The sequence below is a fragment of the Peromyscus leucopus genome, chromosome 1, assembly GCF_004664715.2.
Source record: "Peromyscus leucopus breed LL Stock chromosome 1, UCI_PerLeu_2.1, whole genome shotgun sequence".
NCBI lineage: Eukaryota > Metazoa > Chordata > Mammalia > Rodentia > Cricetidae > Peromyscus > Peromyscus leucopus.
Window position 1 is genome coordinate 101,920,001 of NC_051063.1, and position 55,795 is coordinate 101,975,795.

At 41.9% G+C, this 55,795-nt stretch overlaps 4 protein-coding genes across 4 annotated transcripts; 2 read left to right on the forward strand and 2 right to left on the reverse strand.

Moving 5' to 3' along the window:
* Positions 1-300: 300 nt before the first annotated feature.
* On the forward strand, positions 301-1,272 carry LOC114706656 (olfactory receptor 52M1-like). Its single transcript, XM_028889147.1, has one exon. It carries the CDS (start codon positions 301-303, stop codon positions 1,270-1,272), a length of 972 nt encoding a protein of 323 aa, XP_028744980.1.
* Positions 1,273-10,918: 9,646 nt separating this feature from the next.
* On the reverse strand, positions 10,919-12,043 carry LOC114706708 (olfactory receptor 52K1). Its single transcript, XM_028889198.2, has one exon. It carries the CDS (start codon positions 12,041-12,043, stop codon positions 11,099-11,101), a length of 945 nt encoding a protein of 314 aa, XP_028745031.1. The 3' UTR covers positions 10,919-11,098.
* Positions 12,044-23,338: 11,295 nt separating this feature from the next.
* Positions 23,339-24,334, reverse strand: LOC114706716 (olfactory receptor 52K1-like). Its single transcript, XM_028889206.2, has one exon. It carries the CDS (start codon positions 24,332-24,334, stop codon positions 23,381-23,383), a length of 954 nt encoding a protein of 317 aa, XP_028745039.1. The 3' UTR covers positions 23,339-23,380.
* Positions 24,335-42,981: 18,647 nt separating this feature from the next.
* LOC114706702 (putative olfactory receptor 52P1) lies at positions 42,982-44,029 on the forward strand. The gene has a single exon (XM_028889191.1). It carries the CDS (start codon positions 43,047-43,049, stop codon positions 43,992-43,994), a length of 948 nt encoding a protein of 315 aa, XP_028745024.1. The 5' UTR covers positions 42,982-43,046; the 3' UTR covers positions 43,995-44,029.
* The last annotated feature ends 11,766 nt before the right edge of the window (positions 44,030-55,795 follow it).

The window sequence follows — 55,795 nt, forward strand, 5'->3', positions numbered from 1 at the left end:
CCAAAAATAAACTTCCTGGGTCAAGAGGATGCATAATGTTGGGTATTTCTATACTACATTTTGAAAAGTCAATGATAGAAACCCTGAGCATACTTGCTTCTGTGTTTAGCAATGAGTGTCATCATCAATAATTTTTATAAATTAAGTAACATAGTGATCTTTCAAACTGGCATTCAAAATTCTTTGTTGTAGGTGCCACAAGTTATCAAGAATGGAAATGAGGATCTATTCTAGAGCAGTCAGAGGCATTATCTCTCACAGGAGTAGAAACCTGATGTTAAAAGCTCCTCTGCATATCCCATGCTCCCAAGCATGTTCATTTCTAATAATGCCTGCTCAGTCCCCAGTTCGTTCTGGCTCACCGGCATCCCAGGGCTGGAGTCCCTGCACATCTGGCTCTCCATCCCCTTTGGTTCCATGTATCTGGTGGCTGTGGTGGGGAATATCACCATCTTGGCAGTGGTTAAGACAGAGCGCAGCCTGCACAAGCCCATGTATTTCTTCCTATGCATGTTGGCTGTCATTGACCTGGTCCTGTCAACTTCTACAATGCCCAAGCTGTTAGCCATCTTCTGGTTTGGTGCCTGCAGCATTGGTCTAGATGCCTGCCTGGCTCAGATGTTCTTTGTCCACTGCTTTGCTACTGTCGAGTCAGGCATCTTTCTTGCCATGGCTTTTGACCGCTACGTGGCCATCTGTGACCCACTACACCATACTTCAGTGCTTACCCATGCAGTGGTGGCACGTTTGGGGCTGGCTGCTCTCCTCCGAGGAGTATTCTACATTGGACCTCTTCCACTCCTAATTCGCCTGAGGCTGCCCCTTTATCGAACCCAAATCATTGCCCACTCGTACTGTGAGCACATGGCTGTGGTCACTTTGGCATGTGGTGACACAAGAGTGAACAATTTATATGGAATGGGAATTGGTTTCCTGGTGTTAATCCTAGACTCACTAGCGATAGCAGCATCTTATGTGATGATTTTCAGAGCTGTGTTGGGATTGTCCACCTCTGATGCCAGGTTGAAGACTTTGGGGACATGTGGTTCTCACATCTGTGCCATCCTTGTCTTCTATATCCCTATTGCTGTTTCATCTCTCACCCATCGCTTTGGCCATCAAGTGCCTCCCCATATCCATATTCTTTTGGCCAACTTTTATCTCCTCATCCCACCCATCCTCAACCCAGTTGTCTATGCTGTACGCACCAAGCAGATCCGAGAGAGACTTTTACACATTATTAAGTCAGGAACTCAACCCAGAGACACATAAATATTTAGTGACGATTGGAAGAGGCTCTTCTTTTTTATTTTATTTTTTAAAAAATTTATTCATTTTACATATCAACCACAGATCCCCCTCTCGTCTCTCCTCCTGCTCTCCCCACCCCCATCTAACCTCCTCCCCCAACGTACCCCTCATCCTCTCCTTCAAAAGGGTAAGTTCTCCCATGAGGGGACAAGACCAAGCTCCTCCCTCCTGCCTCAAGGTTGAGAAAGGTGTCCAAATATAGGTAATGGGATCCAGAAAGCCAGTTCATGCACCAGGGATAAATCCTGTTCACACTGCCAGGGTACCTTCAAACAGACACAGCTGCACAACTGTCTCATGTATGCAGAGGGTCTAGTCTAGTCCCATACAGGTTCCACAGCTGTTGGTCTAAAGTTCGTGAGTTTCTATGAGCGTGGTTCAGTTGTCTCTGTAGATTCCCCCATCATGACCCTGACACACACACACCCCTTGCTCAGATAATCCCTCTTCTCTCTCTTCCACTGGACTCCCAGAGCTCAGCCTGGTGCTTGGTTGTGGATCTCTGCATCTGCTTCCATCAGTTACTGGATGGAGGCTCTCTGATGACAGTTAGGGTGTTCACCAATCTGATTACCAGGGTAGGCCAGTTCAGGCACCCTCACCACTACTGCTAGTAGTTTAATCTGGGGTCATTCTTGTGGATTCCTGGGAATTTCCCTAGCAGCAGGTCTCTCTCTTACCCCGTAATGTCTCCCTCTATCAAGATATCAGAAGAGGCTCTTCTTAAGTAAGGAAGCCCATGATATTTCTGGGTGCTACCTAAACAGTGGGGATAAGAGCCTAAGAGCAGTCCTAAAGATTATGCTGTTGGAGCATGTAGCGTGAATCCAATATCTCGATGTGGAAAAGGAAGAGCAGACACTCCTGCACTGTAATTCTCTCTTTTTTTAACCTATTTGATTTTGTGCAATTGAGTGCAATAAGCATATAAACTATGAGAACTGAGATCATTGTATCCTTTACTTCTGTGGTGTCAGATTTCCTGTTTCTCTATGGCAGGGGTAATCAAGCATAACTTCTAAAAAGTAGAATCCTATCCTACAACCTTCTTAAAATTTAGTTTTGTTGAAAACTTCCAGACATTATACTGGTAAACTTCAAAGTCTTTTGAGTTGCCCCAACTAAAATGACATTTATCTATCAAAGATGGAGGCAACATAAATATGAGAAAGTTTAATTTAATGGGACTGAGAATGGGATTTTACTGTTCATGGGAGTTAACGTTTTTAAACCAATTCATTCCTCCATTTAAACAGACAAGATGGACATGGAATACCACATCTCCCAGAGCTGAATGGGGGAAAAGTAGGAGATAGCAAAGGACATTGTGAGATGCCACATCAGAAGCTCCAAGATAACATACTGAGGGACAATAACTTCACTGAGATAACAAAAGGATAAAGGAAAGGCACTAACAGTGGATTGACATGAAGGGGGATGGGTAATAGGAGGCTCAAAGGTGAAGAGATAGATAGATAGAGACCTTGTGGTGGATAAACCTTGAAAATGCTCCAGGTCTCTTTGGGGAACTCTTCTTGCTACCCCTTGCTATGACTTAACCTTTTTTCTATATTGCTAACTGATCACAAAAGTTCCATAAGGAAACTTTAGCTCAAAACACTTACATAAAATTTTGGTAATGCATTTTTAAAAGGCAATTACCCCTGATTCTAGTGCTTCAGAATCATGATTATGTCCATTTTTTCAAATTTTAAGAAATTTAACTTCAAGTTTATGAGTCATGATGAGTTTTTAAAAGGCCAAAATGGGTGCTATTAAGTTAAAAAGATATCACTTTAGTATTTTAGAAAAATATAACCTAAGAAAGCCAATGGTCAAGTCAAAACGAGGACACAAGCCTCATATCATTCAATAAAATAAAATAAGTAAGAAACTTGAAATAGCACAAGTCCCCAATGTTTAATGCAAATTCCTGACTACACCCAAGTTTCATTTCACCCATCTACGTCTAATACAAAGATTGTCTTGATAGCAATTGTTACTCTTTCTCCATTGTATTAGGTAAAAGGCCGTTGTTCTCCGATCCTATCACGGTCCCTGATTGCAGGGCCAAAGTTGAATCAAATTATTGTGAAAAGACAGGGAGTTTATGAATATAATTTTAGTTCTAAAATTAGTTTTATCTACTGGCTTTTACCTGAAGTTAGAGAAAAGACACTTTTGACTTATCAGAGCTAGAAAATCTGTTTTAAATATTAGTCTGGCCCAGGCAAAGGAGAATATAAAAGAATGTAACTTTCAAACCCAATGGTGGGATGGATGCTGAGGGAAATTACCAGGAAACTTTGACATAGTTAACTATTATAATGCCTAAGTTCCACTTAAATATTGTAATTATACATATGAAGAATCTGAACTTCTAAAATACAGCTTTATACTAAGAACTTTATGGCAGAATAGCTTTAGAAAATTGTAGCTGGAAGTTTTCCTGTGTCCTGCCTGGTACGCAGTTGCTCAGACCCAAGTAAACACACAGAGGCTTATATTAATTAAAACTGCTCAGCCATTAGCTCAGGATTACTACTGACTAGCTCTTACACTTAAACTCAGCCCATTTCTGTTCATCTATATGTCACCACATTTTCCATGGCTTTACTTGTGTGCCATTACATGCTGCTCCCTGGTCAGCAGACTGGTGTCTCCTCACTCAGCCTTCCTCTTCCCAAAATTCTCCTTGTCTGCTTATCCCACCTATACTTCCTGCCTAGCTACTGGCTAATCAGCATTTTATTAAACCAGTGTACAAAAGCATTATCCCACAGCATTTCCATTTTTTTGTTTAATTAAGAAGGAAGGTTTTAACTTTAACATAGCAAAATTACATATAACAAACAGTTATCAAAAATTACAGTTACAATATTTAGTCTGTTTGTATTTGGCAAAATTAAAGAAAATGTTTTATCTATCCTATATTTGTGAGTCTAAAGTTTTACATCTAATTTATCTTTTATCATAACCAAAGAAAATTATAACTAGCTAGTCTTCAACTACATCAAAGACTTCAGAAGGATACAGCATTACCTAAATAAACAGGAAAAGCATTGTAAGCAACTTCCAAAAATCTAGAATGACAGAGACAGCTGGATGCCTGGACAGTCACCTAAAGTTCTTCTGAATTGTTGGGGCATCCATTTTCAGCCCATAGGTATAGAGTCTCTCAATCACTTCTCTTGCTGTCCTGTAGAATGTCTGGTAGTTTCTTCTGCAAAGCAGGAACCTGAAGGGCCATTTTGCCTTGTTTTGGCAAATTTAGTGGCCACCTTCCTATGAGTCCTGCATGTCCAGTTTATACAACGTTTTATCAGCAGTACAGGCAAGAAAAGTTTCTTGCCCAAATAGCTATTTTTGCCAAGAAGAAGATAAACTCCATATGGAGTGTCTTCGATGCCCATCTTTCTCTCTGAAGTAAATTGGTCCTGCCAAGAGCAGATGTGGCTCGCTGTCCAGAAAGTCTAAGTTTTTCATACATTTTAAATGCCATATTCTGTAGGTCTTTGAAGTGTTTGAAGATTACCTATCTGAAATCTATCTATGTATACCTAGAAAACTAAACTAACATGACTATAAGTTTGATTATCATAGATAATTAACTATTAATCTATATCTCTTAATGATACATTACAACATTAAATGAGTTGTATACACATGATATCTTAAGAATAAAAATATACATACAGTATAACAAAATTAACTTCAAATTTGTATCAATAAACTAAAATCAATAGCAATGTAAAACACTTTTAAACAAGTTGTTGCTCTTTAAAAGTAGGTTCAACAATCCATTCTTTTATCCTATCATATCTGTATCCTGTATTTCCATATCAAAAAATCCACAGCTAGGCATTTCTCCCTAGATATTCTGTTGAGTCTCCCAAAGACCAAAACCAACTCCAGCATCATATGGAATTGAATGACTGAGGACAAAGACAAGAAAAGGATGGATTTATGCTCCTGCTCCATCCAGTGACTGCCTCCTAAGAGCACCCACCAGACTCAGTAGTGTCATCTTATTTTCATTAGGACATTTAGTCCTCCTGTCATCTGTGGTCATGGCTGTCCTGTGGTAAAGGGCTTATCTCAACAGAATAGAAGGGAATGACCACTAAATACTAAGTATGCATATATGACTAATAGGTGAATATCTTAATCAAACCTGTGGTTGCTTCCTCCTCATGCAGCTATGTTTCCCTTCCATAACCAACACTCTGGATGATAGTAAAAGACTACCATCCCTTTTTGAGCCTGGTTGGGAAATGATTGAGAGAGGAGACATTGATGTGGTATTTAAATAGGGTTGTGTGGCACAAATGTCTTAACAACTTGAGCTATAGAATCATAAAGGAAGGGCAGAGGTGGACCTCGAATAGTATGTCAGACTTTGAACATATAACCAAAGCCTGTTTCCTTTTCTCTTAAATGAAAATAGTGGTAATCATTATGGGTTTATTGTAAGGATGCAATAAGATAGTGTAGAATTCTTGTATGCTGCCTGGCACACAAATTATAAAAATCAACTTGTCTCCTAAATAGTCTGTGTTGTACATTGAAAGGCCCCTGAGACAGAATGAGCAGTAAGGCAAAAAAAGACTGGAATGGTTCCTGGGAAACCCATAAAGATTATACCAATTAGGGCTGGAGCAATGGCTCAGGCAATTAAGAACACTGGCTGTTCTTCCAGGGGACAGAATTCAATTCCCAGCACCCACATGGTAGCTCACTATAATTCCAGTCCCAAGAGATCCATGCCCTCTTCTTGTCTCCACAGGTTCTGCATGCACATGGCACACAGGCAAATATGCAGGCAAAACACCCAGAGACAGAAAGTAAAAATAAATACATTCTCTTCTATCACCTCTGGTTCCTACAATCTTTCTGCCTCCTTTTCCTCATAGATCCCTGAGTCTTGAAGTGAGGGGACTAATGAAAAACATCCCATCTAGGACTGAGTGCTTCAAAGTCTCTGTTCTTTGTCCCACTGTGGGAAAATCTCAAAAAAGAAAAAGTGAAGACTGTCTTAATCACAGCTCACTTATAGAAAGAGAGAGTTCTTAATGCTGATTTTTTTTTCTCTGCAGAAAGTCCTATCAACAAAACCAGCTTTTTTGTTTGTTTGTTTGTTTGTTTGTGTTTGTGTTTGTTTTGTTTTGTTTTCTGTTTGTTTTATTTTCCCTTTGGTTACCCAGCACACTCTCATGACTATTTGAGGTTTTTCATCTAAGATGATGCTTACCTAAGTAGTCTTAGGAGGACAAAAGGCTAATATCTCTCACCATTTTACTGTGTAACAAATACAAAGACCTGGTTGCACAAAAACTTAACTTCAGGTTCTCAGGAGCTCAGAGTTAAACTGCAATGAAAACAAGGTTACAGAAAATAGCCATCAACAACGAAATCTAACCAACTTTAATGCCCTTTTTCTAATGGTTTAGTTTTATTTTATGTGCATTTATGTTTTGCTTACATGTATGTCTGTGTAAGGATATAGGGTCCCCCGGAAATGGAATAACAGACAGCTGTGAGCTGCCATGTGTGATAGGAATTCCCACCACGGCCCCAGGTCGTGTATGCCCAACGGGACACTTAGTCATTTCTACCTAGTTATTTCCGGGTCATACATCCTGCATGACCCATGACCCTGTGGTTGCATGGTTGTGTAAAGCGTGCGACCCAACCACGTGATCTATGTGCATTTGTGGAATAGCCATGTGGGCCTGTGTGTGCTTGGCCTTTAAAAGCCGGTCCCCATGTACACCCCCACCCCCGCGCACGCGCACGCACGTGCACCCTTCACACACGTGTCCTTTCAGCAGGCCTGATCACACCTGTCCTTTTCTCCTCATCTTAATAGAACTCTTGTTAGTGGATTCTGTCCTGTTGTGACTTTTCCTCACAGGGTAAGAGCGCCACTAAAAACCAACAATGTGGGTACTGGGAATTGAACCCTGGTCCTCTGGAAGAGTAGCCAGTGCTCTTAACCACCGAGCTATCTTTCCAGCCCCATAACTTTAATACTCTTAAACAATTTCAATTTATAATTCAGTCCATCACAGATCTCAAAAGTTTAAGACTTCAGTAGGGGATGGAGTGGACTTTTAGAAATCACAAGAGAGGGATGCTTGCTGCTGCTTCCTGGTTCCTCCACTGGCTCCGAGCCTGATCCATCTTGTGCTATGATAAACAGCACTCCTGTATATTGTGACCCACAGAACCAGACTGAGGAGACTCTGGTATTCATCCCCTGAGATGAAGGTCAACAGTGTTCCCACAGGACCCTGGTGAGACTGTCTGTCATGCAAACTCCTCCATCCTGACTGCAGGACTCTGTACAAACCAGGCAGTGCCATAGTTCTTGCTCTTTCAGCCAACCACTTTGTCCTTGTCCCAGAAAAGAAGTGCTAATGTTGCAAAGCCCTGTGCCCCTGGGAACCTTGGGAGTTCAGCTTGGTGGAAAGAGGTCATGGTCCCAACACATAGATCTTCTACGAGCTACGGAAGGTCTGGGTGCTTAACCTAATGAAACCATGAAGAAACCCTGCCTTCTGCCTCAAGTCTTTCTGAAACTCTCTTCTGTGTTTCTTGATCAAGACTCTGGATTTTAAAAGCTAAGAATTCAGTGTTTTTGTTCTCTGGTCTAATTTGATAACTTCCCCCTTACCATTAATGATAAGTCAGGGATCTCAGCTTAACCACAGCATAAGAAGAAAAAAAAAGAACATAAGGGAAGGGAAAGGAGCAGAGGGGAAAGGGGAAACTCATGGTTTCCATAGTTTCCATATTACTTCTAAATAAGAAATAATGCTTTTTTTTTTGTTGGTTTTTTGTTTGTTTTGTTTTGTTTTTGTTTTGTTTTTTGAGACATGGTTTCTTTGTGTAGCTTTGTGCCTTTCCTGGAACTCACTCTGTAGACCAGGCTGGCCTTGAACTCACAGAGATCCTCCTGCCTCTGCCTCCCGAGTGCTGGGATTAAAGGCATGTGCCACCACCGCCCAGCAAGAAATAATTCTTGAGCATCAATCATGCTATGGTCCAGTGACACCATGTGAAAGCCATTATTTTATTTAAACTAAAGAGATCACCTTTGTTCAGAGTTCTTGTCTTCTTATCTTTTTTCCCCAACTCCCATAACCATGAAATACCAATCATGTGAGTGTTTAGCTCTTGTTCCCAAGAATACACTCTGATGTCTTGCTTTGTCAAGGGGAATTGCAGCTTGTTATACATTTTTGTCACATCTCATGGTTGTTCAATAAAAAGACACTCAAATAGGGACCAGAATTGATAGGATAGATATTTATAGTCAAAATGAAAAGACTTCTAGGGCTATAGAGAGAATTCTTATGTCGGTAATAATGGCAACAGCATCCTTGGTCAACAGTGTCTGGTTGCTCAGTTACATTTCAGACACAACAGAGATTGCCATGCTTATGTACATCTGAGGACCAGGACATGAATCAAATTGGGAGTAAAGATACATTCAAGTTACAAGGGTTATGAAAATATATATGCTATAATAAGATATCAGAATTGATATACTTTGAGCTGGAAAGATAGCTTAGCACTTAAGAGCATTTGTTGCTCTTGCAGAGAACCAGGGTTCAGTTCCCAATACCAACACCAGGAGCTTACAAACATTTATTTGTAAATTCCAAGAGATTCAAAAACCTTCTTTAGCCTCATTGGGCACCTGCATGTATGTAGTGCACATACAGACAAGCAGGTACACACACAACTATTTTTTTTTTAATTTAATGGCCTAATAGTTTGACAATGAAGATTCCAGTTTGGGTTCAGAATTTCACAGAAAAACATCTTTGACTGGATCATAGTATGGTCAAGTCCTTGTATTTTTCCACCAGGACAAAGAAGAGAAGGAATGAAATGGGCGGGGGAGGGATACGCAGGGAAGACTAGTAGCCACTAAACAAATACAAGAGGATGACTTATAAATGGGTGTACATTAATTCAAATATAATAATGACACTTCAGATAATTCATGTATGCTAGTTGTGAATCATCTGGAGCCTAAGCAACTTTCAGTAAATTCTGAAACAATACCTCAACACAAATCCTTGATGGTTCCAGGCAACTCTTTTACCTAGGACTGCCATAGTACATTGATTGGTAGTTTAGAAATGGCCAAATGATACAATATAGACTAATAAGCAAAGACAATAATCATCCTTCTACATTTTAGCAAGCAGACTAGAAATACCAAAATTCTTTCAATATAGTTTTGTGTAATGTTTTATCTAAGATATATCAACATCATTGTTTTTCTAATCTTCAAACATACAATTGATAACATATTCACCTGTACATTGGTTAAATTGGGGAAAGTAAAGCCTGGGTTTGGGATATTTTTGAAGATGCTCAGATATACTAAAACATGTACAAGTCTGGTGGTAATTCATACTTGTAATCCCAACAGTCAACAAACTAATAAAGAAGACTTATCATGACTAAGAATTCCAGGTCATCCTTGTCTGGCAAAAACAAAAATAAATAATAATAATAATAATAATAATAATAATATAAAAACAAAACCAGAAAGAAGAGATAATTTTAATCAACAGAGAATTCTATAATTTTTGTTGTTCAAAGAGCCATACCAAAGGAACTATGCAGATAATAGTTAAGTTTATTAAGACTTCCTTATGGCCAGGCATTGGTGGCATACACTTTTAATTTCAACTCTTGGGACACAGAGGCAGGCAGATCTCTGAGTTCTAGGCCAGCCTGGTCTACAAAGTGAGTTCCAGAACAGGCAGGGCAACACAGAGGAACCCTGTCTCAAAAAAAAAAAAAAAGAAAGAAAGAAAAAGAAAGAAGAAAGAAAGAAATCTCCTATGAATAAAGCTATTCAAGTGCAGAGACGGTCACATTTAAAGATGGGCTTAAGAGAAGTAGAGGCCGGAGGCCATCTTAAAGCATTACACAAGCAGTTTCAGTGGTGGATGGCATTGGCCTATGGGTTACCAAATTAGTGATTTAGTTCATCTGTCACCGCTCTTGAAGCACTGGAACCTGGAAGAGTGAAGCTGATAAATGAGGCAGACTCAAGTCTCGTGCAACTTTATTCTAAGCATCAGACAACTTAAGGGTTAAGAAGGGTTACGTGAATGAAGTTTCCAATCACAAGGGCAAGCCACATGTGGCAGTCAAGCTGCATGTGGTGGGCAAGCAGAACATGGCAAAAACATGCTTTTCCGTATAGGCATATACACAAATAACAATAGCCAGTTGTAATGAATGATCTGAAGTAAACTCTCTCCTATCTGCTATACCTGGGAGGGGAAAAAAACATAATCCAAGAACAATTCCATGTTTTTTAAGAAACTGAGGTCACAGGACCCTTGGTTTCTTGGAGTTTTCTCACAAGCACTCAGAAATCTCCTCCAGTGACTCCATTCTTGTTCCTACATTCATTAATACTCTGGGTGAAATAATTGATAAAATCTCCTATGTATGAGCCAGTCTTAGCCAGTATGCCTTCGGTCTTTCATGTAGATAGCAATATCCACTCTGGAAGTTTCATTGTCTTTCTTAATCATGTAAAGCCCCTATGAAAATGGCCTGGTCCGGCTCCTGCTATAGGTGCACATCTAATGAAATATGACTGATGGATCAGTAAATAACGGGATGTCAAGGAGTTCTAAGACTGGTGAATTGCCAACTGGGATCCTGCAGTTACCCTAAGCGTTTCTCCCTCTATCCAATACACCATCTATTCAGTACTGGACTTGTGGGTAAGAAAATAACTACCCATCTACACATCCTTTCTACGGAATAGGCTGAGCACATGATCACGAATCTGCTTGGTCTTGACACCATAGATAATGGGATTAATCATAGGTGGAAAAAGAAGATAGAAAATTGCAAGAAGTATGTGGACATGAGGGGCAGCCCTACGAGCTACACGATGCATGACTGAGGAGATGACTACAGGTGTGTAGGTAGACAGAATAGCACCTATATGAGACACACATGTCCCAAAGGCCTTGTAGCGGGCCTCCTGAGAAGCAAGCTGGAGAACAGCACGAAGGATGAAGACATAAGACAAGATAACAAAGAGCAGGTCCAGCACCACAATAAACATGGCCACAGCAATGCCATAGATGTTGTTGAATCGTGTGTCCCCACATGCCAGTCTTACCACAGCCATGTGTTCACAGTAGCAGTGAGCAATCATTGTCCCTCGACAGTAGTGGAAGCGTCTGAGCAGAAAGGGGAGTGGAGTCATTAATGTCACAGCCCGAGTGACAGCGGCCAGGCCAATCTTGATGATGAGGGGTTTGGTCAGAATTGTGGTGTAGTGCAGGGGTTTGCAGATGGCCACATAACGGTCAAAGGCCATGGCCAGCAGCACTGCTGACTCCATGATGGAGAAAGAATGGAGAAAGAACATCTGGATAAGACAGGCATAGAAATTAATCTCTTGGTTTCTGAGCCAAAAAATAGCAAGCATTTTGGGCAGTGTAGTAGAAGAAAGGACCAGATCTATGGTTGCCAACATAGCCAGAAAGAGGTACATGGGCTCATGGAGGGCTGAGTCTGCCCAGATAATGAAGAGAAGGGTACAGTTGCCCAGGAGGGCCAAGGTATAGGCAAAGAAGAAAGGAATGGAGATCCAGATGTGCTGGTGCTCCAAACCAGGTATTCCTACCAACAGAAAGGCCTCTGGGTGGGTTTCAGTAGTATTGATGGCTGACATGACTCCTGGAAACTCTTCTTGTTGGTATTCAAATGGTCCTTCACCTTTTGTGTGTATTTTCTATGAAATACATGATAATAGAATTCTGCTACCCCAGCTGAATGGATTAGGTCCCATTTCCATTGTTAGACCTTAACCAAAGTAAGTCGATGGCTCTCGTGGAAATACGATAATATAGCCCATGTTTCATGCCTCAAGGAACTTTGATTCTGAATAAGAGAATATTAAATATCCACAGAACTGATGTCACATGACAACCTTCATAAAGTGATAGAGAGATGGTAGTGTTTGCTGTGTTCTTGATATCAGGAATACCTTTGGGTGGGGAAATAAAATATGGTGAAATCAGTTTATTTCTTAAGGTTTGTTCTTTATTTTTTAATTATATGTATGCAAGTATGTCTGTGAATGAGTATGTGAACATGAGTGCAGGTGCCTGTAAAGGCCAGAAGAGGCTATCAGATCCTCTAGAGCTGCAGTTTCAGAAGGTTATGAGCTTCCTGGTATGGGTGCTGGGACCAAGTCTGCTGTAAGAGCAGTGTATACTCTTAACTGCTGAGCTAGCTATCTCTCCAACCCCTTGGTTCATTGCTTTAACACATCCTGTTATATATTCTTATCAAGCTAAACTTTCAAATGCAAAAGTCAATTTCCTGTCCCAAAATCTCCAACTTAGGCACAAACAAAGAAGGCAAATAAGCTGTAACTTCTAATGTCCCAAAGAGTCACACACATGCATTTTCTGAAAGATTACTTTGCTATAGATCCCACTAGCCATATGTGGCTATTTGAATTAATAGTTGCTAAAATAAAAGCTCATTAGTCAAACAAAACACTCAGGTTTCTGACAGCCGTCTATAACCAGTGGCTGCCATGTTAGAACAGTCAGGTTAGACTGTACCCATTATCGCAGAAGATTCCGTTGATTCTAGAGATCTGCTCTAGAATACCCTCCACGTCCTTTCAACGTTTAACAAAAAACAAAAAACAAAAACAAAAAAATGTAAATTCAACTCTAACGTTAGTTTCTTGAAAAAGTACTTTTTTTCTTGTTTCTTAATGACAGTTATGGTAATGCCCTGTTCATCTGGCTGACAACAAACCATCTAAAAGTATCTAGATTCAGTCTCAGCTTTCTCAAATACCCTCTGAGTTTGAAATCTGGATTCTATTTTTATTGCATCCCTTCAATTTCTCTCATTAGGAGGACACATAGCTTCCATGATATGCCACTGGCCCCTTACCTGTTTCATTCCCTTCTAGATATCAGCAACTTTTGTCTGAACTGGCCATAAAAACTCACTCTATATTGGGCCCTGCTTTATTGCTGTTTCCTATCTCTCTGTCTTCTTATTTCAGTACATTGTTTCTATCCTACCTCAAAAGAACTGTATTTTTTTATGTCTCAAGCTTCGACTCCATATTCAGATAAGTCAGTGATTATATGCATAAACTGAATGAAATGTGTCTTATTACTTAATGGATTAAGAAAAAGTCCATGACTAAAAAAGTCCACAACAAACTTGTTCTTTAGTAGAAAATTGTAAAAGGTTTTAAAACAATAAAAACATAATTGTTACCACAATCATACTATGTAATTTTATTTTTTTAAAGCCAGGCATAGTAGCACATACCTGTAATTTCAGTACTCAGGAAGCTGAGGCAGGAAGAACATAAGTTCAAAGCCAATCTGGTATATGTTGTCAGATCCTATCTGAAGCTAAATAAAAACATAGATAGATAGATAGATAGATAGATAGATAGATAGATAGATAGATAGATAGATAGATAGGAAGATATTGAATCCTAAAACAGATGGAGAAAGGAAATAAATGTTGTAGCGCTAGAGATTAAACCCAGGGCCTTGCACATAGTAAGCAAGTACTCCTGAACTACGTCCATTTCTAGACCCAGAGATTTTAAATGAAGAAATCATAGTCAGCTTCACTGAAAAAAGATTTTGAGCAAGGAGTCATAGCTGAGAAAACACAGTAGTTTGGCTTTCTTACAAGGCAAAGTGTAATATGCCATGCAGGCGGTTTATATTAACCACTGAACAAGAATGAAAAGAAAGAGTAAAATAAGGGGAATTAATGCAAAGATGCATTTCCAAACGAAGAATACTGTCACTATTGTATCATATACTATCTGAAGAACCACATAGAAGGAACCTCAGGATTGTTCCTTGTAGACTTAAAAGAGGAAATGTTGCTTTTGGAAACATTCTACACCAATGCCCTTCTGGAATTCTACAGCTTTACCTCTGATTTTCTGACCACATTCATTGGCTCTGCTCATTGCCCCAACACACTGTCAGGGATTTATCCAAAGAGTGTTGACTTCCTGTCTTCTAGGTTCACAGAGACACTGGAATAGTTGAACATTCTCTCTCAGGGCAAGATGCAGCTGAGTAACCCTGTGGCTTTTTCCATTAGTTTCCACAGCAATGGCTAAAACAGAAAACATGACATGAGAGGGTGTGAGACAGGCATGAGAGGTACAGGATAGATAGAATTATCCCTGATAGAAGAACATTCTAAAAGATGGCCAGAGAAAATGCCTTAAGGTTTATGTATGACTACTGTCCAAATATCGGATGGGTAGCCAACGTGGCCAAGATGAGATGAGAGAGCAGAAGAACTACTGGGGGCAGACGGGGGCTCCAAATCATACAAATCCAAGTCATCATAGAACCTTCTAGAACTTTGGGGAAAAAAACATTTTTCTCAGACTTTGGTTTAAACAGAAAAAAGACATAATTTGAATTCTTTATACATTTTTTTTGTCTGCATATATGTCTGTATGAGGGTGCTGGATCTTCTGGAACTGGAGTTACAGAGAGTTGTGAGCTGGGAATTGAGCCATTTGGGTGCTGGGAATTGAACCTAGAACCCAGGTCCTTTGAAAGAGCAGTCAGTGCTCTTAACCACTTAGCCATCTCTCCAGCCCCAAAATATTTGAATTCTTAAAACCTCTTAAAAGTTTACTCTGGTATCTATGATATGATTTAAAATTTTTTTTAAAAAAAATACCAGAAAGTGCCAGAGGTAAAAACATGGAGACACTTATTAAGGCTTCTTCAGTAGTCCAAAGAAGGGAAGAATTTGGCTCAGAATCAAGATGGTGGTGAGCACAGTGAGACGTAATCAGATTGGGGGCTTATTTTGAAAGTGCTGTGGAGTTGTTTTCAGCAGATTAAATACAGGTTTTGTCAGAAGTTGAAGTCTGACATGTCAAGACTTTTGGCATGAAAGACCAAAAGGAAGGCGTTACTCTGTTGAAATGAGAAAAGTTTTAGAGGAGGAGATCAAGATTTCAACTTTCAAAGTAGAGCATGTAAAATGTCTCATGAGAAGTCTAAGTGAATGTTGATCTGTTTGATATGATTTTGAATTTGAAGGGGAAATTTTGGTTGTTGATAGAAGCTTAGGGTCATTGGAAAGCAGTACCTTAAGGCATGAAAGCAGTTCATCTCAAAGATGGACCATGTATTCATAGAAAGAAGAAGAACTCAGGTGAGACTCTTAACATTTAGAACTGAGATGAAGGTCAACCAAGGAGACTGGGTGAGTAACTATTAAAGACAAAGTATCGGGAATCTGTGCTGCCTTGACAGCCTGTTCAGCATCATATACTAAGAAAGAGGAATTACCACAATGTGTTAACGTTATTAGCGAAGCAAATCATCTGAAAACCGCATTGCCCTTGTACTTACAGATTCGGGGACTGGACAACTGAATAAAGCGATGTTGGTGAACAGTACCATCTCATGATGGTTGCACACATTTGTAATGCAAATACTCCAGAAGCTGAGGCAGGAGAGATACGAGTTCGAGGCCAGCGTGTGTGACATAGTGAGACTGTCTGAAAAAAGAGTGGTGGAGATTTTACAACACATTTTAAATACAGAGGGAATTAAGAAAATATAGGAAATGTTGCTTCAAAGACACCCTGGAGCATTGCCCTCTTTGAAGGTATTCTACTCATTCACTAGGGGTTTCAGCATCATATCCTAAAACCTCAAATACTAATTTACATGTCTCATTTTTCCTCCAAGGAAATGTTTATGCAGAAATCTTAACTTCTTCTAAGTGGCTCTGAAATACAAAAGTTTGTATCCTGTATGACCAGTTGCTCCTCCTAGAATCAGTTCATCTGTTACTTTCCATTCCTTCCTACACTATTCAGTTCATCAGCAAGTACCATCAGAGCAGCCTTCATAGTTTAATAAAATACCTGTTCCAATCCTCACCCTTCTCTAAGAGCCCATAATCTCTGAATCGCTGCTCTGAGAGAATACAGACAGTGTACAAAGCTCTACTTTTGTGACTGAGCATCTACCCCTATCACAAACCTCAATATCCTGTGAACTAAGAGGACCAGAGTCAGGGACTGTGCCTCATCTACATCCACAACCCCAGCCTCTAAAATACATAATCCGTGTTGAACATTTCACTGAAGGAAGTACGACTACAGGCTGCTAAAAATCTGCTTTCTGGCTTCTTTTTCATGACTCCCTCTCCATCTGACCCAAGCTCGGGTTGGTTATTTCTGTTTTAAAATCTTACAGGCTAGAAATTCTAAGAAATATTCACCAGTCTTAGTCTCCTACAGCAGATTAAATTGTCATCAGAAAAACTTTTTCCTAAATGTTAGTTGTATTTGTATTTCATAACCAAGAGCAAAACTTAGCTTTGTAGTAAGTCTCCATGACAAATATATCTTCAGTGCCAAAAACAGTGCCTGATATGTAACAGACCCCTAGATGATTGTAGATTTATCTGAACTACATGCTGTACATTTACCATCCATAAATGTTTCTCCTAAATCTAAACATGATTAATTTTGTCTACATCTCCCTGAATTTCTGTATTTTTGAGCATTGCTGTCTATGTTGTGACCTATCCACCTATCCTTATACAAAGACAAAGATACCTAACTTCATCTTCCAAGCACGGCTAGCCAACGACCCCTGTGCCTTATTTCTTTGGAGGTTCAGCCCAAATCTGCTTCATCCAGAATGCTGGAGTCAGAATAGGACTGTGGATGGAACCAGTCAAGTCAAACGCAGACCTCAGTACTCCAAAGTCAGTGTTTTATCTACTGTCTGCCAAAGTGCTCACACTGGACTCGGAACTTATCTTCCTTGTCCTTGTCTCTTCTAAAAATGCTCACAAAGGGTATGTATATCTAGAAAATGCGAGTATAAAACTACTAATTGACACCATGCATTTTTAACAAAATAAAAGACCAATGGTGGGTTCCAAAGATTAAAACTCACTGGCAGTGAAGTACTTACCCAAAGTCTTTCAAGGAGGTAACTAGAACCCCCAAAGAAATGTGTTTCTTAGTAACCCCTGCCATCTTTCTAATTCAGACCTCATTCTCTTCTGTTGATAATGCAGAAGGTTGCTGATTAGGAAGATCCAGCTGGTGGGAACAGGGAGGTCAAGGAGAGGAGATGGCACGTGGCAGAACCCAAATTGACATGGTACGCTGAAACGTAGTGGTAATGGCCACAGAGAAGAGCTAAGAGTCTGCTGTGGTGAGACGTTTGCAGTGTAGAGATGAAACATTTGGGTGGGGGTTTCAGGACCTGCCCTCCTTGTTTTAAAGCCAAGAGAGAGATAATAAGGAGAGTAGGGGAAAGATTGGAGAGCTGATGATGCCTAGGACCAGGACTGGCTGTGGAAAGCAGCAGAAAGCGCCCCCATCCTTCCTTGGCCACCACAGCTGTGTCGGGTATTCCTATGTCTCTAGTTCTAGCTCTGTTCACAGCCTCGGGAAACACGCAGCTCTGAGCCCTTTTCATTAACTCCACGCAGCTGAAAGGCGGTCTACATCTCCAGTGGGAGGGACCTAACGAGGGAGCCACTGACCCTATCCTTGCAGTCTCTGTACTATTCCCCCAGAGAATGTAGAATCACAATTAGCCTTGAGAAGAGTCTTTGGGGATTCAGAGAATCTCGGGGCTCTTCTCTGGAGGTTGATAGGAAGGGCTATCCTTGGCTCAGGTCTCACACCACAGTGTTCTCCTGAAGCCCTTGCCGTGTCACCCATTTAGTTGACTGAGTCATGCCTGCCAGGGATCGTGCTTTGCTCTCCAGAAGCCACCTGTGCTCCAGTCTCTGCTCTGCTTCTCCTGGCTTTTACTATCTTCTTGCAGCAGCTACTGTGAAAGACAGCTTCAAATTCCAGACCACAACCAACTCCTGCCTGCATATAACTAGGAAGGTCAGGGATGCAGCCTAACCAAGGTCATCCATTAGCTGGTCCAATTTCCATCTATAATTGCTTCACAGGGAGATTCTTAGCTACGCAATGTCATCTGGCTGTGACCTTTGTCACACTGACCTTCATACATTAACTCGGATCCTCAGTCTGAGGTAGAGAAAATACTCTCAGCTTTTCCTGACTCACGGGGTAATTGAAGGATTTAACTACACAATGGAGAGGCTGTCGTGAATATAATTGCTTTTTAATGTTTATCAACCTCTATAAATGATAAAGGATGGTCTTTCTAGATGCTACCATCTGCTGATTTACAGAGCAAATCTTCCTCTGTAAGGAAGCTGATCGCTGTCAGGTTTCCCCTTCAACGCTGCCTGCTCTTTTTCTTTGTACTATGTTGGAAAATAAATTTCAGTCACTCCATCCACCCTCAAACTTCTTCTTTGTCCCCTAACTCCCTCCCAAATTCATGATGTCCTCTTTAATTATTATTGTTACATGTACATACACTTCATTGTGTCCATTTAGTATGTACATGTGCCCAGGGCTGACCACTGGGATTAAACAACCTACGTGGAAGCTCATCCCTGGACAAAACTGATTCCCCCTTTTCGGCAGCCATTGACCACCTGTAGCTCTTCATCTAGGGATGGGACCATGTGGAATTACCCATGTCCATATTGACATGTCAACTGGTGATGTCATTATGCTATTCTTGTTTTGGCAACCAAGTTGTTGAGATTTTATGGGTGCATTTATGTCTACGGGGCACATACTATAGCAGGCATTCTGACAAGATTTGAGAGCCTCTGTCTTTCAGAAGACACCATGCACTTTGGACACAGGATTTGGAGGGATCAAGCTGGAACTGACATAGTAACCCCCTCTTTGAGAACTGGCTCTCATAGTGCCTGAAGGCACTATAGAAGCTGGCAATGGAGAAAAGCAATCTGTAGTCCTAACAAACTGCAAAGCCTACAAACGACAACAATGACTGGACCAGCAAAATATCCACAACAGTGCTCTAATGACACTGCTGTCTTGTGAAAAACCAACAGCTACCTAATCAGACATAAAGCCCATGCAATAAAAAGGGATTCATGCCTGGCATTGCAAATCTAGACAACTACCTGTGGCTAGAGAGGTCCTATGCCTAAGAGAAGAACCTACTGCTTCCCTTTTCCTAAATTCCTAACTGTAGTGTGTGTGTGTGTGTGTGTGTGTGTGTGTGTGTGTGTGTGTGTAGCTCTCATCATTCATCAAAGAAGCTTCTTTTTGCAAAATACTGTCTTTTTCATGTTCATTTTCCCTCCATATTCCTTATGTTTCTATCAAACTATATTCTTCCAACTTAAAGAATTATTTTTAGTTTTTCTTTTATTTCAGAACTATAGTAGAGCATGTCGTTAATGTTTGGTGATAAGGTTCTCATTCATCTTCATTCATGAAAGATGTTTTCACAAGAAAAAAAAATTCTGGGTGGGCAACTATTTTCTTTCTCCCATCCAAATGCAGTCTATTGCATCCTGCCTTCCCTTTTGCCAAAGTTAGTGATCAGTCCAAAGTCTCTTAAATGAAAAGTCCTGTGCCCTCAACATAGGATGCTGCTAAGATTTTTTTCTCAATTTTTTTTCACACTTTGTGTGTCTAGGTGTAAGTTCTCATTTTTTTTTACTGACTAGAGTTATCTAGGAGTCTGAATCACACAGGCTTTTGTAGTGACGTTGAAAGTTTCTTCATTCCTCTCAAGTTAAATGCCCAAGTTTTGAGCAATGTAGTGACATAATTTAATATTTTGTAAAGTTATAGGATGCTATTTCACTTTTTCTTTATTTGTTGAGACTTGCTTTGTGTACTAATATATGATTGGTTTTTCAGAGAGTTTAATAGGCTGCTAAAAAGAATGTGTATTCTTTCATGTTTGTATGGAAAGTTCTATAGATGTCTGTTAGCTCTGCTTGGGTTATGATGTAGTTCAACTCCTGTTTCCCTATTTCATTTTTGTCCAGATGACCTGTCTATTGGTAGAAGTAGGGTATTAAAGTTAATCTATGGTTTTACATATAATCATATTTCTTTTATAAAATTAGATACTCCTATGTTTGGCATGTATGTGTTTAGAATCCTGTGACTAGTTTTGGTTTAAAGTCTATTTTTTCAGATATATAATATATAACAGAGCCATACAAAGAAGGGGGAGTAAATGAAAGCAGATAATGTAAGAGTCTGTTTCAGGGCCACAGATATAGTGGTTGAGCATTGTGTAACATGAAACCCCTTGGATTAAGACTCAGCACCATGTAAGTATACTGCATTGAATGAAAGAGAGTATGGCATCTCTGAAGCAAGGTGGTAGCAGGGAATGTAATGAGAAATCACTGGGTTCTACATGTCTGACAAATGTACCAGTGGATAGAGAAAGAAATAGACACAAGTGTGAGGGAAAGGGGATTCCAAGCTAACATCAAGACTTCTATCTTGAGCAACACAAGGAAATCAAGGTTTCATGAGAGTCACCAAGTAGAACAAGAGCCTCCAGTCAACCATAGCCACTACTACCTCATTGAGTGGCACGTGTCTGTGTCCAGGTTGAGGACACATGGTTGGGAGGCTCAGTTATACAGTGATTTGAAATATGTAGCCAAGCCATGACTGCACCATTTTCTTTTTACTAATCTTGTATTGCATTCTTTGGTGATAAAGTATGTGTGCCTTAATCTGATCATATTTCTTGTTTATACTTTGTGTTCCAAGCTCCACTAAGCTAATGCAAAATATTCCTTTCACTATTTTGTGACTGACCCTTGTCATGATGAGGGTATATGTTTCCTGGCTGGGGATCCTTATATTACTAAACTTATACTATAAACAAAATTATTCTCCTTTTGTTGAGAGTGGATCTGGCCTGCAGGATGATGGTATTCCTTGTATAAACCAACAGAAGAATAATCACAACTTTTGTTAGAAGTAGTTTCTTGGGGCTGGAGAGATAACTCAGTGGCTAAAAGCATATTCTGCTCTTGTAGAAGACCTGAGTCCAGTTCCAGGCACCCATGTTAGGCAGCTCACAACCACCCATGATCCCACTTCAGCAATCTGATGCCCACTTCTGGCCTCAAAGGATACCTGCACTCATACACATGAAAACACCTACACACAGACATGTGTGCAAATACATCAAAAATTAATTTTTTAAAGTACTGTAGATGTAACCAACCATCTTATTAAATAAGAAACACAGAACCAATGTAAAAGAGAAAGCCGAGAGGTCAGAGCTCAGAGCTAAAATCTTACCCTTCCTGTGGTGCTTCTACCTCCCCAAAAGAGACCTACTTCCTGTGTATATGTCTTTAAATAGTCTTTCTGTTCTGCCTTCTCATTGGTTGTAAACCCAAACACATGACTGCCTCGTCACTGCCTGTAAGTACAGCCCTCCAGGTCTTAAAGGCATATGTCTCCAATGCTGGCTGTATCCCTGAACACACAGAGATCTACCTAGCTCTTCTACCAAGTGCTGGGATTAAAGGCTTGTGCCGCCGCCGCCGCCGCCGCCGCCGCCGCCGCCGCCGCCGCCACCACCACCACCACCACACTCTTGCTATGGCTCTAATAGCTCTGACCCCCGGGCAATTTTATTTATTAACATACAATCAAAATCACATTTCAGTACAATTAGAATACCACCACAAAGTATCTTCTTTTACTTCATGTTACTCTGTTTATATGTTAGTATTTAATGCTATTTTGAAACTTCTCTTATACCCCCACCATATTCAGAAGAAACAATTCAAGAGTTTTTATTACATTAGCAATAAATGTAGTAGATAACACACTACAGAGAAGAAGATTATATAATTCCTACACAACAATCCGAGGAAACAAAGTGTTGCAAGATAAAACAGAAATGATACATTTGTGGAGACATATATTAGAGCTTGTCTGGTGAGGCCTTATGAGCTGTCAGGATTAATAATAAGAAAATTATCCAGCATGTAAGTTTGCATGAGACAAAGGAAAAAATAGCTTTATATTCTTTTTTTCTCTCTACTTTGTTTATCTCATTTTTCTCCCATGTACTAAATTCTGGGATCAAAGTGAGGGGTACAAAGAACAGAGTCTATTGCAATGATCATTCCTTTCTCTTCCTAGGATTTCTTTATAAACCCAGAATCCCTACTTTAAGATGCATGTGTTCCAAGCCCCTAGACCAGTGGTTCTCAAATTTCCTAATGGTGCAACCCTTTAATACAGTTCCTCATGTTGGAGTGACCCCCAAACATAAAATTATTGCATTGCTACTTCACAACTGTAATTTTGCTGCGGTCATGAATTGTATATAAAGATCTGATAAGCATGATATCTGATATTCATCCCCCAAAGGGGTTGCAACCCACAGGTTGAGAACAACTACCCTAGACACTCTTGTCCGGATTAATAAATAAGCAAATCACATTTTTATTGAAAACATAAGGTTTTTTTGTACAAATGTACAAAGATCCATATGACATATAGAAAAATCAGAAGATATGCTGTGTGTTATTCAAAGTATTTAAGAAGAGCAACTGACTGTGAAGATGAAGAGGTGAACAGAAGTCAAAGAATACACAGGCTGGCTAAAGAAAGAAATAGTGGTCTACTAAGCAAGGCTGTCTCACGTGGAACCTGTAGTCCCAGAATGTCACAAACCCCAACAGAGGGAGAGTTCTGTCTGAACCTGGCCCCCAGCTGTCAGTGAGTGATGAGGATTTCTTCACTGATATACTGTTGATGCTTATCCAGGTCCTGAGTAGATAGATAAATAAAGCTTCATATTCCAGGGACGTGGGCTAGAAATCAGACCCTTAGGCTTCTCATGAGCAAAGGAGCTTAAGAACAACATTGTCTTCATTGGAAGTCTGAAGGAAGTCAGTAGTTCATGACTCTGTCAAGTTACTGAAGGGTGAGAGTGAGAATTCTGAAAAGTCGACAAGTTTGAATAGAGACAGATAGCCTTGTCAACGGCTAGACACATTTAAAAATCACATCAAGATAAAAGTAAGCATGGAGATCCTGGCATCCCTCTACTTCCCATCACACCCTGTGCCCACTTCCTTCTTCAACTGCCCCTCACCCTCCTTTGACATCCTTTCTGAGGAAGAGTCCTAAGACCCGCTCTCGAATCTGCTTGGTCTTGACACCATAGATAATAGGATTGACCATGGGTGGAAACAGCAGATAGAAATTTGCAAAGAGTATGTGGACATGAGGAGCAGCCCTACGAGCTACACGATGCAAGACTGAGGAGATGACTACAGGTGTGTAGAAGGCTAAGATGGCACCTATATGAGACACACATGTCCCAAAGGCCTTGTAGCGGGCCTCCTGAGAGGCAAGCTGGAGAACAGCACGAAGGATGAAGACATAAGACAAGATAACAAAGAGCAGGTCCAGCACCACAATAAACATGGCCACAGCAATGCCATAGATGTTGTTGAATCGTGTGTCCCCACATGCCAGTCTTACCACAGCCATGTGTTCACAGTAGCAGTGAGCAATCACTGTCCCTCGACAGTAGTGGAAGCGTCTGAGCAGAAAGGGGAGTGGAGTCATTAATGTCACAGCCCGAGTGACAGCAGCCAGGCCAATCTTGATGATGAGGGGTTTGGTCAGAATTGTGGTGTAGTGCAGGGGTTTGCAGATGGCCACATAACGGTCAAAGGCCATGGCCAGCAACATTGCTGACTCCATGATAGCAAAGGAATGGAGAAAGAACATTTGAACCAGGCAGGCATGGAAATTGATCTCTCGATCCCTGAACCAGAATAGGGCAAGCATTTTGGGCAGTGTTGAAGAGGAAAGGACCAGATCTATTGCTGCCAACATGGCCAGAAAGAGATACATGGGCTCATGGAGGGCTGCATCAACCCGAATGATGAAAAGAAGGGTGCAGTTACCAAGCATAGCCAAGGTATAGGCTGAGCAGAAGGGGATGGAGATCCAAATATGTAAGTGCTCTAGGCCTGGAATCCCCATCAACAAGAAGGCCACTGGATGAGTTGAGGTGATATTGTTAGCCAACATGGCTGCCAGGAATTTTCTTCCTCCTATCTCCTTCCACAGAGCCCTTCTCAAGAGGATCCACCATCAGCAGAATCAGTGTTCAGATTCAAATCCCAATCAGTTATGGAGGTGTATTAGCCCTTCTTCACATTTGAGCCTTTAAATAAGTAACAATAATACATATCAAAAAATGCACAAGTGGCCCATACCTTCAAGGTGCCAATAAAGTCTCCGGCTATCAGACTATCTAATACTACTGCAGGTGGTATCAAAAGCAGCCTTCTTGCCAGGCAGTGGTGGCGCACACCTTTAATCCCAGCACTCGGGAGGCAGAGCCAGGCGGATCTCTGTGAGTTCAAGGCCAGCCTGGGCTACCAAGTGAGTCCTAGGAAAGGCGCAAAGCTACACAGAGAAACCCTGTCTTGAAAAAAAAAAAAAAAAGCAGCCTTCTTGTGGTCAGTTAGTTCCAGGCTGTTCTGGAGTACAGAGGGAATTCAGAAACACCTCTATTAAAGATGAGGATTTCTGCTTTCATCTTACAAAAATTCACTTGGTTTCAGTGACTTCTTCTTTTCTCCCAACTAAAACAACACTCCTAAATATATATATATATATGTGTGTGTATATATATATATATATACATATATATATAGAGAGAGAGAGAGAGAGAGTTTCTTTCTTAAATATCAAACTTAACTGTATGAAAAATAAGCGAACTCATCACCTCTAAACTTACTTATCTGCAAGTTTTGGGTTGACTGATTGGTTGTATTTGCTGTGCTGAGGATTAAGCCCAGGGCCTTGCAAAGACTAGTCACACACTACCATTGAGGTGCATTGTAAATGCTCTTTTTACATTTTATTTAAAACAAGATTTCACTAAATTGCCCAGGCTGGCCTTGAACTTGAGATGCTCCAGCCTCAGCTTCCCTGATAGTTTGGCTTTAGATCAAATGCACAAGCCCCAGCTACTGCTGTTGCTGGAGATGTCTCTCCAGCTTCCACCAAGCCCCACAGTCCCACAATCCACATATAAAATAATCACTCAGACGCTTATAATACTTATAAACTGTATGGCCATGGCAGGCTTCTTGCTAACTGTTCTTTTATCTTAAATTAACCCATTTTTATAAAGCTATACCTTGCCACGTGGCTGGTGGCTTACCGGCGTCTTTACATGCTGCTTGTCCTGGCGGTGGCTGCAGTGTCTCTCTTCCTTCTTCCTGTTTCCCCAATTCTCCTCTCTCTTTGTCCCGCCTATACTTCCTGCCTGGTCACTGGCCATCAGTGTTTTATTTATATAGATTGATATCCACAGCAGCCTAACATATGGAAAGTGCTAGTTTCAATTCCCCACTATCAGAAAAATGCTTAAACGTTTTATCAAAAAATGTTGGCACATACTCCCTTATCTCTTCCAGGAACAGTCTAAAATGTTTCTTTTGAGCATTTTGAGATTATCATGTTAAAACATTTAGCATAAATCTAAGGCATTGAAAGTACTCAGTAAAAGTGGGAACCTTTTTGAGTTAGGAAAACTAATGGTTCCTACTATTGATGGCTACACAGCTGGAAATCGTCAACGCTAAAATTTGGGCTAGAACGCTTTGTTGTAAGGAATTTAAATGAGATTTGCAGAGAAATGAATGGATCTCGAAAGTGTTCTAGTAAGTGAGGTGACCCATTCTCAGAAAGACAAAGGTCTCAATTCTCTTACGGAGATCCTGGCTTTTAAGGTCTGAACGTGAATAAGGAATTGGGAGAGTGGGTATAGGCTACCCAGAGAGGGGAAAGAAGTTTTGAGGGGCGGAGAGATCAAATCTCACAAGTTCCATGGAAGTAGAAAGGTGACTGGGAGTGGGAGGGAGGACATAGGGAAAGGAAGGGAGTGGGCGGGGAGTGGGGAGAAACAACAAAAACAAATTTTGGTTTGACAAAATGTGATGAAACCTAGTACTTTTTAAGCTAATAAAAAAAAGTCTCAGGTAAAGAATAATAGTAATTAAATTTCAAATCAATTCTATGTCTTATAAATAAAAATGGAAAATAAAATTACTGGTCTCTTTTCTAAAATGTTTCTCTTAATCAGCATCAGTGTGTCACTATGTTACATTGTCTCTTCATCGGTCCAGCTTCCCTCCCGTCTCTGTTTCCTTTCACAGTAAACCTGGTTTCTGCTAAGTTATAGTGAGGGAGAAAATCCTCCCATACTATTTTTAGGGTAAGGGAGCACAGATAATGATTGTGTAGTGTATATTTCAACAACAACAACAAAAAAAAAAAGCTAGAAGAGCTCTTAATCCTTAACATTTACACAGCAAAAAAATGATAAACGTTTGTAGAAATGGGTACTTTTAATCTGATTTGAGCATTAGTCAATGTGTATGAATGCTGAAACATCACATGGTTCCCCATAAGTTTCCATGTTTTATTTGGGGAGATGAGTTAAAAATAAATTTTAAAACCGATTTATTCTCTGCTTCCTTATCTCTCGCTTATTTTTCAGTCCCTTCCACGTTAGCTCCCATCTCTACAACTCTCCTTAAACAGTCACGTCCTTGTTTTGTCTTCTCGTGTCTCTGTCCTTTTCTCTCCTCTTATTACTCATATTCTCACATTTCTCCCCTCGGGTTCTTAGAAATTTCATCCTCTATATTCAGGGAATCTGAGTTCCAGACTAGTATACTCCTCTCCCATTAGACAGCCAGAGGGGTCTCAGACAAAGTATGGCCAAAGCAAACCTTGCCATCTCCTACCGACTATTTCCTCTCCATGAACCTCCTGAACCCATGCACATTGCAGCCCTGTTTTCCACAGCGTGGTGGGAAAGTCAGGGGTGAAACTTTGTGGTCTCCTCTTCCTCCCCATCCATCCATCCATCGTGTAGTCACCTGACAACATGCCTCAGTGTCCACTTGTCTTCTGCTGGTCCTCTTGTTTAAATACCATCACCCTGTGTCTAGACAGCAAAGGCCTCCTAACTGGTCTCTGTGGTGTGACTCTTGGGCCCGCTATAATAATCTTTTCTCTCCACTACAATCAAAAAGACTTTTAAAGGGCAAACTATGTTACCCTTAGCTTTGGCTAGAACCTCCATTAGCTACCACAGGACTTAGGGTGGACTCCCTATCCCAAACCAGGCTTTGAAATCCCTGCGTTGTCTGGTCACTACTTCAGCCACACTTCCTCCCGCTACTCTCCAGCCATGCAGCCTCTCTGTCAGGTGCTGCAGCCGAAGGATCCTTCTAGCCAGACAAGACCTTCCAGCCCCTCACTGCTCTTCTCCCCATCCCCTCTGTGTCTTCCCTTCTCCCCCTCTGTGCCCTCCCTTCTTCCCCTCTGTGTCTTCTTCTCTTCTTCCCCTCTGTGCCTTCCCTTCTTCCTCTCCGGGCCTTCCCTTCTTCCCTTCGTCACCCACCATTTTTTGCTTAAGTCACTATTCACTCTTGCCTCCGCTTCCTGACCCTCCTCAACCTATCAGTTGCAGTGTGACTGACTGTATTTTATCTCCCAGTTGAAGACTGCCTACAGGGCCCCACTACTGCAAGAGAGATGGAAACCACTAGCCACGCCTGCAAACATCTCTCTGCCTACGCCCATCTGCCTCACTCCTTCTGTTCTCTTAAATATTCATCCAAGGTTCAGCCACACTGGATTCTCTGCCCTCTCCTCTAAGAGTCACGTGTATAATTTACCAGATTTAACTGGAATGCTTTCCTTAGTCCCTTTTCCTGACACTTTCATAGACAAGCCCTCTGGGGCTCCTCCGGGGAGACTTTCTCAGTCATTTCAATATCAACTTGTTAGAGCAACCTTCCTAATGCTGTGACACTTTAATACAGTTCCTCAGGTTGTGCTGACCCCCAACCAAAAAATTAATTCGTTGCTACTTCATAACTGTAATTTTGCTACTGTTATGAGTCATAATATAAATATCTGATATGCAGGACATCTGATACGTGACCCCTGTGAAAGGGTCACACCCCACAGGCTGAGATGCGTTAGATGCTGAATCAGAAAGTGCCATGAGAGTGCAATTGTCACTTTGCCTGTGTCTGTGGCTCCACCAGGCTGGCAGGGTTTGAACTCAAGGGCTGTAATTCAAAGTCTAAATGCACAGACACTGCTGTACATAGCTGGTACTTGATGAACATTTTTAAATGAATGCATGGATGATTTCCTTTTCCTAAAGAAACTTGCCTTCTCCCAGCCACTACACAATATACAGTCATCTGACCCAAACCTAGACCTTCCTCCACAGACGGAAATTCTGTCGTGTCTCCCATCATTTTATCACCTCAGTCAGAATAAAAGTCTCATTATGAGAAATTCCCCACTCCATTTCTGTGTGTGCAATGTCTCTGAGCCTGTGTGTGTGTGTGTGTGTGTGTGTGTGTGTGTGTGTGTGTTTCTTGTGCCTTTTCCTTAGACTCTTGTTTTTGTCTTCTAGTTTGTTTTACTTGATCTTATTTTATTTTATTATTATTTTAGATGACTGTTTTTTAATGAGAGAGAGAACGAGAGAGTGTGGATTTGGATGGAAGAGGAGGATCTGAGGAATTGGGAGAGGGAAAAAGCATAAGCAGAATATATTATATGAAAAAAATTATTTCAATTTAAGAAAGAAGAAATTCCCCACTCCAGGGTTATATAGATCTGTGAATTTTCTCCAAGACACAAGTTAGGGTGGAGCATGAAAGCCCCATGATGACAGGACTATCTTTTGTGCTTATGGACACCATTTAGAGACTTGTTTGGTGATCACTGACTAAATGAGACTGTATCCTCTCATACATGCCGTCATGCCATCCCATATGAATGTGCTGCTTCTGTTCCAAGCAGGCCTCCAGTCTTCCCCGAGTGACCTTGTCTCCCTTGCTTCCTATACACTCCTGATGGCTGCCGCTGGCCCTCCAGTCTGTGTTCTCTCACAGCTCAGTCTCAAATCCTGTCTGTCGTGTCTGCAAACCCAGCAGTCATCAACCTTCGCTCTTCAGCTGTGAGGACAACACACCTCCAGTTCCGTTCACAGTCTCCACCAGTCTCCGCCTGTTCAAAACACTTACCCTGCCTTGGCTTGAGTGTTATTTCCAGTCCTTCAGTGTCACTGGCCGTGTTCATCTCCTGCCTCCTCACCAAAGATCTCGGAGAGGAACCACAGGAAGCCCAGGTCGTTTCTTTATCTCCCCCCAAACCACAGCCGATCGCATTGATGCAACACACTGCCTCCTTCGTCCATTGTGCCTTTGTCTAGAGAAAACCTTAGAATGACTGATTTGGAGAACTGCATCACCAAATCCTCATGGAGGACTCGAGCTTCAGCTTGAAGCCTCCTTCCCACATCTTTGACATGTCCTGCAGTATTCCAGGACTGTGTCTATAGGAGCGCACTGTGAAGACACAGCTCCTTGTCATTGAACTCTTTGATGAACCAGATGTCCCACCTGTCCTTCCCATTGTCTTAGCTCAGCCACTTTGCAGTAGCTGTGAGTGAGAGAGCGCCCCAGTGTGGAAGAGAAGGAAAGTAATGGTGACCAAAGGAGAGAGATCATCGGGGTGCTCTGGGTTACTCAGCCAGGGTTTTCTGCTGATAGACTCTAAGAAGCACCCCAAGTGACTTCCCGAGGGGCAGTCAGGGGCTGATTCTGATAATGGTGTGATGAGAGGATCTGAAGCCCATAAAAGATGAAGCTTCAGAAGATGATAGAAAGGTGTCCTGGTGGCTAGAAGTGTAGTTGAGGCTGTGCTCTGTCACTCCACGGCACTGTCTCTCTGACCAAACCTATTCCCCTTAACATCCAACACTCTTCTCTCAGCCTCTGGTTGGTATTTCTACGATAGTTCTGATTGATTCCACTTCCTCTGCTTACATCTCCTGACCTCTTTCCTTGGTCTTTTCTGCCTCCTCCCCATCTCAGATAATCTGCTCAAGCCCCATCCCCCAACTTCCAGAGGCTAGCTGATCCCAGCACAAGTGCCCTCCCTAATCAGTCTGCATCAACTGCCTCATGCCCACCATGCTCTCACCCTCAGCTTGTAGCTCCATTCACTTCCTGTGGGTCATGGGAAAGCAATGTCATCCTCCTCTCTCCGTGAGAGGAGATGGACAAGAAAGACTAGATATACCCTCAGTCGGCTTCCCTTTCCCCCAAAGAAAAGGGAAACAGTAGGCCCTGTCTCTGAGGAACACCCTAAACAGGCCTGTTTTAGGCACTGACTCCTCTCTGGGGATGACTCTAGGGCTTTCTAGTCTTTGCCTCTGGCTTCCTACCAACCCCACCTTCTCATCATTTTGTGGTTATTAGATTCAGTCTTACTTCTCCCAGGGGGCTGAGTGTGGCTTGACTGCAGTCAGGTAATGAGTGTGCCTCTTTCCACCCTCCCTTGGTGTCTGCTGAGAACTGCAGCCTCTTCAGAAGACACAAAGGTTGCTTGTTCTTCATGGCTGAGGGAGGGAGGGTGTGGTGGTATTGTGTTCCCCAAAATATTGTGCACCCTAATAAACTTCTAAGATTCCTGCCACAGGAGGGTTGTTGGTTCATATCAAGAGCAAGGTTATTTGTGGTTTTTATGCTTGTTTTGTAGGGTTTTGTTTTAGGCATGTTTGCTTTCTGAACTGAGCTGTCATTTAAGGGTATGGGTGGGAGACCTGGGTTTGAGTCCCAGCTTGTTAACCTTGGCAAGGCACTTAATCTCTTCATTCTTTAGATGGCTTCATTTGTGATCCCAGTGCCTGGTCCTTCACACATTACAAGATCCAATAAGATCATTATAGAATAACAAACTGTGCTATTAATACTCAATATTTTTTAAACTCTATTATTGTCAAAGTTTTAACACCCCCCCCCCCAGGACTGGTCTTAGAGTCTGCTACTCTGCCACGATCCTAAGGAGAGAAGCTGGAGTTTAATGTGCCTCTGTCCCTCTCAACCTGAAAACATCTCTTTTACTCCCTGAGGCAACGCAACCATTTCTATTGAAATTATGCCCTGCTGACACACACTCATCCTACATGGATGTCCTAACATACATCCTAACTTCAAAGCACTGTGTCCTGGAGACGAAAGGCTCAAGAGAGGTGTATGCAGTGCCTGGAGGAAGCATACACCTCTCTTGAGCCTGTTGTCTTGAGGACACAGTGCTTTGAAGCAAGACTTCTGCACAAGGATCACATTGCTAAGGTCTGAATTAGGCTCAGTAGCCAGACTATGGAAAGGTGGTAAACCTTGAGTTTCACAAGCAAACATTACAAGCAGTGAAGGTAGTAGATACCCAGACTAGGTCCACCATTCCCAGCAGCACACACAGTTACAATTTTTTTCACATCTTCATCAACATTTATTTTCTGAGTTTTGATACAGCCTGTCTAATGGATGTGGGAGGGAGTCTTGATGATTATCAATGTTCGGCATCTTTTCAGGTAGTTGTTAGCTGTTTATATATCCTCTGGAAAAACACACCTATTTAAAATATTTCTCTCTTTCTCTCTCTCTCTTTAGACAGGGTTTCTCTGTGTGACACTGATTGTCCTGGAACTCACTCTGTAGACCAATCTGGCCTTGAATTTACAGAGATCTGTTTGCCTCTGCCTCCCGAGTACTGAGATTAAAGGCGTGCGCCACCACTGCCTAGCATTTGTCTTTTTTTTTTTTTTCCTATTATTGACTTGTTTGGGGAGTTTTATTGAGATGTATCTGCTTTTGTTTTTGTTTGATTTGAGATAGGGTCTCACTGTAGATCACGTTGACCTCAAACTCACTATGTAGCCCAGGATGGCCCTGGTCATGTAGCAGTCCTTCTTTCTTTGCCTCTCAAGAGCTGGGATGAGAAGCATGAGCCGCCATGCCTGGCTTGGAAGGTCTTCGTGTATTTTTTGTAGTAAACAGTCTACTGATGTATCCTGGGCAAATATGTCCTCCCATTCCTTAGATTGCCTTCACACGCTCTTCAAAGTGTTCTATCAACATTTTTTCAGTGTAATCAGAAATTTTTCTGGATTTTTTTCTAGTAGTTACTTTCCGTTTGCACCCACCTGAGCTTCACATCTTTGCTCTTCATGACCCTCCAGAGGTAGGGTGGAGGCCTGTTAAGTCCTTTCATAGTCTCCCGGAGAACTCCAAGGCTGAGAGGGATTTGGCCCTGAGTGTATCTGAAAAAGACAGAATTAAGTTTGAGAGGAAGCCCTAGCATGTTATACACTTATCCTTTTAGTATCTAAGCAGGGTTAACTATAAAAATAATACTGCTTAAACTGATACCATTTTAAGTATGCAATTCAGAGGCTAGAGAAATGGCCCCGTGTTTAAAAGCACTGGCTGCTTTTGTAGAGGGCCCACCTTCTGTTCCCAGCACCACATAGTAGATCACAACCATCTGTAACTCCAGTCCCAGAGATTCCAGCGCCCTCTTCTGGCCTCTGCAGGCACTGCATGCACATGGTGCACAGATATGCATGCAGGCAAAACATCCACACTCTTAAAAACACAAATAAATAAAATCTCAAAAGAGGATTTTTTTTAGTCTGTAATTCAATGATAAAATTGTGTGTTAATGAAGCCAGATAGACAAGAGTCCTTTCTTCTGTGTCAAGAAGATTTGGTATCCAAGGAGAGTTGGGTTCATTTGGCCTGGTTGATCTATTTTTTCCTTTGCTGCCTATACTTTTTGTGTCAGGTCGAAAAAAAATCATTGCCAAATCCAAAGTCATGAAGCTCTTTCCTCTTCTAAGAATTTTATAATTTTGGATTTTGTATTCAGATCCCTGATGCATTTGACTGATTTTGTGTAGGACCATACTTGTTCCTTGCATGTGGGTATTTAGTCTTTCCAGCACTTTTGGATGGAAATATCTATAATCAGTTCTTAAGCCACATTCTTTTTTTTTTTTAACTTTTACTGATTCTTTGTGGACTTCACATCATGCATTCCAATCTCACTTATCTCCCATCCCCTTACATCTGCCCTCTGCCCTTGCAACCACCCCCGAAAAATAAAACCAAATTTAAAAGAAAAATCAAAAACCAAACCAAACAAAGAAACAAACCACAAATAAACAAAGAGAGAGAAGACTCTTGTCCTGGAAGCTGCAGTGTGAGTCACACAGTTCACCCTTTAGTCCACTCACCTTTACTTGCCAGTGTTCGTTGCCTGAGTCATTGGTCCGGCTCGAAGCTTCTGGCTGCTGCTACACCACAGGTAATGGGGCTCTCGCTGGAGCTCTTCTAAGATGTCCTGTTGTTGTCCTGTGTCATGGAGACCCTGCAGCTTTGGAGCTTCTGGTTTAGTCCCCTTCACATGCTCCAGCAGTTCATAGATAGGGTGGATCTTGGGGTAGACCAGCTCATAGCCTTGGTTCTGGCCCTGGGTGGTAGCTGGGTTGGTCAGCCCACCAGCTTTCCCTCATTGTCAGTCCCCAGGTGAACTTTCCAGTTAGGAAACTTTCCCTAGGCTGAAGTCTTCATGGCCCCAGTTATCAGCACAGGCCACTCAGATCAACATGGTCCTGGCAGCAGCATGGCCCTCAGACATCCTCATGGCCACAGGTTGCAGCCCAGACCCCAGGCGTGTGTAGTCTTTGGTGACAACATGGGCCATCAATACAGACCCCAGCTGTGGTAGGACCACAGACCCAGACATGGCCCTAAGCAGCAGCCCAGGCCCAGATGTCACCATGGTCCCAGGTAGCAACACAGGCCACTCAGATCAGCATGGCCCCCACGGCAACCTGGACATCAACCCAGGTGGCATCCCAGGGCCTGTAGTATTGGCATGGCCCTTGATGGTCTCAGGAGCTACAGACATCAACACAGACCCTGACTGCAGCAGGGCCATGGACCCAGACATGGTCCCCAGCAGCAGATGATAACAAGGCCCCAGATGACAGCACTGACCACTCAAATCCACTTGGCCCCAGCAGCAGCACAGCCCTTGGACACCAAGATGGTCACGGGTTGCTGCCTAGACCCTGGGCATCCATGTGGCCTTTGATGGCAACATGGGCCAGAGACATCAACACAGACCCCACTTAAGCCATATCTAATTCAGCATTGTGGCAGCACTTGGTAGCTGAACCCTCTGCAGGGCTTCCTTCTACCTCATTAGTATCTGCTGCTAGCTAGCTCTCTTTCCTGCCTTGAAGTGTCTTCTCATCACCTTAGATTTTGTCATTTTCCACGGCTTTATTTATCTATTCTTTGACTTCCACTCATAAACCTTCAACTAATATATCTCCCCTGAATTGCAAACTGGCAAATAGATTAAGACTTTTGCATTGTGTCTTCTACCTTAACAATATAGTAAAACAAATAACATTGCATTGGGTGTTGTAAATAATCCACAGGTGACTTAAAGTTCACAAGAAGATGCATTTGGGTTACACACAAATGCTGTGCCATTTCATGCAAGGGACTTGAACATCTGTGAGTTGGGGTATGAGAGGTGTCCTGAAACCAGTTCCCCGTTGATACCAAGGAATAACAACACAGCATTCTTACTCAGCATACTTGAGTGCCTAATGTCCATTTCCAAGCTCATACAGAACTCTGACCATCTCCCCGCTATTCCTCCATCCTGTAAACCTTTCTCTGATTCCCACGGCATTAAAGCTTTTCTAGTCACTGTTTTCTCAGATCGGAGGCTTCCTCAAAGCCCATCACGTTCTCATAACTCCGCATTTAACCAGTGACCAGCAATCCTATCTGCCTTCAAATTCTGTGCTAAATGCCAACTTTGTCGTCACTTCAATTGTTGTCATCTGGGTCCAAGCCACCGTCACTTCATCCTTTGACTAATAAAAACTTCTAACTGTTTACCTTCCTTTTTTACCCTTCCCCCTCATTTAGAACCTAGTAGAGTGGATCTTTCAGAGCTTAAGTCACAGTGTGACAGACTTTTGTTCAAACTCTTTGTCTTATTTAGGGCTTTACTGCTGTGAAAAGACACCGTGACCATGGCAACTCTTGTAAAGGAAAACATTTAACTGAGGCTGGCTTACAGTTCAGAGGTTTAGTCCGTTATCACCATGGCAGGACATAGCAGCATGCAGACAGACTTGGTGCTGGAGAGGTAGCTGAGAGTTCTAGTCTGGATCGGCGGCAGACAGCAGGAAGAGAGTGCCACTGGGCCTGGCTTGGACTTCTGAAACCCCAAAGCCTATTCTCAGTGACATACTTCCTCCAACAAGGCCATACTTCCCAATAGTGCCACTCTCTGTGAGCCTATGAGGGCCATTTTCATTCACACCACCACATTCCACTCCCTGGCCCCCTATAGTCTTACAGCCATATCATAATGCAAAAAAAAATTCAGTCCAACTTCAAAGGTCCCCATAGTCATCAGTATCAACCCTGTTTAAAAGTCCAAAGTCTCTTCTAAAACTCATAGCAATCTCCTCATTGTAACAAGGGGTGGATTTCATGGGGGAGGTAGAAATCCGGTACAATGGAAATTCCAGGAGTCTACGAGAGTGACCCTAGCTAACACTCCTAGTAAGTGGGGGGTTCGTAGCCTGATCAAGCCATCTCCTGTAACCAGGCAGGAAGACTTACAATGGAGGGTTGGGACACCAACCCAGCCTCAAAACCTTCAACCTACAATTTGTCCTGCCTACAAGATGTGCTGTGGTAAATGTGGTACAGAAATCAGGTCCAATAACTGGTCCAGCCTGTGACCCATGCCACAAGAGGAAGCCCACCCCTGACAGGAACCAAAGACTGGCTAGCCCAGCCCAGACACCTCGGACAGAACCAAACATGACCAGCAAAAAAAAAAAAAAAAAAAAAAAAAAAAAAAAAGTCAATAAAATGATTCCTAATCATATCCTGCTATATTCATAGACAGGAGCCTAGCAAAACTGTCATCAGAGAGGCTTCATCCAGCAACTGATGGAAACAGCTGCAGAGACGCACAGCCAAACATTAGGCAGAGTTCAGGGAATCCTGCAAAAGAAGGGGAGGAGTGTAGGAGCCAGAGGGGACAAGGACACCACAAGAAAACCCACAGAATCAACTAACCTGGGCTCATAGGGGCTCACAGAGACTGAACCAACAACCATAAAGCCTGAATGGGTCGGACATAGGCCCTCTGCCTATGTTATAGTTGAATAGCTTGGTCTTCTTGTGGAACTCCTAACAGCAGCAGTGGGGTCTGTCTCTGATTCTTTTGCCAGCCTTTGAGACCCTTTTCCTCATCCAGCCTTAACACCAGAGGAGGTGTGTGGTGGTATTGTGTTCCCCAAAATATCGTGTACCTTAATAAACTTATCTGGGGTCAGAGAACAGAAAAGCCACTAGTTAGGCAGTGATAGCACACACCTTTAATCCTAGCATTCCAGAGATAGAAATCCCTCTGGATCTCTGTGAGTTCAAGGCCACATTGGAAAAAGCCAAGCATGGTGACACACGCCTTTAATCCCAGAAAGCCAGCCTTTAATCCCAGAGAGTGGTGGTAGAAAGCAGAAAGATATATAAGGCATGAGGACCAGAAACTAGAAGCATTTGGCTGGTTAAGCATGTGGCTGGTTAAGCTTCAGGCTTTCGAGCAGCAGTTCAGCTGAGACCCATTCCGGATGAGGACACAGAAGCTTCCAGTCTGAGGAAACAGGACAAGCTGAGGAATTGGCAAGGTGAGATAGCTGTGGCTTGTTCTGTCTCTCTGATCTACCAGCATTGACCCCGATAACTGGCCTCGGGTTTGATTTTATTAATAAGAACTTTTAAGATTCCTGCTACAGAGGTGCCTAGTCTTACTGCAACTTGATAGGCCAGGTTGGGTTGATATGAGGCCTGCCCTTTTCTGAAGGGAAATGGAGGAAGAGTGAAGGGGGAGAGGGTAGAGAAGAGGGAGAGGAAACTGCTATTAGGATACAATAGATGAGGGGAAAATATTTTTAAAAAAATCAAAATTAAAAAGCAGATCACTACAGAATGAGTTCCAGGAAAGGTGCAAAGCTACACAGAGAAACCCTGTTTTGGAACCCCCCCCCCCAAAAAAAAAAAAGCAGATCACATACTTTCAACATACAATGGCACAGGATATACCTTATTGTTCCAAAGGGAGGAAAGGAAGCAGAGTGAGGAAATACTAGACCAAAACAAGCCTTAAACCAGATGGGCAAACTCCAAACTCTACATCCCCATGTGTAATGTCAAATCAATCTTCAGATCTCCAACTCCTTTCAGCTTTGTTGACTGCAGTGTACTTCTCTCTCTTAGGCCAGCTCCACTCCCTGTTAGCAACTCTCCTCAGCATCCCACAAGTCTGGCATCTCTAACATCTTGGGGTCTCCAAGGCAATCCAGGCTTCACCTTCACAGTTTCACACAATGGCTTCTCTGGAACTCCATGCAGGGACACCTCTGCCACACACCTGTTCTCAGTGGCTTTCCTTAGTTGCTGAGGGAGATTCAACAATCCCTTTCTTGTATCCTTCAGATACAAGTGGATATCAGTCAGAACCACATGGCCAAACCTGCTACATTCTGCTGCTTGCTGGGGCTGGAACATGGCCCCCTTGTTTAAATACATTTTCACCAGCTTTCTGTTTTCAATGGTTTCCTTCACTGCCTAAACTTGGCTGTCCTGAAACTTGGTCTGTAGACCAAACTGGACTTGAACTCAGAGATCTGCCTGCCTCTGCCTCTGCCTCGGAGAACTGGGATTAAAGGCATGTACCACCACACCCATCCCTAAACTTTTCTTTAATTCCTTTTCACAAGTTGAAGCTTAGCTGGGTGGGGTCTGAGGTCACCACTCCCTTTATTCCACTGAGTGTCAGGTTTTTTCTTAATCTATTTATACTTCCTGGTACCCCTTTTTTCCACAAACTGTGCATTATGTATTTTTCCTTGCTCTGCTTGCTCCTTTTCATTACAAATTCGCATATGACTGTCCACCAATAACCACAGGACACAGTCAGCACAGGAATCTCATCTGCCAAAGCTGGTTCATCTATAACTCTTCAATTTTGCATCAGGGAGATTTTTTTTTTGGACAAGGACAGAAAGCAGTCACATTTTTCACCAAAATATCACAAGAGTGATCTCTAGGCCACATACTAATATTCTTCTCCACTGAAACCTTTTGAGAAGGACCCCCACAGTTCAATTTACCCTCACCACCACTGTCTTCCATGCTCCTACTACTATAACCCATTAAGCCCCCACTTAAAGTGTCCAGTTGCCTTTCTAGTCCAGAAATATTCTAGTCCCAAAGTATTCCATATTCCTCCAAACAAAAGCATGGTCGGGTCTATCACATCAATACCCCACTCCTGGTACCAACTTCTGTCTTAGTTAGGATTTCATAATGAAAAAAAGTGAAGAGACACCATAACTATGGCAGCTCTTGAAAAGGATAACATTTAATTGGAGCTGGCTTACAGTTTCAAAGTTTACTCCATTATCATCATGGTGGGAAGCATGGTACACATAGGCAGACATGATGCTGAAGAGGTAGCTGAGAGTTCTACATCTGGATCGGCATGCAACAGAAGGAAAGAGTGCCACTGTGCCTGGCTCGGGCTTCAGAAACCCCAAAGCCCACCCCCAGTAACACACCTCCTCCAACAAGGCCACACTTCCCTCCGAGCCTATGGGGGCTCTTTTCATTCACACCACCACACTCTTCAATATCTCTCATCACACTTCAAACTAAATAGAATCCTCACCATGGCTTGCTATAGCCTTATCCCATTGACCATGGCCACTTCTCCAAATTCACTTTTACTGTCTCCTCTGTCACTCCACTTTAGCAACTGGCCTGAGGCTGTCTTTCAAATTCATGAAATGTGTTCCAGATGCCCCCATAGCTACTGTTCTTTTTGCCTGTAACTGATACCTCATGGACCTGCATGCCTTTCTTACTTTGTCAAGATCACCGACTCAGTCAACTCCTCAGAAAGGTCTTGCGCGTTTACCAAGTTGTACTTCCTAACATTTTCTGCCTTATAATCCAATTTTTTCCAAAGCACCTCTCATTTTTAATTTTTAAATAAAATGGTATGCATTTATCATGCATAGAATATTGTCTTAAATATATGTACCTTGTGACATGAATAAACAAAGCTGGCTTAACATGTGTATTAATTCCACATTAAAGGGGCAGATCACTTGTCTAGAACATGAAAGAACTAGATTGGATCACCAGCACCAAATTGTTAACTATTGTTAACTAAGATCAGAGCATAATACAGTAACTCTTTCTTGAACATATCCCCTCAATTAACTTCAATTTTTGTGTCCTTAGATCTACCTCTCTCTTTTCCAACCATGCCAGTCTCTAGTAATCTTTTTATATTCCACAGATAAGTGGAATTTGTCTTTCTGTGTCTGTCTTCTTTCACCTAATGCAATCTGCAAGTTCATTCGTATTGTGGCAAATAGAATTTTGTTCTTGTTATGACCAAATAGTATTTAATTGTGTATATCTACCACATCCTCTTCATCCACCTGTCTATTGATGGGCACTGAGTTCCATGCCACTGGTTGTGAATAAACACTGGGAGTTCAGCTATCTCTTCAACATACTGATTTCATCTTCTTTGGGTATATACTCAATAGTGGAGTTGATAGATCATATGACAGTTTCATTTGTAAATAATTAAATACCACATATAACACAGTAATGAGACCCTTGCCAGGTGGAACCCCTGTATCTTGGCCTTTAAAACCATAAGACAAATAAATATGTATTATTTACAATGCACCCTGTGGTATTCTGTTACAGTAGAAGTATTAAGACATTCTTCCCTCCTCAAACAAGGTCTAAATTTCAAAGCTTCAATTTGATGCCTCTTTTCAGCATCCCAGAGGCCTATTTAGTGTCTCTGTCCTCAGGGAGTTTCTACTCACACCTTGGGCCCTAATGACAGGATAAATACTGGAGCTCTTTTGTTTCCAGTACTCTAAGCCCCACAAGACCTGGAACTCCACTATTGCCTGCTTCCCAGACCTGGTAAGTCTGTCTGGAAGCTCACCCCTGCATTGACATACTATAAGCCAACCACAGATCCAAGTGCCACTAAGATTATTTCTCATTGAAATGGTCCTGACTCTTTGGACAACGACTTCATCTGTCAATCAACAGTCTCCATGAAGTATGAATCAGCCTCTTCATGTTACTGGGAAACAGGTGAACAGAGTTTAGGTGAGATCACTGAGTCCAGCTGGTAAGTTTCTGAGCCAGAATTTGAATTGCACTGATCTTGGTGAAGCTTCCATCAAGGGTGACTAATTGCTGGCAAGTGGCTTTTATTTGCTCAAGAGGGGTGAAGAATTTGCTCCTTTCCTCATAACACAGCTCTGTTCCTGGTACCTGGTCACCTGTTGTTATATGTTTTAGGTAAGGCCTGTCTTATAGCGAGTGCTAACATGATGCAAACAAGGCAAATGGATGAGTGACTACTTGCTGTTCTGAGAAAGTTATTTGGAAGTGACTGGGTATGTTTGGTTGACCGCAAGATGCAGATGAATAAGGGGGAAAAAAACACTAGGGTATAAAGACAGCTAGAAGATAAAGAGAAATGCTGTAAAAGTGTTCAATACCACCTTCACCATGAATGGGCTCAGCAAACATGCGGCTCAGCCCTCAGCCTAGAGGTCATTAAATCAGACAACAGGAGTCCCTGTAAATGCTGATGATGGTGACCCAGCTTCAGCCTTGCATCACTGCCCTACAATCTTACCATCCTGGAAGTTTTAAATGAATTCTAACTCAAATATTAGTGGCAGCTAGGAAATGAGAAGACCAAGATCCATACTTAAGCCCTGACATCTTTCCTGGAATCTAAGCACAGTATACTCAATGCCTGTGCTTCCACCTTCACGTCTCACCTGTGCGATACAGCCAAGGCAGGAGTTGTGTACGGACATTGTGGTATGTGTGGCTCCAGGATGAAGGGCAGGTCGAGGATCTTTGAGTGGAAATTCAAGAGCTGAGTAAATCTGATGTGATGATTAATTGGCTAAGAGGACAAAGGAGGAAAAGAAATGGGTCTGTTTTCTTCACACCTAGATTATTTAGCCCTCTGGTCTCTCTTTATCAGAGAAATTATATCTGGGAGATGGGCAACCAAAGAGAGTATCAGGTAAATATGTGACTCTGAATCTTCTGAATGCAGCCCTGCTTTCACATCAATATATATGGACACGCAAAATCGCAAGCTTAGGCAGCATGCTCGTGCCATTTCACAAGGTCCCACACACTCTGATTTCCCTCTGCCCCTGACACTTCCAACCACCACATTGGCTGAAATCCCCTATGGAGATTATTGGTCCCAGTATGGATGATAGAACTATCATAGAAGATTACATAGGAAATATTAAATAGGAGTAATGAGCTAGAAAGGAGCAGGATGCTTTATTCCAGAGTGACAGTTATAGATGGCACTGGGATGGAAAAGAGACATCCAGGCTTAACAGTTCACATTAGAAAGCCTCTCCTTCCTTTCTCCAAGGCAGTTTCATAGGTCCCAGGGTCAAGTGGTTGATGCTCTCAGTTGCACAGAATACTGTATCTTTAGGTTAGGGACACAACTGTGATATCTCCAGATGACCTATCTGGTTCTACTCTCTATTTCAGTTAGCAAACAGGGCACACTTGTGCCCCAGCATGTCATGAGTGCTTCTCTCCATGTGAATTCTGGTTTGGGTTCTCTTCTGTTTCCTTCTCATCAGCATCCCTCCCCTACTGTCCTCTTCCCATTTTTTCACTCGATCTCCCCACTCTCTTAAATTCTCAAATACCGCTAGCTAATGCATAAGAAAAGTGAGAAGACACAGGTGGAGGCAGATCAGAAAAGCATGTGTGTGGCAGAGAGTGTGGAGTAGAGATGTGTCAAAGCTCAGCATGGTCTCTGGACAAAATTTAACTCTACTTGCTTATGGGTATTGTATATTGCTGGTGATTAAAATTCACACCTCGTCCTTTCACATACCTTTACCTCTCATTAGAGAATATATTTGCAAACAATTATCTCTCAATGACCTCATCAAATCATTTATTATGACTGAATCTTCTTTACAGTTACCACTACTAATTCTGCATCATCTCACTTGATTCTACCAACAGCTGCATAGGACTCCTGAAGCAATTCCAGGATCTTACTAAACATGAGCCAGGAAATCTTCCATCCATAGCAGGCTACAAGAGACTTGGTCCTTCATCTATGTCTTGTTATTCTTCACCAAAACTTAAGTTTCAGTCCTTATGCGTAAGTAGTGATGGGCTCGGGAGCGTGAAACACTCATACAAAATGCCCTTACCTCCATTTACTTCCCTTCAATAATAATCTTCCCATCTTGAAAAGAAACCATATCCAACTGACCCTGCGTTATTAACAGCACCTGTGTGTTGTCACACAGCCAATGAATCTGCAGGAAATAGTACTAGAGAATTTCAAAGGTTCATAGGCAGAGAAAATTATGTAAACATCTCTAGCTCTTACTTTTGCCATAGAAATGGTTCTATGTCTATGCCCCACAGACCAGACATTAAATTACACATAAGTGAGGAGTCCTTTGAACCTTGCTGATACTAACCCATGCCCTGCTTTGTTATTTCCCAGGGCCCTACAATCTTCACATCTCAGGTGCTCTTTTGTGGAGTCTAACTCAAATGTTTCTGCTGCCGTTCATCTACAGCATAAATACGATCCCAGCCGTTCCATCTCTTAAGGCTTCGTAGACACTAGAGCAAAGCAGTGAGATCTTCCACACACACTCTTCTTTAGCCTGACCATGCAGTACATGAACCACAGCCATCAGAACCCGAGCTCCTTTCTACTTATGGGAATTCCTGGCCTGGAGTCGTCCCACTTTTGGATTGCATTTCCTTTCTGCTCCATGTATGCCCTGGCAGTGCTTGGCAACGTGGCAGTTCTGCTGGTGGTGCACTCTGAGCCTTCGCTGCACCAGCCCATGTACCTGTTCCTATGCATGCTGTCCACCATTGACCTGGTGCTCTGCACCTCCACCGTGCCCAAACTCCTCGCACTCTTTTGGGCGAATGCTGCTGAGATTGCCTTTGGGGCCTGTGCTGCCCAGATGTTCTTTATCCATGGCTTCTCCGCCGTAGAATCCGGTATCCTGCTGTCCATGGCCTTTGACCGCTACTTGGCCATCTGTCGGCCACTGCACTATGGGTCATTGCTGTCCCCGGAGTCAGTGAGCAAGTTAGGGGCTGCTGCTCTGCTTCGTGGCTTGGGGCTCATGACCCCACTTACTTGCCTGCTGGCGAGGCTGAGCTACTGTGGCCGAGTGGTGGCACACTCCTACTGTGAGCACATGGCTGTGGTGAAGCTGGCTTGTGGGGGCACACAACCAAACAATATATATGGTATCACAGCAGCCACACTAGTCGTAGGAACGGACTCCATTTGTATTGCCGTATCCTATGCACTCATCCTCCGGGCTGTGTTGGGCCTCTCCTCCAAAGAGGCCAGGGCTAAGACCTTTGGCACTTGTGGCTCCCACCTGGGCGTTATCCTTCTCTTCTACACACCTGGGCTCTTCTCATTCTATACACAGCGCTTTGGCCAGCATGTACCCAGGCATGTCCACATCCTCCTGGCTGACCTCTACCTGGTTGTGCCACCCATGCTCAACCCCATCATCTATGGGATGAAAACCAAGCAGATCAGAGATGGAGCATTCCGACTACTGAAGAGGGGTCCCGCTCCATCATAATGCTTCAACCACACCCCCAGACCCTATGCCATTTTCCTCCAGCCCTTGAGAAATGTTTACATGACTGCCAGCATGCTAGAAGGCAAAAACCCACACTCAAGGATATCCTTACTTTAGAATGGAGATCTAGCACGTGTTGGAGGAGGAACCATCTGATGCTTGCTACTTGTGGTGGAGATAGGGTCTCAATGCTCAAGAATATTACCTAAAGGGAGATACAGCTTCCAAACTAATAGTGGCTTCCTTGGAAATGCCACTGTCTAACATCTCTCCTCTCTTCCAAAGGATGTTGATTAAATGAGAGAAATGTGGTTACTGACATGATAAGAACAATAGTTCCCACCCATAGGTTGTTATGTGCACTAGCTAATTCCTTTTTATTGCCGACAAATATTACATTTTGCAAATGCACCACAACTTGACTATCTGATCTTAGACACTTGGATATTTTCCACTTTGGGCTGTTAGGAAATAAAGCTGCTGTACTTCTTAACCTACAAGTACAGTTGCTAGAACAGAGGGGAGGTGTGTGTTTAACAGAACCTGCTGGAATGGCTTTGTTCAACATCGTTGTACCATGTTACAGTCTCATCAGTGATGTCAAGCAGTTCCCAGTTGTTCCTCTCCTGCCCATCCTTGATAGTGTCATTCTTTACTTTAATCACTCCAGTGAGCATAAGCTAGAAGAAATTCATCGCAAAGTTGCCTTACATTTTCCTTGTAACTAATTATGCTAAGCAACCTCTCTCATATTTACAATTTATGTATATTCCTTTTATGAAATTTTCAGTCTTTTGCCAATATTTAGAGTTTCTTACTTGGTATTATCTGTATTGTCTGTTTGCTCTGTGTCCAAGTTATCTGTCAAGTATACATACTAAAAATATTTGCCTAATTTGTGATTTGCTTTGTTTTCTTAATTATAACTTTTACTTAAAATGCAAGTTATGGTAAACTTCAAATCACTTTATTCATGGTTTATTTCATTTCATATACTTACTTTTTTATTTTAGATGTATGGCTCAACACAAATACCAACTATTATGGCAAAAAGTAGAACTCAGGTTTCATTTTTCCTGTGTGGATATCCATCTGATCCAAGAATTTGTTAGAAATTCTTCCTCTGTCACATTGAGTTGTACTGAACTTTGTCAAATTGGTTGTATCACAGGTATAGAGGTAAGAGGATGTATTGCAGGAGTCTGTTCTCTCCTTCCACCTGCAGATCAAACTCAGGTCATCAGGTTTGATGGTAAATAGCTGAGCCATCTTGTCTGCCCTACTTTTTAGATACTTTTAAATTATTAAATTTAAAAGCATTTTTGAAATTCTTTATCTATAAAGTATTCAGTGTTAACAAAATGTTTCAGAAATAGTTCCTGTGTGACTTCTCTCATTTTCCATCTTAACAGTCTACTTAAATACACAGTGTCAAATTCTGCTCTTTACATTTACATAGTATTGGGGGTTTTAATTAGTGTATACTATTTGTGCAAAATAAGAAGCTATTGAATACCATAATGAATCGGAGCATTCAGTAGTCTTTATGTTGTGAGGCTTTCATACATGTATATAATGTGATTTGATCGTATTTGCCCCCAACAGCCATACATTTTCCGTCCTTTCCTTCCAGTCTCCTTCTTATTCCCTAATAGATACACTGCTACTTCATACATTCAGTTTTTAATAAACCTAGTTTTAGTCAGATTTTCTATTTTCAGTGTATTTCAATTGATTCCAAATTTCCTCTCCAATAATATGTCAATATAGGTATGAAATTGTTCATCGACTCCTCTGGTCCTTACATCTTTTTCTGACTTGTTTGGTCTTTTATTTCTGACATGGAGCACATGTCCCTCATCCTTTTCTGTCATGTTTGGTGGGAGGGAATATATTCATATTGTTACTTTTTTAAAATCCATTTCTTGATTTTCCTTTCTATTCTTTTCTGTCTTTTACTGAGAACTTTTATTTTTGTTTCTTTTCGTCTCTTTGCCCTAGCTCACTCTTCTACTTCTGCCTTAAGAATAAGGTTAAAAAAATGGGTCAGCAGTCTAGACCCAGGGAGGAGGAATAAACTGGATCTTGAAGAGAACAGTAAGGCACTCAGTTGGGATGGAATTTCATGATTCCCAAGCAATGAGAAACTATTCTCTTTTGTCATTAAAAGATGGTGCTTCTTACAAGACTGAAAAGTCCAGAAACAGAAGAGAATCCAATAGTTTTAGGCCCATGCATCCAAGTGTCTCATCTCCTTTGGAAGGCACCATACTCTCACAATCAGAACATCTGACACAGGCATCCTGTTGAATCAACACACTCCTGTCTTTAGATCTCTGGCATCCCTAACATAGATTCTAGACCTCACTCTCAGCAGTCTGTCCTCCAACTATAGGAAAGTGAGATCTACTTCAAAGCTTTCATTGAAGACGTCTAGCTTTTGTATTGTGTTTTTAAAGCATTGTAAGCCCATTATTTCAAAGTGCCATCAAAATCAGCAAGCCCACACCATGATCCCTAAAAACTGCCATGTCCTCACAACATCCAAGCATTTTCCCCATTCCTTCCCTCCACCTTTATTTCATCCTAACCAAAAAAAAAAAAAAAAAAAAAAAAAAACTGGAACGTCTTTTGTACCAGGACATAACTGTGACGGATGTTATCACTACTCTGCTTGCCAGCAGTGACACACACAGTCCCTCCTACTCTCAAACTACATCAAATGACCATATTCTACCCCAAGAACTTCCTTTCAAAGGCTGTATGTTATATCCACTGTCTTTGTTTCTCTAGAAAACACAACCTGAGGCAAAAACCATATGTGCAAAAATTGTGTTGGATAGTGTGACATTTTCCCAGGAGTGAAGAAGAAAAGGATGTTCTCCTATGGACTCTGAGGAGCTCCTGCATGTGACACAAACTCCATGGAAGGAGACAAAAGATGAGTTATCCTCATCATCTATCAGTTAACATCCATTCTGAAGTCATTCCTTTGTACTGCAAGTTTACAAACGTCAGCAGCAGTGGTAGAATGCAGCCGGCCAGAGATTAGAAGACAACTGTGTGTACTGCAGAGGTTAGAGCCAGAGAAGAGCCTCCTCCCTCAGGGGAGTCCAGAAGATGGTGAGTGAATCCCAGGTGTTGGACAGTGAGTTATTTATATTGTTGGAGTTTAATTTTGCTTTCACCTGATTGTGACTGTGCCCTAGTTCTTCTCTCTTGTCATAAGAAAGTATTTAATTTCTTCTTTATTTTACAGGATCCAACAGTTGAGAGACAGAGATTTTAGATTTTAAAAGAAACTTTGGCTGGGTGGTAGTGGTAAACACCTTTAGTCCCAGCACTCAGGAGGCAGAGGCAAGTGGATCTCTGAGTTTGAGTCGAGCCTGGTCTACAAATCAAGTTCCAGGACAACCAGTGCTATTACACAGAGAAAACATGTCTCAAAAAACCAAAATAGAGACAGACAGTCTTTGGATTTTTAAATAGACTGAATTTTAAAATATTTGAATGTGTAAAGACTGTAGGACTTTTAAAGTTTATAAAATGTTTTGTAGTGTGACATTTATATTGATGGGTGATCTTGTGATTAACAAGAAAGGAAAGGTTGTGGCTTAACAGTGATTTGTTTGTGTGTCAAGTTGACAAGGGGTCAATTGTGCTGACTAATATAACAAGGCCTCAGACCTTAGCACAACTGACTCCAAAGATGGAAGTACCATACAGACATAAAACCCAGCAGGTAGACAGCACCACCTGCCAAGATGAAAACAAAGACCTAAGGCATCAAAGTCCATAGTTCTGGGAAATTCTCTAAATGTGCTAATCTTGCTTTTTTACTTCTGTAGTTCCAATTCTGGATAAATATTCTTGTTAACTGAAGTATGTCAAGCCAGAATACAGTTTTTGTGCTAAAAAGCTCAACCCGAGAGAGGCCTGGGGCTACACTGGGATCCCGGACACCCAGTGTAGTCCCTATTGGCTAATGAAGGCTTTCTATTGACTTCAATCCATTTCCAAGTAGTTTCTGGCAGATACCCTATAACTGGTTTTATGTCAACTTGACACAAGGTGTAGTCATGTCAGAGGAGGGAGCTTCAGTTGAGAAAATGCCTCCATAACATCAGGCTGTAGGCAAGAATGTAGGGCATTTTCTTAATTAGTGATTGATGAGGAGGGCCCAGCCCATTGTGGGTGGGACCATCTCTGGACTGGTGGTCCTGGGTTCTATAATAAAGCAGGATGAGCAAGCCATGAAGAGCAAGCCAGTAAGTAGCACCCTCCATGACCTCTGCATCAGCTTCTGCCTCCAGGTTCCTGTCCTGCTTGAGTTCTTATCCTGACTTCCTTTAATAATGAGCAGGGTTGTGGAAGTGTAAGCCAAATAAACCCTTTCCTCCTCAAGTTGCTTTTGGTCGAGGTGTTTCCTTGCAGCAATAATAACCCTAACTAAACACTACATTGCTATTTTTACTGTCTAAACTGACTAATGCAGGTGTACAACAATGCATGCAAAGGCATGAGATATGGAGACATCATGACAGATGATGGAATGATACCAGAGCCTGGCAGCAGGCCCTGCAGCCAGAAGCAAGATTGCATTCAGCAACAAGAGCAGCTTTACTTTCAACTCCAAGAATAGTGGGGGCACCCCCTGGGAGCCTCTGGCTGCCCAGCTAACCGTGAAGGCCTATGTGTGGATCGAGGTTAGCACCATCTGAATCTGGCACAGTGAGGAAACAGCCAAAGACTCTGAAATTAAAAGACACAGGGAGGTGATAGGGTAAAATGAGAGATTATCTGCTGTCTTGGAAAAAACTGAAGAAAGTTTTATAGAGTGAAGAGATTCATTGTTAAATGTTGATGTCAAACAGTGAATGGAAATGTTTTAAATGTTCTTTAAAATTAATATAATTAAATAATTCCCCTTTCCTTTCCTCCCTCCAAGCTCTCCCATGTACCAGGCCCCTCGCTCAAATTCCTGGCCTCTTTTTCTTGAACTGTCCATAGATATTCCTAAACACATAACTACAACCTGCCCAGTCTATATGATGATAATTGTATGTACAGGTTTTCAGGGAAGACTCTTTGCCCCACTTTAGCTTTCTTGGACAAGTCATTCAGTGGAGTGAATGGAGCCAAAAGCCTGACCTGAACTGAGAGAATATCCAGGGAAGAATTGGTGGTAATGAGTACACAGCATTTCTAGTTTCCCCATCCTTACTGAATAAACGTCCCATGCCTGGTGTAGGTCATGAGGAAAACTGTGTTCTCACAGGAGGGAAGTCAAAGCCATGAAATGAAGAAGGCCTCTACCTCTGACTTGCCGTGTGTACCAAACCATCTTTTTTAAGGGCCGAGAAGTGTGTTCGTGCTAACCATATAGCATGTTTCTGTATGGAGACAGGAGAGTGACTGGGTGCTATTTGTTTTCTAATACAATTAGCTTGGAGATCCATTAGGATCCTTGTGGTTGCATAATCCAACTAGGAAGGTACAGAAATCCCTCTCTACACCCAACCCATAATAAATTGGGCCCTTCGGAAATATAATCTTGAGTGTGTGGGCTTGTTATACTCTAGATGGATGAAGATGACTTAAGCAGTTCCCCCGGTGAAATGGCTTTACAAGCCTACCCATCCTCCTGAGACATAAGTACTTCAGTCAGGTGGACAAGGTTCACATCTTCTCCAAAGGGACAAGAAGGTGACACAAGTTAAAATGGATTCATAAAGAGGTATGACCCCGAAGGAAAAAATGAGAGCCTGAAAAATGGAAACTGCCAAGCTATAAAAACATCTTTCATTGTTTTGTGCATGAAGCCAGCTGGCATCAAGCATAATGACTGCTTAGAAACTGTGTCTCAGAGATGAAAACTGAGCCGTAAGGCCAGGCATGGTGACATAATCTGTAATTCCAGCATTCAAGATATTGAGACAGAAAGATCAGTAATTTGCGGCCAACTTGAGCTACATAATGAGACCCTATAACAATAAATAAAGAAAGAGGAGGAAGCTGAGGAAAGGAAGGAGATGGAGGAGGAAGAGGGGAAATAAAGGAGGAGGGATGGGAGAAGAAAATTAAGCTCTACATCTTTACAAGTGACAACTGACAGGGTTGGCAGTTTGGGAGATACAGAAATTTAGTCTAGGCTAGGCACAATGCTTTCTTAAAGGACAAAATCTTGGAATATACCATTAAATGTAGATCTGTCCCTCATACAGGCTTAAAGCATGGCTGTAACTCTGTGCCTATTGATTTCAAATGCCTGATCACAAAAATCTAAAGGCTTGGGGAAATGTTTTTCCATTCAATAGCATGTTAAGTCTTTTTGTTGTTGTTGTTTTTGTTTTTTTCGAGACATGGTTTCTCTGTGTAGCTTTGTGCCTTTCCTGGAACTCACTTGGTAGCCCAGGCTGGCCTCGAACTCACAGAGATCCACCTGGCTCTGCCTCCCGAGTGCTGGGATTAAAGGCATGTGCCACCACCACCCGGCGCATGTTAAGTCTTGATACACCAACAAATGTAAAGCAAGTTGAGAAAGACATGTTGCTCAATGGACAAGTCTACCTCTGAAGAAGGGCAACAGCATATTATAATCAATGCCTTAGAAGTACCTACAAAAGCCATGAAGAAATAAAGAAGGGACAATATAAGTAGGTCCTGTGTGAAAAATCATCCATAAACCTTTAAAAATAGGAGTCTAGGTGCCTAGGAGATAGTTCAGTAAATAAAATGCTTAGAGGAATGACAGACAATGTTGTCCTCTGCCTACACACACACACACAAACACGCTAGCTTTTAGGAAAACTATAAACAGCAGTGAGTGAGAAAGCAAGTCTGTCCTCCTCCAACTCTAGGGCATAGCAATTTTCTTCCTCCATAAAGAAGGAAATATCAATACAAGCCTCCTGTGCCCAGCAAGGGTTAAATGCTGTTTTTATAAATGCTTCTAAAGTGTAAGTCAGCATTCTATACTTACGTTTAACTGTGCTTTGAGATTGTTTTATGGTTCAGGTGATAGGGAATTAGAAGTTTCTCAACTCAGCTCTCAAAGCTAAGAGAGGTCTCTTGGGGTTCCTAGAGCTTTGGGAAAGGATAATTAAATTATACATGATCTGGGTTTGCAGACAGTTAGGCAAGGTCACTGTCTCAGATATATGGGGCCCAAGGGATATAAGACATTAAGTTATGTCATTATTACATTTTCCCATATTTCCTAATATTCTACACATAGAGCCCATTTCATCTTAATATCTTTGTGGTGTAAGGGCAACTACAACTTGAATCAATGTTACCTTAAATTGTGTAATGTCAGTTATTATAACAAATGTTCCATCAGTTCAATAGAAGTTATATGATCAGCTGCATTTGCTAGGAATTCAGTCTTTTGCTTATTTATTTAATGCACAAAAGGCTTGAAGTAGTCTAAACCATGTTGAGCAATAGGATTAGATAAGTCAAGAAACTCTCTCCATGGTGTTTAGAGTAAAAAGAAAAAAGTTACTAGTCAAATAACCAAACCCACATCAAAGGGTCTTCTCATGCTGAATTGCGTGCTTTGTACAGTTAAATCTCCACATCTCTGCAGGGTAGGTGTTTCCATCTAAGAAAGTGGAGACTCAGAAAGGTGATGTAGTTAACTGAAGGCCACACAATAGTATGGGACAGAACAAGTTTTTGTTGTTGTTGTTTTGGTTTGGTTTTTTGTTTTGTTTTTTGGTTTTGTTTTTTATTGTTTGTTTGTTTTTTGGGGTTTTTTTGGGGTTGTTGTTGTTGTTGTTGTTGTTTTTGGAAACAGGGTTTCTCCGTGTAGTTTTGGTGCCTATCCTGGATCTTGCTCTGTAAACCAGGTTGACCTTGAACTCACAGAGATCCACCTGGCTCTCCTCCCAAGTGCTGGAATTAAAGGCATGCGCCACCACTGACTGGACCAGAACAAGATTTTTTTAAATTGATTTATTTTGTATACAGTGTTATGTCTGCACACCAGAAGAGAGCATCAGATCTCATTATAGATGGTTGTGAGCCACCATGTGGTTGCTGGGAATTGAACTCAGGACCTCTAGAAGAGCAGTCAATGCTCTTAACCTGTGAGCCATCTCTCTAGACCCCAGAACAAGATTTTTAAACTTGTGTTTCTACATATCCATGCAGTCTGATTATAACACAGAGTAAGACTAGAAGCATTACATTCATGTGCATGAGCATTTTTATTGACACTGAAATCTAAGGGCCACTGTATATTATATCCTAACAATCTCTATCAGGGTAAACTAACAGCAAAGCTCAATAAGGAGACCATCTCAGGACTCCTTATTGTGCACAGCTCAGCTATTCTGTAGTTATGTGGCTTGTAAAGCAAAGGAAAGGACTGTGGGACAGGCTGAGATCTTTGCATAGTGAAAATGAAGCTGTGGAGATATGGGATCCTAGATCCCTAGCAGCTCGTAATGTTATAACAGCCATGAAACAGCCATGCTGCACTGACCGGGAGTGACCATTGAGAGACATCATCAATGGGGCTGGAGGGATGACTCAGCACCCATGTGGTGGCTGCCAACCCTCCAGTTCCAGGAGTCCAGTACTCTCTTCTGACCTCCATGGGCACCAGGCACATACATGATGTATATCCAAATATGCAGGCAAAAACTCATGCATAGCCGGGCGTTGGTGGCGCACGCCTTTAATCCCAGCACTCGGGAGGCAGAGCCAGGCGGATCTCTGTGAGTTCGAGGCCAGCCTGGGCTACCAAGTGAGTTCCAGGAAAGGTGAAAAGCTACACAGAGAAACCCTGTCTCAAAAAAAAAAAAAAAAAAAAAAAAAAAAAAAAAAAAAAAACTCATGCATTATTCCAGGTACCTGGGAGGGGCTGGAGGCAAGAAAGGGAGGGGAGAAAGTAATATAGTTCTATTTCAATTAAAAACATATTTTAAAAAGCATTCATACATATAAAATAAATAAATCTTTCAAAATTAAAAAGAAAAAAAAGAGAAAGACATTGCCAAGTTCAGAGATGCTGTCTCATAAGTATGAGAGAGTCCAGGATCCCTATAATCCTCAGCTGAGTGTCTGATATCCAAGCTTTATTCCTTGGATCTAATAAATGGGAATGTTCTAGCCTCTGGGCACTAAATCAATTGTTTGTTTGCTTGTTTGTTTGTTAGTTGTTTGTTTCAACTGCCTATACATGGTTATGATCCTGAATGCCATCAGGTCAGCCTCTAGTTTCTGACAGAGACTGGTAAAACGCTCAGTGAAATGGACTCCCTCCGGGTCCAGAACCTTCTTGTTATTGGGCTAGCAGGTTAAGCAAAAGAGGGGCCAAACAAATTCACTGATGTGGTCCACTGCTGGATGGTACAAGATACAGTGTGTCAAAATGGAAATTCACAAGCCAGGCCTCCATCTTCTCAATTTCTTTCAGTATTCTTATCTTCCAAGCCCAAGCCCGCACAGAAAAAGCCATTTATTCTGAGCAATGGCTTTCCCAGCCCAAACTTCTTGATGTCTAAGGACAGTGTCTGTGGCCTTCAGACACAGGGTTCACAAAAGCCTCCTTCTACTTACTGACATGCACAGACTTCTGAGTTACACAGGATTCACACTACAGTGTGAATGTGACACAGCAGGGCACACAAGCTTTTCAATCACACATCTTTATTCAAGATTCACAGTTCCCCATGCTGTCTTCCTGTCCCCAAGTTCCTCACTCTCCCTCTTCTCAGTTCATGAAAACCGCAAATGACCATAATCATTAGGTTTTCGATTGTCTAGGTAGCTATAAAGTCCTACTTTAACAGGACTGTCATGGTTTTATCCACCAAGGATATCCATGTTTATTCAAGATAAATTGAACAATTTATATTAAGAGAAATGACAGAAATAGAATGAGAATCCTTCAGTCTCCTGGAAGTTTGGAAGCAGTAATGGAAGAGGTTCCACAGTATCCTTGGCTCCTCTCCAAGCTGCTGTCTTGGAAGAAGCCTCCTTCTTGTGGTATAAGAGTATAGTATCCCAAATAGTATCCCCAAGGTCCCTGGCATCATCCTTACCTCATTGCATTCCAGTTCATATACTAGCTGCCTGCTCCCCTCGTAGGCTTTAGACATTCAGATCTCCCAGTTCTCTGCCCTTCTGAGGACCAGCTGTTAATCTCTTACCCATGCATCTCTCCTACTCATGGATCTATTGTATGCACTGAGTCCCTATCCAGAAAGCACCATTCTTGGTGCTAAAGATACAACAATGAACAAACAGCCCTGAATCCCTTTGCCTTTGCCTTTTGGAGACTATAGACTACAGGTCAAGTGCTGTGGAAGTGAAGGAAAGTCTAGCGTTACTTTTGTACCTAAGAAACAAGTACCTCCCAGAAGTAACTTCCTTAAGCCTGACAATACCAAACTTTTTTTACTAAAAGCAAAAGGTACACAGGACAAAGAAAAAGAAAAGAATAAACCTCACTTCTCAAGATGAAACCCATATCTAGCACTGTTACCAGGGCAAATAACCTGTGACTAAACAGGTCATGGTCTCTAAGGAAGAACCTACTACTATTACTCTGCTAAACAGACATAGCATTAAAGCAACTCCTAGTGACTTATCATTACACCCATAGATTAGTGCATCTCTTGAGCTTCATCAGGCAAGCCTCTTTCTGTAGAGCACAGTGATGAATACAGACACCCACCACTAGTCAAGGTGTAGAGAATAAGAGACTGTCAATGCTTAGCCTTAAATGGGATTTCTATATCATGTCCTCTCCGCTCAAGGCTCAGGGACCTCTGCAGAAGAGATGAGGGAAAGACTGTAAGAGCCAGAGGCAGTGGATGACCAGAAGGAAACAATGGTTTCCAGGTGCAGCTGGTGGTTGCATGTAGACTGACAGTGCTTGAGACAGCGTGCACAAGACATCTGGAGGCCCCAGCCAGATAAAATGCCACCATGGAGAAGGGAGGTGGGCACAAAGTCCAACCCCTGGCTGAGGAGCTATTGGCAAGCTGTTGATAGAAAGAGAGTCCATCTTATTTAAGGCTGTGGCCACTGGTAGGTCAAGTACATCCTAGTGAATGGTTGCAAACGCACAAGTACATAAGTCACACAAGTTAGGCTTGGTGGATTTAAAAAATGAGGACACAAAACAGAGCAGATGAGCAAGGGGGTGAGTCTGGAAGCAGCTTGGAAAAGGATGGATATGATCAAAATACATTGTACAGAATTTTGTACAGATATAATTAACTTTCCCTAAGCTGCAAGCAAATGCAATGTTGTCGTCTGTCATCACCCGCCTCCCTTTGTGTTTCATGACATACATAGGAGCCAGTTAATACAAAATTTGGGGAAGTTTATGTCAGTTCTTCCTTAGATTTATGCACAAAACACAAAGAAAAATCTAGGAAGGAGAGATGCCTGTATAGACAGTGTGCCAATTAATTTTAACTATCAATTTGACACAACCTAGAACCACCTGAGAAGGGAGACTCCACTGTAGGATTTCCTAGATCGGATTGGTCTGTGGGCATGATGTAGAGGGTTGTCTTGATCGTTAAACAACCCAGCCCACTATGGGTGGCACCATTCCATTGGCAAGGGATCCTGGGCTGTATAGGAGTGAAAGGGGATGGCTGAGTATTGGCAGCCTAGGATCCATGTGTTTATCTCTTCTGCTCTTGACTACATATATGATGCTTCAAGTTCCTGTGTTGACTTCCATTCAATAGCAGACTATCTGTAAACCAAATAAAGCCTTTTCTCCCGTGTTGCTTTGTGTCTGGGTGTTTATCATGGTGACAGAAATGAAA

Excerpts from the sequence above, each read along its gene's own strand:
- LOC114706656 (XM_028889147.1), top strand. The coding sequence starts at position 301 with ATGCTCCCAAGCATGTTCATTTCTAATAATGCCTGCTCAGTCCCCAGT.
- LOC114706708 (XM_028889198.2), bottom strand. The coding sequence starts at position 12,043 with ATGTCAGCCATCAATACTACTGAAACCCACCCAGAGGCCTTTCTGTTG.
- LOC114706716 (XM_028889206.2), bottom strand. The coding sequence starts at position 24,334 with ATGTTGGCTAACAATATCACCTCAACTCATCCAGTGGCCTTCTTGTTG.
- LOC114706702 (XM_028889191.1), top strand. The coding sequence starts at position 43,047 with ATGCAGTACATGAACCACAGCCATCAGAACCCGAGCTCCTTTCTACTT.